We start from the raw sequence: 64,761 nt of genomic DNA, 5'->3' as shown, positions 1-64,761 counted from the left end.
GGGCGGGGCGGGGGACGGGGGGCGGGGCGGGGGCGGGGCGGGGACGGGGGGGCGGGGCGGGGGACGGGGGGGCGGGGGGGCGGGGGGGGCGGGGGGGGCGGGGGGGCGGGGGGGGCGGGGGGGGGGGGGGGAGGGGGGGGCGGGGGGAGGGGGGGGCGGGGGGGAGGGGGGGCGGGGGGGAGGGGGGGGCGGGGGGGGCGGGGGTGCGAGTGACCCGCGCCGCCCGGGCCCGGCCGCCCGCCCTGCGGCGCGGAGATAAGTCCGGGGAAAGGACAGAAACATGGGAAGCCGCGGGGGGCCGGGGGGCCGGGGGGCCGGGGGGCCGTGGGCCGCGCCACACCCTGGTGCCCCCCACACCCCCAGCCCTGGGCGAGGCCACCCGGCGCCCGCCGCGGGTGCAGCAGCCCGGCCCGGGGGTGCGTTGGGCCCAGAACCAGTCAGCGCGTCTCTCCCTCCGCGAGCGCGGACGCCAGGGAGGCCGGGCACCAGGGAGGCCGGGCACCAGGGGGAGGCCGGGCACCAGGGGGAGGCCGGGCACCAGGTAGAGGCCGGGCACCAGGGAGGCCGGGCACCAGGGGGAGGCCGGGCACCAGGGAGCGCCGGGCACCAGGGAGGCCGGGCGACAGGGAGCGCCGGGCACCAGGGAGAGGCCGGGCACCAGGGGGAGGCCGGGCACCAGGGGGAGGCCGGACACCAGGTGGAGGCCGGACACCAGGTGGAGGCCGGACACCAGGTAGAGGGCCGGACCCCGGGTAGAGGCCGGACCCCGGGTAGAGGCCGGACACCAGGTGGAGGCCGGACACCAGGTGGAGGCTGGACACCAGGGAGCGGCCGGACCCCGGGTAGAGGCCGGACACCAGGTAGAGGCCGGACACCAGGTAGAGGCCGGACACCAGGTAGAGGGCCGGACCCCGGGCAGAGGCCGGACACCAGGTAGAGGCTGGACACCAGGTGGAGGCCGGACACCAGGTAGAGGGCCGGACCCCGGGTAGAGGCCGGACACCAGGTAGAGGCCGGACACCAGGTGGAGGCCGGACACCAGGTAGAGGCCGGACACCAGGGAGCGGCCGGACCCCGGGTAGAGGCCGGACACCAGGTAGAGGCCGGACACCAGGTAGAGGCCGGACACCAGGTGGAGGCCGGACACCAGGTGGAGGCCGGACACCAGGCCGCGGGCGGGAGGCTAGGTAGAGGGCCAGAGACCAGGTAGAGTGCAGGAGCGGCGCGGAGGCCCCCGGGGTCCCCTCGGGAGGTCTCGCCCCGGGGCTCCCCGAGGTGGGCAGGCGCCCAGGTAAGGCCGCAGGGCCGCGCGCCGGTGCTGCCCTCTGCCGGCCGCGCGGCGGCACTGCACCTGCGCAGGGCGCTTCCCGGCCACCCGGAGCAGCGTCCAGGGCCGTCCAGCGTCGGGGCGCTCGCCCTCCCCCAGCCTCTTCCCGAGGACGCCGCGCCCGGCGGGGTGGGCGAGGCCCCGCGTGCGTTGGCCGGCGGGCACTGACGGACGCCACCTGCTGGCCCTGAGCCTGCACTCAGGCGCCGGCCGCAGCTTGGGCACCACAGACACCCCTGGCTCTGGACCGGCACCTTTACAGCAGTGCCCGGCACCTCCACAGCGGGCAGTGCGGAGGCAGCCCCGGCTGAGGGCGGAGGGAGGGTCGATGGGCGACCCCCGGGCTGCCGGCGTGCAGGAAAGGAGGCGGGGGACATGCCGGCGCTGCCCACACGTGCACACAGGCACAACACAAAGGCTCGGGGAAGGCGCCAGAACCTGGCTCCAGAGCCGGGGCGACCGGGGGGAGGCGGTCTTCTGTGCAAAAGCCTGACCAGCCCCGGGGCAGCACCAGCTCGTGCCCAAGAGCATCTCAGAAACTCTCCCAGGCACGACAGACAGCAAGCGCTCCCCGTGGACGGCCAGCTCAGCCAGCGCCCTGGGGCCAGGAGCTCGCAGCCACAGCGCAGTGTCGGGCAGCGGTGCGACCCTCTCCGCACACACACGGCAGCAGGCAGGCGTGTCCAGGAGAAGGGCTGCGGGGAGGGCCTCAGGTGCCGCCCTGGGAGCCCTGGTCTACCCGGGGAGAACGCCCAGGGGCTCATCTGCACGCACCCCTTCCCCCACTGTCCTGGGGGGCAGCCACGCGTGCACAGGGACATGGAGTGGCCCTGCCCCGCCCGTGCCAAGGCCCCATGTGCAGCGCACCTGTGGGGCCGCCCCTTGCTGAGCCAGCGTCCAGCAAGAGGACACGGGGGCAGAGACGCCGGTTGGGGTAGGCTGGACCCCTCAGCGCTGCACCCACGCGTGCCCTGGCCTCCGGGGCCGTCCCTGGTCCTGGGGTGCTTGATTAACCCCCTTTGGAAGTTGTTGCCCCTTCTCCAGAGCTCCTTATCTCTCGGCCTGTCTCAGACACCTCTTCAGCCCGCGAAGTCCTGGTCTACCCGGTCGCCATGCCCGCCGCACGTACCCGCACTTGCCCTGGGACTCAGCTGGGGGCGCCCTGCCCGGTGCCCTCCAGGCCCGCCCCAGTCTGGGCCTGGCTGTGAAATCGATGTGGGGCCGGGCTCTGCGGGGCTTGCAGATGCGGCTCCTCCTGCCAGCAAGAGGCTCGAAAGTGCCATTTTGGCAAAATAAATAAAATGATGGTTAAAAAAAGCCGTTTTCTCCTGCAGTGACCTCCCCGCAGAGCTGCGGCCGGCGCCGGCTCCTGGCCAGGCTGGGCATGGGGAGGAGGGTGCGGAGGTCAGCAGGGCCACTGCGCCTCGGGCACCGCCCGCCGCCTGCCCGCTCCCCCCCATGTTCAGAGGAAGGGTCTGGGGCTCAGGGTCCCGGGAGCGTGCGCCAGACGCAGGCGGCAGGGCCTCCCCGACAGCCCGGTGCCCTGCGGGCTGGCTCCTGCCGTGCCCTGGCCCCCGCTCTGGCCCGGGTTGCTGCGGTGCCTCCCACTCGTGTCACGTCCCGCGGCCATGCTGCGTCCTGCGTGCCCACCCCAGGCCGTCCCACCTGAGCCCACTGCCCCCCACTGTCGAGAAGCCAGTCTCGGGCTCGGCCCTCACCTCTCCCCACCCATGAGGCGGCCCCGACCTCGGACCAGAAGGCAGAAGCAGTCGGGAGACAGCCAGCCTCTGGCCTGGTGGCCGTCCTCTGGGCTGGACCGGCTCGGGAGACCGCAGAGCCGGCCCCCGCCGCCCCCAGGCTGTGGCGAGTGTGGCCGCCCGGCGCCGAGTGGACGGGCGGAGCCGCGGGGCCGGTGCCGCCACCTCGTCCTGCTCACCCTCTGACCGCCACTCCGTGCCCTGCCCCGGCCCGGCCTCTTAGAAAATGCGCCCCTCCCTCGCGCGCGCCCCCCCCTTTCCGGGGAGCCGCGGGCCTGCCCCTGCCCCCCCCCCCCCCCCGCTCCATCCGCCCCAGCGGGGCGTGTGTCCACCCTCCCTGCGCCCCCTGGCGCTCCCGGGCCCCAGCAGAGCTGGGATGCAGGTCAGCTCCGAGCACCCCTGCAGAGAGGCCCCGCGAGGCAGGCGGCGCCGGGCTGTACCCCGCTCCAGGGTCTGGCGCCCGCCCGCAGGCTGCTCTGGTGAGGCTGACTGAGCGGGGTCGGAAGGCGCGCGGGGGACGCGGGGGCTCGTGAATCCCGAGAGAAGGGCCCAACAGGGCGGGGGCGTGTCCGGGCGCAGAGAAGAGCGTTCACCCCGAGTGTGGCCTCGGGGACCACCGAAGCGTGTGGCGGTCGCCTGTTTGGCACAAAACCAGTAACTTGAAACGGGCTGTGTCTCCAGAGGGACGAGGACCAGCCGAGGACGCGGCCGCTGCTCCCGCGGGGAGGGGGGAGCCGCGCCTTGGGGTCTCGGGCCCCTGTCCCTTGGCCCCGGCCCCTGCCCGGAGTGGACAGCAGGACCACAGCCGCTGCCGGCCCCGCGGCGCTCGGAGCCCTCCCTAGGGGTCCTCTCGGAGTCCCCTAGTTCCCTGAACCGCCTCTGGGCGCCGCAGCACCTGCTCCCGCTGCTCACCTGCCGCGGGGGGCACGGCCTGAGCACCCTGGCCCGGCAGGTGCCCGAGTGTGGGCGGCCGATGCTGAGCGGCCTGCTCGGCCGGCATCTCATCGCCTGCAGCTCTGCCTCCCCCCACGGGCCAGAACCGCCCTGTCACTCGGGCAGAGCCCGGCCTCCCAGGTGCCTCTCGGATCCACCCCGAGCTCACAGCTGGAGGGCCGGGGAGGGTGGGCGCCTCGAGGAGGGACCGGGAACGCCCGGGGCCGAGGACGGGGTGTGACAGGGACCCCCGAGCTGCTCAGTGGACGCCTTGTTGCCGAGACTGAAGCCGCGGCCGGGGCCCGGGGCCTGGTCTCCGTCTCACACTGAGTCATGGAGCAGCCGAGATGCGCTGGGGACGCTCAGGACCCCGACGCTGCAGGCCACAGAGCCCGTTCTCTCGTCTCCCCCCCTTTGCTCGCTGCCCCCCCCATGCCGCGTGACTGCTCTCGGACTAAAAAGGCCGGGCCCGCTCCTCGGCGGCGTCCTCACTGTGCAGCCTGCTCCGGACGCCCCTCTGTCCATGCGGGGTTGCCCCGAGGCCTGGCCTGCAGGCGGCACGTCCCACCGTCCCCAGACGCACCCCGTGGGACCTGCCGTCCCTCAGGGCCTGGGCAGGACCTCGGTGCTCAGGACCTCGGCAGCACCTGTGCAGCCCGCCCGGGGTCAGGGCCGGGGTCACCCTGACAGTCCCTCCCTCGGGGGTCCCGGGCCGCCCGACACCCCTCCTGAGCCTCCTGCGGCCCGGACGCCCCAGGCCCAGAAGCATTCTCCGCGGCAGCCGCCGGACGCCCACGCCCTGCCCGTCGGGTGTGAGTGGACCCGGCAGGTCAGTCTGTGCAGCCAGGCGCCCTCTGGCCGCGGGCAGGGCTGGCCACACTCCTGCCGTCCACCTGCTCCCCCAGCCTGGCACGGGCCTCGGGGCCCCCCCGGGACAAGACACCAGGTGGCGGGCCTAGCGCCCTTCTCCTCGTGACCAGTCAGAGCGAGGTCTGCTGCCAGAAGACAACTTCCTGGGGGGGAGCACCGGGCGCGCCCCGGGGAGGACCGAGTGGCGGACCGAGTGGGGGCGCTGGGGCGGGGACGCCGGGCTCTGCGTGGAGAAACACTGTTGGGCTCGTGCTGGGGCGACTCGGCAGCTCCAACTCGCCCTCGCGAGGGGCCGAGGGGTGGCCGCTGGGGTCACTGCGGGGAGAAGTCCACGCGCATCCTACGTTTGAGAAAATGCCGGCAAGGCGCTCCCACTGCCACCGCGCAGGCGGACGTGCCCGCTGGCGGCGAGGGCAGCTCCTCCCTCGGGCACCAAACTTCACTTCTCTGTTGCTGAAGGCTTAGGCAAGACCAGCCATGTTGCACAAGTCCTGCCGCCGCTAGTTGGGCAACTAACCGGCCCCCTTGGCCGGCGGCTCGTCCGCGAGGCTGTGCTGAGAAGCCGCGGGGTGCGGCAGCGAGACCCGGCGCGTGCCAGGAGCTGCAGTGTGGGGCGTCCCCGCAGGGCCTGGGGCGCACGAGCGACTTCTGCCCCTGGCCCGTGTGTGCGCGCACGCATGTGTGTGAATGGGCGTGTGTGCACGGGTGTGGGCCTGTTGCGCGTGTGCATGGGGGTGTGTGCACGTGTGTGCGGTGGACGTGTGCAGGGCTGGGCTCTGATCGCGCGCCCCTTGAACTGACCTCTGTGCAGCCTGGCCGGCTCTCCCCGGGGGGCGCGAGTTTGCTCATCTACTGACCACTGGCCACTCTGAGGTTTCTCTTCTCTTCTGCGTATTTCCTGACTGAAAGGTGAGGCCTCCGCTCCAGGCACAGCGTCCCCTCTGCCCAGCCGTCTGCTGCCCACGGGCCGGGGCGTCCCTCTCTCCCGGAAGGCGTGACCGCCGCACCCCGCCCAGGGGCCAGGTTCGCCGCGGGCTCCTCCTGGCCCTGTGGGCCTGTCCCAGCCGAGTCTGCCCTCCCCCCAGCTCCTTCCAAACCCACCCACTCCTCGCCGCCTCTGCTGCGGGCCCAGCCTCAGCCTTTGCCCCCAAGGGTATCTGCGGCAGCGTCGGGGATCCCCGCGCCAGGCCAGGCCGTGACCAGCCACTGGTGCCCACGGAGCCAGTGCCCTTGTGCCGAGAGTGCCCCCTGGCCCGCCCATCAGAGTCCCCTCCCCGGAAAGGCTGCATCTGCGGCCGGGACTGGGACCTTCGACCGGGAGAGGGAGGGGCCGCCCCTCACGCAAGCCGTCTGTTGGGCTGCTGGGCAGCCGCATGTGGGCACCCACGGGGGCCGTGTCTCGGGGCCCAGAGGCGCCAGGCCCGCCCCAGGGCTGCGCGGGGCATGTGCTCACTGGGAAAACAGGGCGTGGGGCCGTGAGTGTTGAGACCACAAAGTGGCGGCGCCCCGCACGGGCGCCAGGTGCCGTCGGCACGCTTCCTCCGCCGCACCCCGAGAGGCTCCGGCCCGCGGCTCCCGGCCCAGGCTGGCTGGACGGCACGCGGGGGGGGGGGGTCCATGCTTCCGGGTGTGAAGACGGTCGGGCTGCGAGGGCAGACGGCCTGGCCCAGGGTGGCGCTGAGAGGCCCGGAACTCGCTGGTCACACCTCGTCACCGCCCTCCACGACACCCATGTAGCTGTCCCCACGGGCCGCATCAGGCCTGACTGTCCGGGGAGCCCCGGGAGAGCCCTGGGGGTGCCCCGGGGATGACAGGACCAGGGCTCTGTCACAAGTGGGTTGTCTGGGGCAGCCTGGAAACATCAGCGCCTCCAAAGGGGCCGAGTCTGGGCAGAAGGACGGGGCGTGGGGGCCAGACGCCGGGAGGAGAGACGCGGGCCCGGCACCCTGCCCTCGCCCCGCATGGCCCAGCGGGGGCTGCTCTGCGCGCCGACGCGCTCTGGGGTCCCTGCTCAGGTCCCGTCCAGGCGGCTGTGGGAAAGGCTGGCCTGGCGGGGCGGCCCGAGAGGACAGGAGCCGCCGCTGCCCGAGGCCAGCTCTGCCCAGCGGCCCGAGGGAGGAGCAGGGCTCCTGGGGGCCCCGAGGAGGAGGGCCAGGCTGGGCCTGGAAGGAGGGCCCCCCTCGGTGTGTCCTCTGCCCCTGAGGCCCGGAGGCGTGGACAGGCCCCACCCTTGCCCGGCTGGGGGTCCCGACCCCCGGGAGGCCCGTCGTCTGTCCGGCGTCTGTCCGGGTCCCGCTCTCGCTGTGCTCCAGCTCCGGGCCGGTGGCTCTGCGCTGCCCCGGGGACAACCTCTCCAGCCTGACCAGAGGGTGAGGCTGCAGTCCCGAGGCCCCTGCTTGCCCAGGGCCGGGAGGCTGTCCTGCCTCCTCGTGGGCCGTCCCCGTGGCTTCGTGGGAGGCCCCCGGGTCACGGGCGCGGCACGTGGTCGGCTCCACTGTGTCTCACTCCCGGTCCTCAGGTTCGCTCCGCAAATAAACTCCGGCCATGAAGATCCCAAGGCCTCAGGTGGGGGTCAGACGGGGCGCGGGTGGTTCTCCCGGCTGGGGTGCCCTGGCCTGGGCGTCCCCAGGGCTGCGTGGGCCCAGGCACAAAGCCCCCCACCCCCCCGGGGTCTCTCAGCTTGAGGAGACGCATATCTGGTTAGCTGCCCTGGCTGGGCCTCGTCAGGGAAGATCAGGCCTCTGTAAAGTGCTCCCTGGCCCCAGGGCCTGGCGGGGGCCCTCGCCCAGCCCCTCCGACACCCCAGGGACAGGTGGCCGTGAGGGGGTTCTCGGGGAAGGGGGTCTTGAAAGAGCATCTCCCCAGCGTGGGCAGGAATCCTGCTCCGGGCCTGCACCCCAGCTGCCTTCCGGCCCCCAGGCCGCTGAATCAGCACAGCAGGAGAAAGCAGCGGATCAATTAATTGCTCCTCGAGGCAGCCTCGGGCAGTGTCTACCCATCAGCTGCCTGCTCGGCTGCCTCAGGCACAACCGCAGGCGGCAAAATGCCTCCCACACCCAGGCCCGCCCAGCCAGCCCATCTGCCCCCAGGTGGTCAGGCCTGTGTCCCTTTAGGAAAGGAAGGCATGCCCGAGGCCCCACTGCTGAGCCAGTGCTTCCCCCTCCCAGAGCACCCCGCTGTCCCCCAGGGCCAGCGGCCTCCCCCCACTGTCTTTTTCAGAACGTCTGCGGGCGCCAGGCTGAGCGCTGGGCAGGTGTGCGGGCAGGTGCGGGCAGGTGCGTGGGCGGGGAGCCGCCCTCCAGGCAGAGCGTCCTGTTCTGTGTAAGATGGGGGCTGGTTAGCCACCCCCACAGCACCTGCATGCACCCCAGGAAAGGGACGCACCTGCGCACACCCCAGGAAGGGGCAGTGAGCTGCCACGCAGAACCTCCCCTGGGCTCCGCTGTCTCCCTGGGCCTGGCTTTGCTCCCAAGTCTTTCGTGGCCACAGTCAAGGACCAGGAGCCCCACACTCCAGAGGCGGGGCGGGAGCCCCTGGAGGGCGGCTGCCTTTGAAATCACCTCCCTCCTTGCCCCTCAAGACTGCTGCCCGCCCTGGTGCAGCCCCCGCAGTGCCCGCTGCCCTCTGGCTGGGCTGCTCCCCACGGGCCAGCGGGTCCTCATGAACCAGGACGTGCCAGCAGGCAGGCGCAGGGCATGGAGAACAAGGCGGCAGAGGAAGTGGCAGAGCAGTAGGGTCGACTGGGGTGTCTGTGGGCAGGAGGAAGCGGAGCAGACCCTGGGCGGGGCGGGGGTGCCAGCCCCACCCTTCCAGTGCGGAGCAGGTGTCTCCCGCCAGCACCTCCGGGAGCTCAGTGTCAGAGGCCTTGGAGGGGAGTGTTTCAGGGGCACCTGCCTTACAGGGAGCCTCTGCTTCTCCATCAGGAAGTTCACTCCCAGGCCCACTCCCTGCGGTCCGCATCCTCAGTCTCCGCGACACAGGCAAGAACTCGCTCCGCGTGAGCGACCCTGAGGCAGGTCCACCCTGGGCCCTGTGGGTGCCTCTGCCCCAACAGCCAGGCGCCCAGCGACCTGGAGCAGCACAGCCTCCCCTCCGTGGCCCCCGAAGCCCCACAGGAGTCGAGAGAGCTGAGCTCCTGCCTCCAAGGGTGGGAGCCGCCTGCTCACTCGGGGTGGAGACCAAGCCGAGGCCCCGCCGGCCTCAGGTCTGTCCAGCAGGCGTGCCTGCCGTGGTGGGGGCGGTGGACCCCCTGCGAGGCCTGCCCAGCCACGGCGTGTGCCAGTGGCGCTCAGAGGCCGGGGATCCGCTTGGACTTGGCCAGCTGTCCAGGCTGTGGAAAGCGTCCAAACTAATTTCCCTGAAAGGCACAGTCGCCCGGGCTGAGAAGGGCTGTAGAGCCCGGCCAGGGGCTCCGCGAGGGCTGACCCCACTTGAGGGAGTTCAGACACAGCCCAGGGAGGTGGCTGGGACCAGGAGGCCGGCCTTGCTGTGGGGGCCGCAGGGCCGGCTCTGCCCTAGAGAGGCGCAGCCACGGGTGGGCGGGACGAAGCCACACAGCCAGTGTCCACGGCCCTCCCCGGGGGCCACCGTCCCAGCCCCACCTGAGGCTCGCCTGCTGAGCGGGTGCGTGACGCGTCCCAGGCCAGGGGCACGTCCACCAGCCCCCACTGGGTCAGTACCCCTTCTAGGAGGTCACCCCGCCAGCCTCGGGCCTGATGGGGTCTGCGGAGCCCAGCCTTAGGCATCTAGGAGGGCATGGCCCCGCCAGGGAACTGCTGCCCCAGCCACATGTTAAGACTGGATGCGGCCACGCAGGAGGGCGTTGGGCTGCTGACCAGAGCCAGCCCTGGGACAGAGGGCGCCAAGGCGGGGTGGCCAGCGGCGCCTACAGCGAAGAGGGGCCGCAGGCCGCTGCACACCTGAGCCACCACCCTCCGGGCCCCTCTGGTGCTGACAGTGGCCTCTGCCCCCCACGGCCCTGCTGCTTAGTGAAGAGCGTGGCCCAGCAGCGGGCCCCGGCAGACCCCAGCCCCACCCAAGGGCAGGCCCCGCCCCTCCACGCACATGTCCCCCATCCTGCCTTTCGCCCCAGGTGGGCACAGAGTCCCTGGCCCCGGAGCCCTCTCCACACCTCAGGGCCTGCACGTGGCCGCAGCGGGAACCATGCGGGGGTGCTCTGTGCTGGCCACTCGGTCCCCCAGTTCTCCCCACCCTTCCCGTGGACAAGTGGTTGGTTTAGGGTGAATTCGCCCCGGGTGCCCCACCGAGCTGGCACACGCAGCAGGCGAGCAGGTGCGGTGCCCTCAGGGCCAGGCCCGGTGCGGCCTCCCCACCGACTGTCCAGCGCCCCCCAAGCAGCCACTCTCACCCAGCCGGGGACACAGGCCCTCTCGACCTGCGGTGGGGTGAATTAAATATTGACGCAAGCTCCAGAAATATCTACAAGGAAACTCAGCGGCCACATTGTATCGATTGCGCTGGGCTGTTTAATAATTAACCAGTCCGGTGAGCGGCCCTTGCGGCTCCAGCAGCTGAGGGCGCTGCTCCGCTCCCCAACCCGCCGCTGAGAGGAGGGGCAGCCCCTGGGGCCCTGCCTGACCGCTGCCCGGCCACTACTGCTGGGCCCTGGGGGCGAGGCCTCGTCCAGAGGTGACCCTCCAGGAAGCTTCTAGAGTCTGGGATGCCGGCAGTTCCCTGGCTGAGCCCAGGCTGGAGGTCAGGCAGCGGGAGCGGGCCTGGGGTCACTCCTACCCTGGCCCCTGCTCCAAGCTGGTCAGCACAGCCCCCAAGGACTATAAACCAGAGACCCCACGTGCTGCCAATGCGCTCTGTGCCCAGGCAGCCGCCCCCACATCCCCTTGGCGCCCAACCCCACCCCCTGCTGAGTCCCCGGGGGCGGCTCTGGGGGCTGTGGCTCCGAGGTCTTGCCCTACTTCCTCCAGGCCGGCCGGCTCCTGTGCCAACCAGCCCAGCCAGTGAAGCTCCTGTGGGGGATTAGCTGAGGCAGAGCCTCCCAGCTTTGTGTTGCTTTGTTTGGGCCTCATTCCATCCCCGGGCACGGACCCAGGCCCCTGGGGGCTCCTTCCCTCCCCCGAGACACAGCCCCGAGCGCCCTGTGCAGGCGCCAAGCACGGCTCAGTCTCAGGACAGCTCAGCGGGCCCAGGGGCCTGGAGCCCGTTCTCGCATGACCAGCCTCCACGGCGGGGACAGGGGTGTGACCGTCCCCCACGGCAGGCACAGGGGCGCGGCACTGTCCACCCTCTGGCTGTGAGCCGTGGAGGTGGCCTCCGGGCCCGACCGCCCTCCCCAGCGGGGCTCTGGATGGAAGTGGCTGCACGCCCCGTGCGGCCCCACTGCCTGAACCCCCGGGTCTGTGCCGCGGAGCGTCGACTCGAGGCGCTGGGCAGGAGACCAGGGGCCCTCGCTCATTGGTCCTTTCCCCCCATTCCAGCACCAGGGGGGTGGGAGCCCCGGAGAGACCTGGGGAGCCAGGGCAGGACACTAGGAGAAGCCACATCGTGCAGGCTCGGGGGCCCGTACTGCCTGACCCCAAACCAGAGACGCCGCATCAGCCGCCGGCCCCAGGCCCAGAGGCTCTCAGTGACACCCACAACGCTCCAGAGGGGGGCTGGAGGGGGTGGAGGGTGGGCTCCGCCCCTGGGCCCCGCCTGGGGGCTCCCATTCTTGTCCTGCACCTCTTAGCTCTGCTGCTCCCCACCACCGCCCTCTGCCCGCCACCCACCTGGGCCCTGGGCCCCAGCGCACCGCCCGCGCGACCCCACAGACCGGGAGAGGCGTCCCCAGGGCGGTCAGCTCCACAGCCTCAGGCCAGCTGCAGACCTGGGACATACCCGCACCCCACCAGCCTCTGCTCCCCCCATCCCCCCGCCGGCCTCGGTTTCCCTCCTGAAGGCACCTTCAGACAAAAGGTTGTGAGCCAAGGGTCAGCCCAGAGACTGCAGGAGAACCGGAGTCTGTCCCTGGGAGACTTGGGACGCTGGCGCAGCTGTGCGGAGGCGCACCCCACTTCCAGAGCCCTTCACCTGCTTACCAGAGGGCCCCTTCAGCTTTGTTTATTCCCAAGGCCTCTGTCTTGGCCTCGGTCCAGGCCCAGAGGCTCCAGGCTAAGGAGCCAAGGATGGCCCCACTGCGGACCCGGCAGGGCTGTGACCGCTGCTATCACAGGAGGGGGTGGGGCCCTCTCTGGACCCCTTGTCTGCACCCCTTGACTGCTGGGCCCCGTGTAAGAGGCTGCCTCGGCTGGAAGGTCCAGAGCCCTGGGTGGCCAGGTCGCCTGCGGCCACGCCCCACACCCAGCCTGGTGGGGGCGCCCCCCCTTGCCTGCCGCATGGAAGTAGCAGCGAGTGCGTTTTGGGGTCACCTCCCCTTTGATCTGGCAGGACGAGTTGCTTTTGTTGCTTCCTGTCTTCTCGGTCTGTAACGATTTCCGCATCTCAGGGAAAGGTGCGCTATTTTTACTAGAGGAAGGAGAAGAGGAGCCACGAGGCCTAAAATAACCTCTTCTCCGGAGCCGGGCGACCGCGCGCCCTCGGGGGACGCACCTGGCGGCCGCCTGCCTCAAGGTCTGGACTGGCACCGGCTGGCGCTGCGGGCACTGAGGCCTCGCCCCCAGCTCGGGCGCGCGACGTGAGACCTGGGCGCCCGCACTTTCCCATCTTGAATTTCCGTGAATTTCTGTCTTGAATTTAAAAAGTCAGACAGCTCTGCAGACAGGGGGCCGTGGGGGGTGGGGAGGCACCCCGACTCCACCTGCTGCAGTGGGAACCCCGCTAGCAGCGGCCGCAGGGTCGCTGGCCGGGACGGCCCTGGCCTTTGCCCGGGAGCAGGCTTCCCTCCCAGACCCCAGCCGGGCCCTGCCTGCTGCGAGGGGGGTCCAGGCTGTGCCTGGGGGTGGGGTGGGGCCCCGAGGGCCCTGGGTCAGCGGCAGTGGGCAGCTATTCTCAAGAGGCACTGACCGAGCAGCAGCCAAGCCGGCCTTCGTGACAGGCCCGGCTGTTGGTCAGGCCTGGCAGGAGCTCTGGGCTGTGGGCTGCGGGTCTCAGAGGCATCCACCTGGCGTCAGCGCGGCTGCAGGCTCACTGCGGCCTCAGGCGAGCCCCGCCCTCTGCCTGCACCTGCTCACCGCCCCCACCCTTGGGCTGAGCCCCAGGCCTGCTGCACCCGGCCCCCCACAGGGAGGCCAGTGGCGGACACGGTGCTGTTGGGGACACTCAGCGGGAGGGGGTTTCTGGGGACCCGCCCAGAGTGACTCAGAGTGACGGGGCGACCAGTGCCCCGTTTTCCCCAAATTGACGGCTTCCCTAGGTGCATGGACTTTGGCGCTAACCCAGGGCAATGAGCGTGTCACCCGAAGATCAGGGCTCCATCGGGGCCCCGCTCCCTCCTCCACACCCCGGGCCAGCTCCCACGGGTCCCCTAACTCTCCCGCCCAGCCTCGGCGGCGGCCCACCGGCCTGTGGGCTCCAGCCGCCCCGTGGGGCAGAGGGAGGGCGGCCCGACACCCCTGCCGGGCCAGGCCCCCAGCCGTGGGGCGACAGACCCCCGGGCAGCCCGGGGAGCCGTCCTCGACTTTGATTTGAGAGAATAAGTCAGAAGGGATAAGCTTTCAGGCTTCCTTCTCCCCACAATTAATGTTTTTTCTTCAGCAGGTTGAAGTAATTACTTGGAACTGGTTGCAGGAAATAAAGTGGAAATTTGATGCCCGCAGCCTGGCTGGAAAGAAAGGGGGGAGGGAGACAGGTGGCCTGATATCGCGTGTCCGGCTGCCGCGGCGGGGGCGGCGGGCTGGGACGGGCGTGCAGACGGCTCCCCCGGCCCTCGGCCGGGAAATGATTAAACTGACACGAGAGGGATGGGAGAGGAGGCCCTGCCCCCGCCTCCACCCCCCACCCCCCTCGCCCGGCACGCGGGCTGTCGCGTGAGGGCAGGTCTGCACAGAGGCCTCCGCCCAGGTGAGGCCTCGGGCCCAGGGCTCAGATCTGCACACCGAGCTCACGGCAAGCTCGGGGGAGAGCCCGCCCGGAGCCCACCTGCGCCCCCGCCCAGAGCCCCCCAGGGGCCAGGCGTCTCAGAGGGCTCAGGAGACCCACGGCCGCCCCACCGGCAGCTCCAGTTCATGAGGGGCACCCTGTGGGTGTGCGAGCCGGCAGCAGGGGCAGCCCAGGCGCACGTCTGCAGCATCTGTCCAGGAGGCCTCCCTGCCCCGACTCTGGCTGCCCTTGCACTCCCGCACTCACACCCCGGCCGGGGCCCGCATGCCTCGCCAGGGTGGGATGTGGGGGCCCTGAGCCCTGGAGATGCAGACCACGTGGGCGAGGGCCCCGCTGCCGGCCTGCTTGCTTCTCGGGGCCAGGCCACACTGGGGTGCACGGCCCCCCCACACGGCTCAGGGCGGCTGGTGACCTGGGCACATCACCCTTCTTAGTCTCGCTCCCTGCTGTACGATGGGCCCGGGGCCAACGGGCGCCGGAGAGAGGCCGGCAGGCAGAGGCGCCGCGGGCCACGAGAGTCTCCCCTCAAGGGCAGGGGCTGCAGCCCCAGGGTCAATCAGCAGTCGGGGGTCTGAGTGAGGGAGAAGAGGAAGAGGCACAAGTTCTCTTCAGAATTTAAAAGCAGCAATGAAGCCAGGGAACGCGGCCCTTGCAGCCCGACCACGCTCTGCCCGGGGGGCCAGACCACAGAGCCGCCCAGCGATGCTCATGCCGCCCCCGGCCCACCCCGGTCACCTTCTGTGACACGCCTGTCCCCCCTCCCCCGGCTACACGCAAGCTTGTGCCCCGCCACAGGGCCTGGCAGCCCCCATGGACCCCAAGGCGGCCCCGGCAGGTGCCTCTGCCCCAGCAGCGCTGGGCATCCTCCAGGCCCAGGCCTGGCCGCCCCACCTGGCCTGGCCCTCAGCCCAAGGCTCCGCAGGAGAGGTGTGCCCTGGGCCTCGGAGCGCCCGGCCAGCGCTCTGCCCTGTCCTGGGAGGTCCTGTAGGTGATCCTGGGACAGACTGTGCTGAGGGGCTGTGCGGAGGGGCGTGTGCAGGCCGCAGTCACCTGAGGGTCCCCCGGCTGCTCGCCCACTGTCCTGCCCCTTATTGCCCCCATGGCCCCCAGCCCATGGCAGGGCTGGGAGGCCTGCTCAGCCCCCATGGTCCAGACACCTGGCACGCAATGGCGGCAGCTACCCGGCCACGGAGACCAAGAGCCGCCCAGCCTGTTCTATGCCCTGTCACTGGCTGTGATGCCATCAGGGAACATGTTTGCTCTTGCGTCTAAGGAGCCCGACACTTAACCCAATTTGTGGCCACTAACTGACTCGGAGTGTGGACAAGACCGGAATTTTACCTCTGCCAGCTCGCACCCCCGCTGGCACCCCTGCAGCCAGCGGCCAGCCTCTGCTTTCCTGGGGCGCCGGGCAGCCCTGCAGCCAGGGGCTTCCTGTGGGACCTGCGCTGAGAGCCTCAAAGTCCACCGCCTTGGCGCTGGGGCCAGGCCGGAGAGGGCAGAGTTCGGCTTGCTGACAAGCCAGGAGGGAGCACCCCACTCTGTGGGGAGGCCCCCCTCAGGGACCGCAGCCTGAGGCAGCAAGAGGCAGGGACCAGCCCCACGGCAGAGAGCTCGTGGTGCAGGGGCTGGCGGCAGCATGGCCCTAGCACACCCACCGAGCCTGCACTTGGTGCGTGACCAAGCCCCATCTGGACCCTCTGCTCACCCCCCGCAGGCTCCTGTCCCTGGAGGCCACGCGTATGGCTGTGGTGCTGAGGGCGGGGCAGCCAAGGGGCAGGAGCCAGGGCAGGTGGGCACTGCCCTTGGTGGCCTCTCCAGGGGCACTGCCCATGGCGGCCCTGGGTCTGGCTTGGCCTGCAGACTCAGCGGTGGGCATCTTTGCGTGGGCAGTGGGCGCAGGAGGATGCTGACTCGGAGAGTGCTGCGTCCCCATGGCCAGGCCTCCTCCCCAGGCCCTCGGGGGCGCCCATCCCCTAGGTGGACCTGGCAGAGAGTGTGACCATGTCCAGAGGTGACCTGGACCTCCAGTCAGCAGTCAGGAGAGCACGGTGCCCACAGGCCCATCCTGCCCGCAAGAGCCCACACAGAGGCCACTCTGGGGAGCTCGCAGGCACCCCGGGCTTCCCCCACTGTGTCCTCAGGCTGGTATACTCCTGCTGCCCATCGCTGAGGCAGAGCCCAATTAATCAGGCCCGGTGCCTCCCCCTCCTCCTCTGGCGGGGGCAGAGCGCTGGCCGGGCGCTCCAAGGCCCAGGGCACACCCCTCCTGCAGAGCCCCGGGCTGAGGGCCGGGCCAGGTGGGGCGGCCCAGCCTGGGCCTGGAGGCTGCCTGTCCAGCGCTGCTGGGGCGGAGGCGCCTGCCGAGGCCACCTCAGGGCTGCGGAGTGAGGAAACCTCCCGCCAGCAGGACTCACGGGCTGGGACTTGCTTGAAACCAGGGGTCAGGGAGGTGGGCCTTCCCGAAAAGGTCAGCTAGACTTTTCTCGACAGGCCCAGAGCCCGCCAGTCCCTTAAGTGTCACCTGGGTCAAGAAGGCCCTGGGGCCGTGAGGGTTATGGGTCACTTTGGGCGGGGACAGGGCTGCCCAGAGGGCCCGAGCTGTGTCTGAGTCATTTTCCTGCCCGGAGGCCCTCGGGCCTCTCAACACTCACACTCAACACGCCCTCGACTGCAGTGTGGGGGGATGTCCAGGGCCGATTTTTCAGGGCCCTGACACGTCCCCTCTGCTGAGCGTGTCATCATCACTCCTGGGGCGGAGATGGGCCCTGTCCTCTCGCCGGCCGGCTCCATCATCCTGGGCATGGGGCGCCGTGCGGGGCAGAGGCCTCCTCGAGGGGGCCGGGGTGTGAAGCAGGGGCCACGGCCACCATGCGGCCCACCAAAGGTGGGCACCGCTGGCCTCAGGGGCCCTGTGGAGCCCGGCCTGAGTCACGTGTTAGGGGAAGTCCTGCAGCAGGCTCCAGTCTGCAGCTGAGGTCCACTGAGGAGACCACGGCCTGCCGGGCCCCAGCCCTCAGCAAGCGGCCGGTGCGGATGTGAGGGGAGGTGGAGGGCTGCGAGCCGGCCAGTGCTGACCGAGGGGGTTGGTTTCTGTCGCTCAGAACGCAGGTGTCCGGGCCCCACCCGCCAGAGGCGGCTGTCCAGCCCATCGGCCAGGGTCTCTCCAGAGCAGGCAGAAGTTAGTCCAGGGCGCCCGGCGGTCGCACAGTGCCAGCTGGGCTCCGCGAGGGGTGGGCCTGACCCCCGTCCCCCTCGGGCAGCGCAGAGGAGGCTGTTGTTTCCTCGGGAGCACCCCCTGGGATCCACCAGCGGGTCTGTGGCCTCCAGGAGGGCCTGAGGGCCTCTGGGGGGCGCGTGGGGGGGTGGCGCCCCATGGGGCCAGACAGAGAGGGCCTCTTGTTGCGCTCCGGGGGCCGCAGGAGAGGCCGCTCGGAGCCCCTGCCTCGCGGGGCGCGGGGCGCGGGGAGGCCGGCCAAGGGGCCGGGGCGGGCGGGCGCCCGCGCTCTCGCTGCCCAGGGCTGGGAGCCGAGCCTGACCCCCGCGGCCACCGAGGCCGCCTGGGCCAGGCCGCCCGCAGGAGACGCCCCCCGCGCCGGGCACCCGCCCTGGCCGGGTCTGCGCCAGCCTCTGGCGCTGTCGGCGGAGACGGCCGTCCCGGGCAGGCGTCCGGAGGGGCCCCCCGCGCCCGTCCCGACCCCGCGCCCCGCAGGGCACCGCCCGCCCGCCCGAGGCGAGGCGGGAGCAACAGGGCGTCGGCGCTCCGGGCCCCCTGCCTGCGGGGCCTCGCCTCCCAGCTGGGCTTGGCGGGGCGCGGGGCGCGGGGCGCGGGGCGCGGGGCGCGGGGCGCGCGGGGCGCGGGGCGCGCGGGGCGCGGGGCGCGGGGCGCATGCTCACTCCGCTCGTGACGCGCGGGCGGCGGCCGGGCCGGGCCGGGCCGGGCCGGGCGGGGCGGGGCGGCGGGGCGGGGCGGCGGGCGGGGCGAGGGCGAGGGCGGGAGCGCCGCGCGCGGGCAGAGCAGAGCCGAGCGGAGCCGGCGCCGAGCAGGCCGCGCTCCCCGCCCGCCGCCCCGCGCGGACTCCGGCGCCAGCGCCCGCGGCCAGCGCCCGCCCGCCGCCCACCCACCCCGGCCGCCGGCCGGGCATGAGCGCCGAGGGGCCGCGGCCGCCCCCCGCACCGCCCCGCGCGCCCGGGCCGTGACCGGGGCGGGGCGCGCGGCCGCAGCGGGCCGGGCCCATGGGCGCGCCGAGCCGGGCGCGGGGGCGCTGAGCGGCGGGCGCGGCCGGCGGAGCCATGGACTGCGGCCTCGCGCGGACGCTGCTGCACAGATGCGTGAGTGCCCGCGCGGGCGGCGGCGGGAGGGCGGGAGGGCGCGGGCGCCGGGGCCGCTGCGCGGAGCCGAGGACCGTCCCCCGGGGCCGGGCGCGCTGGGCGCCGGGGCAGCCTGCGGGGCGAGCCCCACCCCGGCTGCCGAGGGGCCCCGGGCTCGCCGGGGACCCGCCGGAGAGCAGCGAGGGCCGGCGCGCGCTCCTGGAGGGGCTGCGGGCCGCTCTCCCGCCCGTCGGGGCCGCTCGTGCCGGGAAGGCGGGGTCGCCGGGGTCCCAGCACCGCGGAGCCCGAGTGAAGTTCCGAGTCTCCCCCACGCAGCCCGCGAGCGATCAGGGGAGGCCGGGGCGCGCGCGAGTCGCCGGCCCGCGGGGGCTCCTGGCCCCGAGCGCGCGGGCTGGGCTGGGGCGCACAGGTGTGCGGACGGACAGGTGTGCGGGCGCACAGGTGTGCGGGGCAGGCAGCGCGGGGCAGGCTCCCGGCGGCTCCCCGCGGCCCGGGCAGGAGGCTCTTGGCAGGGGCGGCCCGGCGGGCGGAAGTGGCTCTTCCCGCCCAGGAGGCCCCCACAGGTTCCTCCCCGACACTGACCTGTGCCCCGTCGTGGCCCCGAGGTCAGTTTGTCACCTGCACCTGAGAATTCTGGCGGGAGTGGGGGGGCGAGGCGGCGGGTCCTGGCCCTGGTCCAGTTGTGCCCCCAGCGGAGCACACACAGGTGCCACCTTTGTCCTCTGTAATAAAAGACCTGGCTGGAGCCGGGAGAGCGGGAGAGCGGCTTCCTGGAAGGGCAGGGCGGGCCTCCCCCAGGGCCAGGGCCAGGCCTGTGTCTGCCGCCTTCCCGCCATGGGGGCAGGGGCGCAGGTCGCTCGCCTTAGAGCTCAGTTCCCCTTGGGAGGAGAGCGGGCGCTGCCTGGGCTGACCCGACACCCCGGCTGCCCCCGCCTGCCCGCCCGCACGGCTTCCCCAGGCGCGCGCCGCTGGAGACCAGTCACCCCGTCCTCACGTTCTCCCCGGCTGCGGTCCTGGACCCTAGAATCCAGCTTTTCCTCCAGCCGGGTCCCCAGTGTTCACCACCAGCTTCCCCGGCCCGCGTGGGCCCCCAGGCGTCATGTCTCCCCGTCCCCCAGCCCCGCGTCTGCCGACCTCAGCACGTCTGCCCTCAACCTGCTCGTTGGTCTGCGGTTAAATTAGCCTGACTTTCTCCAGGCGCAGCCCTGCTCTGCGCTGGCGACTTGGCCATCCTCTGACGGGGAGGCGGCCGCGGCGCCGCAGGGGAAGACGGGCCGCCCCGGCTGGGTCTTCCCGCTTCCCCGCGGCCTCCGGAGGCGCGTTTCACACCCGACAGTTGATCTGCCCGGAGCGCTCCTGCCCGCGGGGCCGGGGCTGCCAGGTCTTCTCAGCCCCTGCCGAGGCTGCGGGCGGGGGGAGGCTCTGGGCGCCCCCGGGAGGCAGGAGGGCCGAGGTCCACGGGGCCACCCCCTCCCCGAGTGCTGCGGGGCGCAGAGCCGTTTTCCTACGTGACACGGGGTGTATGGCCACAGAGTGCTGGTGGGGGCTTGGCACACTTTTAAAAATATTTCCAAGGAATGGATGGAGTGCTCATATCGCCTCCCGTCCAGAGACGGGAGGGGAGCACATGCCAGTTCATTTGCCAAGAGAGCAAGTAGGGGGGGCTCCCCGCAGGTTCCTGGGCTCTGTCCGGTGGGCCTGTCTGCCCATCCGCTGCATCGGGGCGGCACCGCCACCCCTGGCTGCGCCCACCTGCCCACCTGGGGCACAGGCGCCCACTTGGGAGTGTCGCTTGCCGGGGTGCAGTCTCCGCGTCAGCAGAACTGGGGCCTGGCGAGGAAGTTTGCCCCGGCGGTGGTCCCGAGAGCGCGGGGCCCTGTGAGGCCGTGCAGGCTGTGGTGGGCACCACGTGGCGGGACGGGCTGGGTGTCTGCGGCCGTGAGCCCAGCACTGGGCCCAGAGGGGACCAGGGAGGAGACGCGCAAAACAGCAAAGCAGGAGGCCCTGGGGCAGGCGCGCCCTCCAGGCCGGGGCAAGCTCTCGGGGAGCGCGTAGGCCTGGACAACCTCTGATTGGCCCTGTCTCCCCGTTTCCATTTGGAACATTGCACTTGCCTTCACGCAGCGCAGGTGCAGAGCTCGCTCCAGCCGTGCCCCCCACGTTCATGACGCCCCGAAGTGGGGCGAGCCGTGCCCCCACCCCTCTGCTCATGGCCCCGGGCGGGGGACAGCTGTGCCCTTTCCAGAGTCCTGCCCACGTCCACTGCACGGCGCCTGCTTTCTAGGACACGTCTTGAGACGTAAACTTCTTTCCTTTCTGAAGGTAGATGTTTGCTTTGAAACAAGCCGTTACGCTCGGATTTCCGTTGGAAATGGAGGCCTTCAGAGGCCGGGCTCAGTGTGCAAGGCCCCTCGGACTCTGTTCTCAGTGCCAAGTGTCCGGCCACGGAGGTCAGTGTCCGGCCACGGAGGTCAGTGTCCAGCGTGAGGTTACCTGTCTGCTGAAAGACATCAAGCGCTGTGTTATTTTGGATTCTTTCCTGGCCGCCCTGTGATGGGCCTTCTGGAGCCGCTGCTGGGCCAGCGCTGAGCCGCTCCAGCTGCCGCTGGTCAGAGGCTGAGACGGAGGAGCGTGTGGGGTGCAGCCTGTGGGCCCTGGGGCTCCTCTGGTGGACTCTCTGCCGCCGCTGGGCGCCCCCGCTGCTGCTGGACCCTGGCGCTGACCGGAGCAGGCGGTCTCCTGCGGGGAGAACCGGTAATTCCGCTGGGCGACGGGCCTGCCCTCGGGCAGCTGAGGGGACGAGGACAAGATGGCTGGGCCCAAGCCCAGACTCACGCTGCTCTCGACCAAGATGGCGCAGTTTCCTTGCGGTTGCAGTTGGTGGGGAGTGGCTTTGACTGGAATGTGGGTGACCTTGAGCCGGGGCCGCTGACCTTCGCTTGGGGGCTGGTGTCCGAGACCTCATGCGGTGGCCAGGCCGGTGGGGATGACTCTCCTTGCCCTGCCCGAGGCGCCTGTTTTGCTCGAAGGCAAGGGCCAGGACCCTGGCAGGGCGGAGCTGCGTGTGCTGGTGGCCAGGGGCCTTGGGCCGCGCCCCTCCATGCCTGGGCTGTGGGTGCCCAGGGCTGCAGTTCCTGGGGCGCCCCAGTCTTTGGGCCGGGCCCACCCGCTGCACCCGCACCTGGGCTGCTGGCGACTTCTCGCCAGGCCGTGCTCTGGGCCCCTGTTGTCCAGAGCAGTGTCCCCCACGGGGGTCAGTCTCTCCCTGGCCCTGCGAGGGCCAGCTCAGCCCCCACCATCCTGGCACATCCTGGCTCACCTGGAGTGAGCCCCGTGGGTACCCATGAGCTGGTGGAGGGCCCGCCAGGCTGGCTCAACCCGCAGTACTGATGCCGGGACACTGCCTGGGGCAGCTCCGACAGCCCCCAGTGGGGAGGGACGTCCCACAGCCAGTGCCTGGACATCCAGGCAGCGCCCTCCACCTCCCTCCTGGCTGCTGCCACCAGCTGGGGGCCCTGCTAGGTGTCCGCCAGGCCTCCAGGCCAGGCCTCTGTCCCCCAAGCCTCCCCCCGCAGCCTGCGAGCAGCTCCTGGCACGGGTGGCCCCGCGCATCCACCCTGAATGGGCCTCTTCTCTGGGCGAGGTCACTGCAAGCCGCCGCGGGGGCCCCGAGGGACACGCCGAGGTCTCCAGGGGCCTTTGAGCCAGACACGTGTCACGTGATGCCTGGCTCTTGGACCCGTCCTCGGTGGGGGGGTGGGGGGAAGCCCCCCAGGGCGCCCGTGCTGACCGCCTGCCCCTGCCCTCTCGGTCCCTGGCTTCTCGTTTTCCCAGGGCTGGACCCGCTGTCTGCAAGGCCACTTCCTGTCGCGTCCCTGGGGACGCCTGTCCCGGCAGTGCTGGGCTGTGGCCTGCGTCAGGCCAGGAGCAGCCCCGCCACGGGCATCCAGGGAGGCCCAAGGCCCCCACCCCAGCTCCCCCTCCCCTGGCAGAGGCCAGTCCTTGACCCTCCTCATGGCAGGCCTTGAAGTCTTTCCCGCGGCTTGAGTGGAGTGGGAAGAGGTCAGTCCCTGTACGAGGGCAGTGCCCACCTGCTTGCCTTTGCTCTGGTCTCCTCCGCGGGGGCCCCTCCCTGCGCCCCCTCCTGCCCTTGCCCTGCCCCTGTGCTGTCATCCTGGACGGGCCTCGTCTCAGGAGGTCAGGGGTCTCGCGTGGACGTGGGAGCAGGCCCTCCCTTGGGCACCGCCGGGCTCCATGGCGTCCAGGTTCCCACTGCAGGGCCAGGCTGGGGGCGACGGCGCGGGCTCTGCCGTCCTCCAGCCGCTCCTGTCTGGTGAGGGCCCTGGCCTGCGGGCCGGGGGAGCCTGACGCGGTCAGCCCTTGGCGGGCCGGTGGGGAGGGCCGGCCGCTGGGGCTGGTGTGCACGGGGGTGTAGCTGCAGACACGTGCCTGCGCCCCGCCCCGGAGACAGGAAGAGAATTTCGAGAGGTTTGTTATTTGTGAAAAGTGTTTGCTCAAAGCCCAGTGACTGCCGGCAGGGCAGGGAGGCGGGTCCCTGGTCCCCTGGCCCGCACGAGTGGAGACCGGCGCTGGGCAGAGGCCCTCGGCGCGGCTGCCCAGGGCCCTCCGGAGGCCGTCTGGCGGGCCTGCAGCCGTGCCCTCCGCCCTCTCTCTGGCCTGCCCGCGGCGGGTGCGCCACCCCTTTGAGGGGCCTTTCCCGGGAGCCGCGGCTTCCACTCTCAGGGTGGGCGCCGTGGCTGCGTGCTGACCGCGGGGCTCAGTGGCCCCTGGGCTTCCAGCCCCGTCACCGGTCACCGGTCGAGCGTCACACCTCACCTGGGAGCCGCCCGGCGCCCTGCCCGGCAGGCAATCCTTGGAGGTGATAGAAAAATTCACAACAGAGGGTGGCCCCGGCGTTTCTGGGGCACACGCACCCCGGGCCTCCCTGCCTCGCAGGAGCCGCCTGCTCCAGGGCCTCGCAAGGGCCAGGCAGGGGCTAGAGGCGCAGACCCCCCAGGGCTGGGCAGCCCGATCCTCGTGGTCAGCGTGGAGGGAGGGACAGGGTCTGGCTGGCCGGGGCCGGGGGAATCATTTAGGAGCCGAGCCTGCGCCCCGCACCTGCCTGGGGCCCGGGCGGCCCGGGAGGGCCTGGACTCACTTCCTTGCCCCCTGGCGCTGGCGGGTCTGCGGGCATGACTGGGGGCAGGGCAGGCTGTGCTGAAGTGCGGGTCAGGGGTCACTGGTGGCTGGGGTGGGAAGGGACAGGTGGCCCTGGCTCAGCATGGAAGACCCAGGCCCTGAGGCCGCCGGTCCCAGGAAGGGGGGGCTGGGTGCTGTGTGACCCCAGCTTCTTTTCTGAGCCCAAGACCCCAACAGAGGGGCAGGCCCCACCCCCCGCCCCCTCCCAGCCAGACCCGCTTTTCCACTTCTGCGGAGCTTGGGAGCTTGTAAGAGCCTCTGGTTTAGACTGGAGACTTAAGGAGAGGCCTCCCTGGGGGTGCAGGGGTCAAGCTGTCCCCAGCACTGCGGCCTGAGTCCATCCCGGCCAGGGAGCTACCCACAGGGCGCGGCAGCCCTCCCGCCTCCCGCTGCGCCTCTCAGCAGTGTGTGTTAGGTCCGTCTGCCTGTTCTGTTCCCCACTCTGTTTCTGGGGAGTCCTCTCACCCCCCACCTCTGGCCTGCACCCCAGCTCTTGGATGCATAAATAAATATTTCTTTAAAAAAAAAAAAGGCCTGAAGTGGGGGCCAGGGAACCCCACCTGGAGTTGCTGGTGGTTAAAAGTCAAAACAAAGGGGAGAAGGAGCCGCTGCTTGAGGTGGGGTTTCACGTCTTCCCAGTGAGGAGGGGGACCGGGAGGGAAGAGGGGAGCAGGAGGGGATTTAGGGGCCTGCCCCCCACCCCTATGTCTGGGGTTTTGCTTTCACTCTGGAGGTGGCAGAAAGTGGGGGTCTTCAGAATCCCCCTGGGTCGTGGAGCCTGGTGGAGAGTGTGGGTGCAGGGGTGCTGGCTCTGGGGCGGAGGAGAGGGCCTCCCCAGGACTAGTTCCGAGCAGACAGGAAAGGGGATCCTGTCCCAGCCCCCCTGGGGGACCAGCCTGGCCAGGTGGGGTGCCCCCGCCCCCGAGTGTCCAGCTTCCTGCTGCAGTGCTTCCCACACCCCAAAACCTGCCCCGGTGGCTGGCGGCCCTCTGGGGTTCCTTGAGGGCGGTTCCCACGGCCTTTTGCCCAGCTGGGTCGCCCACTTTCCCAGGGAGGGGTGCAGCCCTGTCCCCACTGCAGGGGTGGGGGGTCCCCTCTGGGCTCTTCTGGGACAGTTGTGTGGAGAGCACCGGCGCTAACCGGGATCTTGCGCCCCAACTTCTGAAGATAAGGGGCGGAACCTCCTGTGGGGGGCCTGGCTGGGAGGGGGCGGGGCCTCTGCTCGCAGGCGTGAGCTGGTCAGGGGGAGGCCTGTCCACCACCGTGCCCTGGAGGGCCGAGGCCACAGGCTTCCAGGGCACAGCAGGGGCAGCGACTGCTGCTCCCATCAGGAAAAGGCCACAGGCCACCCTGTCCTCTGCTTCCAGGGCTGCCCCCCACGGCCTCTATCTCCGCTCCAGCCCTGGGGCGTTGAGAAAAGCCTTTCAGGCTGGGGCGCCCGGCACACCAGGGGGAGGGGGGTGCCACCGTCTGTCTCTAGATGTGCCCTCTTCCCAGAGCCTCCACCCCAGCCCAGCCTCTGGCTGTCCTCCTGTCCCCCAGGGAGACTCAGCGCCGGGGTCTGCCAGCCTGGCCCGTGGGCAGCTGCCCTGGCCTGCAGGCCTGGAGCGTGGCCCACCCGTCCCCATGGGAGGCGGGTGCCACCTTTCAGATCTGCGCCTTCACACCCTGCTGCCACCATTGGGGGGATGGGGGCGCTTCTAGGGAGCCACTGAGACCCCCCATAGAGAACCACACTGTGCAGATCCCCCAGTGTGTGACCAGGCCTTGGGCAGGGGCCTGGGCCGGAGCCGCTGCAGCTGCTGTGGACAGGGCGACATGAGGCCAGAGCAGGGACTCTGCCCCCACAGAGCCCTGTGGGCCGTACTGTCTCCTCTCAACCGGGACGGGGCCCTGCAGGATGCACCGGGCCCCCCACGCGACGCCCCTGTGTCTGGGCTAGTGCAGCGCGAGGCCCTCAGGGCCGGCTGTCTAGGGGCAGCTGGGCCACACTTGTCCCCTTCATGGCCAGGGCCCGGGGGCCCACACCTGCCTCCCGCTGCTTGTCTGCTGATGCTGCTTCCTGCGATGCCCATTGACCCCGCCCCTGAAGGCCAGGTGCCCGTCGCTGGCCCCTCAGGAGGTAGGCACCTGGCACTGGACCTGCCGGGCAGCCGCTCCCACCCTGCCTGCTCTTCCAGCCCCTGAGCCAGGCCCCCCCTCAACCGCCCCTGCCAATTCAGGCCACAGCTGACTCCCAGCACCCGCTGCCTGCAGGCATCGCCCCCCCCCCAGCCCAGCTGGAGGCGCGGCTGTCCCGGGGGCAGGAGGGGCAGGGAGTGGGGAAGGCCCTGGGCTGTTGCCTGGGATGGATCATGGGGGCAGGCTGCGATCCCAGGCAGAATTCCCGGCAGCTTCTGGGTTCAGACCTGGGCTCCCCGCCCCCTCCAGGCCCTGGGCCTGCCTGCTTTCGCCAACCACAGTAATCGGCCGCTCCTGCGGCCCCGGGACAGTTTAGGGAGCTGAGTCTGCTGTCCGGGGGCGGCGGCCTCCCGACTCAGCGGGCGAGTGGGCCAGTGCCCCCGGCCAGGTTCCGCCGCCCCTGCCCCCCAGACACCCTCGTGTGTGGAGATGCTGGGATCGGGGTGTGTGTGTGCCCTGGACTGCACCCCACTGCCCTGTGGGGGCTGGGGCACGGGACCCCAGATGTACACGTGCCCTGCCCAGGCTTGGCTGGAGACAAAATACAAAATGAGAAATAAAATCAGCTTTTTTACCAAATCAGAAGGAAACGTGTGAGCAGGAATGGAGGCTGAGCCTTGGTGCTTGTGCACGAAGGTGCAGCTGCCAGCCTGCCTGCAGGGAGCCCTGCTGTCCCAGCCTCCTGGCCCCGCCGCCTCCCTGCCTCCCGGCCTCCCCACTTCCCCACCTCCCTGTCTTCCTGCCTCCCCTCCCGGCCTCCCAGGCTTCCGGCCTCACAGCTTGGCTGCCAGGGTGGGGGTGGGGGCGCCTGGGGCACTTGGTCAGGTGCTCTGAGCTACGGAGAGGGTGCGTCAGTCTGCGAGAGGGTGCGTCAATCTGCGGCTCCTCCTCGTTGACGCCTGGCCTGGAGTGCGTCCTGAGGAAGTGTGGGGCCCCCGGGGTGGGTGCCCTGGCGGTGGGGGGGCCGCATGCCGCCCCGGAGGGCACCTTCAGCCCGGGCACACCTGACCCTGTCGCCAGCCTGGCCACTGCGCTCTGGAAGGGGCCTGAAGACCCCGGGGGCACCTGCCGGGGCATCCTTATACTCAGGCAGCAGTTCAGGGCAGGGCATTCTACGTGAAAAGGGAGCCTGGCCTTTGGCAGGCAGCTCTGTGTGGAACAGCCCGGCCTCTGGGTGGCAGAAGCCCACGAGGGCCAGGTGCCAGCCACCGGGCTCCGATAAAGGGGTGCTCGGCGGGCCCCAAGCCTGCAGTCAGTCAGCCACGTGGACAGAGTGTGGGCACATGGGCCTACTCGCGGGACGGGGAGCCCCAGCCTTCCCGGGCCCCAGGCTGCGTCCTGGAGCTGGCCCCCGGGGGAGGGGCCTGGAGAGGAGGCGACCCCAGGGCACCTGTCCCCAGGCACGGCCACCCCTGGACACCCATCAGATGTCCTTGCTGGACAGGTGCCATCTGGTGTCCAGGCTGCTCTGGGTGCAGAGGCCCAGGCTCGGCCTGTGGATGAGCACGGGGTTGGGGGACGGGGTCACTGTGGAGGGCCTGCAGCAGCCCCGCCCGCCCAGCACCTGCCTCCCCTGGGCACGGCCCCACCCTGCGGCCGGGCTGGGGCTTTGGCGTGGGCCCCCAGAGTGGGTGTCCTGCTGCTGCCCGTCTCGGCCTGTTGGTGGCCCCCGCATCTATCCACATGCTTTGCTTGTTTCCAGTCAGGCTTGTGTTTGGCTGTTCGTGTTTTTATTTTTTTTTTTAAAGATTTATTTACACAAGCACTGGGTACAGTCAGAAGCGCGGGAGGGTGAGAGGATTCACCAGAGCCAGAGCGGGGAGCAGAGCAGGCAGAAGGACCGAAGTACACTGCTGAGGGGAGCAGCGGGCGGCAGGAGAGGTCTGCGGCCATGCGGGACCCTCCTCCGGTGGCCGGGGAGCAGCCGGGGATCGAACCGGCGCCGCAGAGGCTGCGGGCAGCTTCACAACCCAGCGCTCAACCGCTGCGCCACCGGGGAGGCCCTGTTCATGTTTTTAAAGCTTCCTAAGTGGCGCTGACCGGCCCAATGAAAACTGTTGGAGGGCGGAGCGGCGCGGCAGGAAGGGGGGAGGGGGCGGTGGGGCTGGGGGTGCAGGCCAGCGGCACCTGCTCCGGGGATCGAGGGTGTCTGCGCTGTGCGAGGGTGTCTGGGTGCACGGGGCCACCCGCTCGCCATGGCCTTTTGCCCGGAGAATCGCGGGTCCTGCAGGGAGAGGCCCAGGGCAGGCAGGCGGGGACTGGCAGGCGGGGCAGACGCTGAGTGGCCTCGGGCTGCGCCCGCTCTGCCCAGCGGTCGTGCCAAGACCTGCAGGCGGAGGAGCCGGGCAGTGCTGCCAAGACACGCTTTTCTTAGAGAGTGTGTCCCCCGCGCCGCTGTCGCTACAACTTTTTGCAAATGGACAGAAGCCACCAGGCCCAGCGCAGGAGGGGTGCAGCCTGTGACACTTGCGGGCAGAGCCAAGGGCCCCCCGCGCCCCCTGACCGCTGGGTCTTGGTCACCTTTAAGCTTTGTGACCACGCGGCAGCTGCCTGTTCCGAGAAGCGACCTCGGACATGTGGGCGACTCCTAGTCGGGGCCAGGCTGCCTCTCGCGGCCTCCCAGCCAGCCCCGGGCGCCCAGCGTGGAAACAGCGCAGAAAGGGGCTTAAAACCCTCTTGTCAGCAGAGGCCGCAGCCCCGGGTACTCAGCGTGTGGTCAGCACCCGCAGTTGGGGGAGCGGAGGCCCCTCTCTGCATCTCCCTGCACGCGGGATGTGGACGCCGCCCGCCACCCCTGCCCACTCTCCAGCCCTGACTGCGGGGGACACCAGCCAGCTTCTGCTCTGGCACTTTCGTGTGGCCGCCCTGGCCAGCCCGCTGGTGCCCACCCCCCGTGTGAGGGACGTTCTCTGGCCCCCAAGTCCCCGCTAGTGCCCCCCCATGTGAGGGACGTTCTCTGGCCCCCAAGTCCCCGCTGGTGCCCCCCCCGCCCCCTGTGAGGGACGTTCTCTGGCCCTCATGCCCGGGAGGTCATCCCTCACCCCGTGGGCCTCAGCCATTGCCTGTCCCCGGCTCTGCCGGCAGGGGCGGCCCTGGGGGCTGTGCCCGGCGCCCCAAGCACCGAGACCCGACCGACACCCTGAACGGGGCCTGCTCAGGACTCGGTTTCTCCTGGTTTACTCAAGGCCTCCCCAGGGTTCTGACCCCCACTGGCCTGCTCTGTGGAGGCCGCTGGCTTCACGTTGTCACTGACCTGCATGACGCACCGGCCACTCCCTGACCCCGCTCAGAGCCGGGGCCCGGGAGCAGGGTCTCGGCACCCGGCGGGCTTGAGGCCGTGGCCCACTGGCACGGGGGGGGGCCCCTTCCTGCCCCCGGGTGCGGCCCTCATGCCCGCGTGTCTTGCAGTGCACGGGTGAGGAGAACTGGGTGGACAGCCGGACAGTCTACGTTGGACACAAGGAGCCCCCGCCCGGCACCGAGGCCTACATCCCTCAGCGGTTCCCCGACAACAGGATCGTGTCCTCCAAGGTAGGCCCCGCTGGCCGGCCGGAGCCTGGACTATGGGCTGCACCTGCCCCGCCCCAGATCCAGGCCTCCTGCCTGGGCCTCGGCCGCTGACCCCCAGGGGCCCTCTCCTGGAGTGGCTGAGAGAGAGACACCAGACACGGGGTGTCAGGGGTGGGGCGGGGGGCGGGGCTGTCGTCTGGGGGAGCCCAATGCGCACGTGGGGAAGGACTGTGGGCCCCGGCGACGGGGCAGCGCCTGGCTGACTGGAGCAGAGGGGACGCGCTGCTGTCCAGGTGTGAGCCCGGGCGTGAGGGTGGGTGCCGCGCTCCGGCCTCTGTGTGCCGCGGCCGCCGGGCTGAGGGGCGCTCGGCAAGGACACTGGACAGAGGAAAGCGCAGCCCTCCGCCCCGGGACCTTTCGCTGAGGCGTCTCTCCGCGAGCTGTGGGTGACGCAGAAGAACAGTCGCTTCCACCCAGAGCCTCCCGGAGGCAACGTTACCCCAGGCCAACCCGCCGGACGGGCGTCGTGGCCGCCGGGGCTCGCGGCAGTGGCCGGGCGCCCGCCCCGGACACGGGTCCTCGCAGGCCTTCGTGGCGGCGGCGAGCGCCGGCCTGGAGCCGCCCGGGGGAGGAGCCCTCGCTGCCTTCTCCCTCGGGGAATGAAATGAGTTACTTGTTGTGACGTTTAACTGACGCGCATCCCTTCTCGCAACAGTGAGCATTTGTGCAGAATGTTTGATTCCTCCCCTCGGTAAAATGCCCCGGACCCCTGATGTCTCGGTTTCTAGTTTGCCTGTGAGTTTTGTCTTTTCCCCCGACCCCTTGTTCAGCTTCCCTGTGCTCCTCCCGCCGGCGAGGCCGTCCGCGCTTCTCTCTCTGGCTCCTTCCACGGAGCGTCCTCGCGCCGGCTCGTCCCTGCTGCTGCGGGCGGCGCGTCTCTGTGGAGGGCCGAGGAGGGTTCCGGGGGCGCAGAGCGCGGTCTTCTGAGCCAGCCCCCGGCCGGGGCATTTCGGGGTGTCGCCAGGTCCCGGCGGTTGTCAGCAGCGCTGCGGTGAGCGCAGGCGCGCGGGCTTCCTCCCCAACGAGCGGTGTGTGTCTGGGGGAGACTCCGGGAGTGGAGCCGCGGGGTCGGGGTAGCTCCATGTCCAGTGGCCTGAGGGGCGTCCCCGCGGCCCTCCGAGGAGGCCGGGCCGGTCTGCGCCCCCGGCGGCGTCGGGCTCCCTCCGCCACGTCCTCGCCGGCAGTCGCCCTGGTGTTTCCGGGCCGCGCCGTGCTCCCGGCCGTGGGGGTGGGGTGGGGTCTCGCGTGGTTTTGATTTGCACGTCCCTGGTTATCCGCGACGAGCGCGTTTCGTCCACCCGTGGGCCGTTTGCGTTTCCTCTTTGCACGAGCGTCTCTGCGGCTCTCCCGCCCGTGTCTTGACTGGGTCGTTGGCTGTGTTTTTGTTGCGTCGGGTGAGATCCTTGTGGATGCCTGATCGCGCCCTTCTCGGTTATAAGGAGAGCAAATGTCCTCTCCCCGTCAGCAGGCCGGCTCTGCGCCTTGGTTGTCGTCTCTCTTGCTGGAAGGAAGCTGTTCATCTTCTTCTTCATTTTCTTTGCCCCTGGAGCTGAGTCCTCAAAGGCGTCTCTGCAGCGTGTGTCCTGGGTGTTGTGTCTGTTCTCTGCTCTGTGCATCATGGCTCCAGGTCTCGCAGTCAAGTCTTTTATCCATTTTGAGTTGATCAATCACCTTTGCAACGTCCCCCTGCACAGCCTGGACCCTAGAAGGCCCGGCCCCCTGCCAACCCCGGCCACATTGTGCCGCAGCTGCACTTGTCCTGACACCCACAGCACGAGGGGGCAGCGTGGGCTGCTCTCCCGACCCCTGAGTCAGCCGCTGGACACCTCAGAGCCAGCCACTGGTTCGCGCTCTCCACTTACAATACCCCGCGACCCGTGGCTGGTGTTGAGGTGCCCCCGTGGAGCTCCACCAGCACCCGCCATTCTCCTGTTTGCCGGGCCTCCTTGCTGCCTGGACACGGCCCCTCACGCCCCCACATTCACCCCGGAGCTGGCTGTGTGCCTGCATCTCTGACTGAGAGGCCGTGCTGGGGCCGGAATCCGGGACGCAGCTCCCGGGGCCTTTCCCGGGCTGTCGGGTAGAACCAGCGGGAGGGAGTCCCCCTGCTCGGAGGCACCTGCCGGCTGGCCTGGAGGAGACAGCCTCCTGCCGGGGCCCCTCCGAGGACCCGTCTTCCAGTCCAGCCATCACTGGGTTTTGACTTGGATGAATCGATGTGGAATCTAGAACTTTCCACAGTCATTGCACAAACAGCTCCAGATGTATGAGAAACACAGGTCGACTTCTAAAGCCTGTATTTGCAAACAGGTCTGGAGAACATGCCTATGAGCAAACCTGTTTTCTTGGGAAGGAAACTTTTATTTCTATCCTGGAAGCTCTTGAGCTGCCTCGCGCTCAGCACCTCTGCTCCAAAACAGAGGACTGGCTGCGTCTCGATGGGCAGGGCCAGCACTATCTGCACCGGCATCCCCGGGGACCGACTCTTATCTCTTGGGGACACACTGGCAGGGGATGTTTGAACAGGAAGCCAGAAATGCCTCCCAGCAGTGCCGTCTCCTGTCCCCCCACAACAGACCTGGTCCGGGGGGCGAGCCTCGAGCCCACGACTGCCCCTGAGGCACCCAGCCTCCATGAGGACAGGGGTGGCCGGCGCTGGCCTTGCTGCATCCCTCACAAAGCTGGTTGACCTGTACCCTCCTGGGTGGGGCAGCTGCCCCTCTGTCAGCAGCAGGCACTGTCTAAACCTTGCCATGTCAGCTCTCACCACCCTGTGGGGCCACTGCCAGCTTGTTCTTGAAGGAACTAAGGCCCAGAATGAAGCAGATGAGACCACTCTGAACCTCGTGCCTGACCCTGGCCCTGTACCCTGTGGGGTGCCAAAACAGCCTCTCCACAGTACCAGCACGGCCTCCACAGTGCCAGCACAACCTCTATACAGTGCCAGCACGGCCTTCACAGTGCCAGCACAACCTCTATACCGTGCCAGCACGGCCTCCACAGCGCCAGCACAACCTCTATACAGTGCCAGCATGGCTTCTGCATGGTTCCAGCTCAGCCTCTCCACGGTGCCAGCGTAGCCTCCCCACAGTGCCAGCACAACCTCTGTATGGTTCCAGCACAGCCTCCTCATGGTGCCAGCATGGCCTCTCCACAGTGCCAGCACAGCCTGCACACAGTGCCAGCACTGCCTCTCCACAGTGCCAGCGCAGCCTCTCCGAAGCCTGCCATGGTGTTCCCTAGGTCTGTAGCATCAGTGCTTGGCGGACACTGGCTGGGGGCCATGGAGGGGGGGGCCACTGGGTCCAGCGCAGGAGCATCGTGGTAGACGTCCCGGCCGCTGCCTGTTGACAGCATGAGGAGCAGGATGCCAGAGTGCCTCTGAGTGCCCGTCAGCACGTCCCTGGCAGTGGGCTCAGCTGCCGGCACACGCCACATGGCCAGCAGTCATGGAAGCCGAGACAAGACCAGAGCAGACAGGGCAGGGCGGACACTGGGCCCTGTGGTGAGGACCAGGGCTCGGAGTGAGGTTAATGGATCCTTTTCACAAGGGTTGCTGATTTCACGTGAGTTGGTTATCAAGAAATAACGACCTGCTGGTGATGCAGACAAGCAGAGGCTGGTTGGCCCGAGCGGGACTGGAGCTCTGTGCCGCCCTGGGGCTCGGCTGCGGCTCTGGGACGTGAGGCCCCACGTGCACCAGGGACATGCCAGTGCGGAGACACAGGGACACGGGCAGGGACGCAGCGGTGGCCATGGTGGGCCTGCAGTGGACGGGGCGTTCCCGGGACCGTTCCTTGGCAGCGTGACCGGGCGCCCTCTGCCCGGGGCCTCGCTGTTCTTGCCATGTGCCCGAAAGCTGGTGGGCGCGTGGTCAGCAGCTGGGGCTTCATCCGCCTGGGATCCCACCCTTCGCCCGCGTGGACAGGCCCTGCGGCCATCTGCGTGACTCGAGAGCCTGAAACCGTGTGGGTTTGGCTGCAACACCCAAGGCATTGGCCGCGGCGGCGAGGTCGACCTGGCGAGCGTCCCTGGAACACGAGTGCAAGGTCGTCGCTGAGGCTCCTCTTCGTGGCCGCGGGCCGGCGGGCTCAGCTCGGCAGGAGCCAAGCCAAGGAGGAGTCGAGACACGCCCGTGACCGCGGACTGGAGGCCCCTGCGGGCCCGCGTGGTGGCCGGCGTGGGCTCCGGCACATCCTCAGGAACCCCCGCCGGGCAGCGTGGCCTGCGCACCCTCTTTCCATGGCGAGGCCTGGCAGCTCCGCTCCCGCGTCTGTGAACGGCTCAAGCAGGCCGCGTGGACCTGAGGCGTCTCCAGGCCGTGTTTGCTGCCCCGTCTCCTGGACGCTGTTGCCTGCATGGGCGCTAGGGAGGCTCCTCCTTCGGGCACACTGAAAAGTCGAGCCAGAGGGGGGCTCGGAACCAGTGACATGCCCGCCCCTTCGGACACGGGGGAAGGCTTGTGTGCGTGTGCATGTGCGTGCACATCTGAGTGTGACTACACACGCGGGCCTGTGTGCGTGTGCGGGCCCGCGTGTGCTGGCAGCCCGTCCCTGGCGTCAAAGCCGCTCCCATTGCATGGTCCAAGTCGTGACGCTGTCCTAGCCCCGGGACCCGTCACCAGGACGAGCCCGAGCGGGAATCCGTCCAGTGGAGCCTGGACGGGCCCCCAGGTGGGCGCAGGTTGCCGGGAGGGACCCCGCCCGCACAGCGGAAGCAGAGGCACCAGCTCGGGGCCACGATCCATGCGAGCGTCCTGCGGGCCGCGGGCGGGGCGGGCAGCGCCGTGGCCGGGCACGTGACGCGGGCCTTCGTTCCTCCTTTGTCCAGTACACGTTTTGGAACTTCATACCCAAGAACCTGTTCGAGCAGTTCCGGAGAATAGCCAACTTCTACTTCCTCATCATATTCCTGGTCCAGGTGAGGCGCCTCCCTCCCCCCGGTCAGTGCGCGCTCGAGGCCCCTTGTGGGCGCTGGCCAGAGCGCGGGCCTCGCCCTGCCATTTCTCTTCCCTGAGGGTGAACGTTTCTGGTGCCAGAATGGGGCTGACCACCCGCCCTGCCCACCCTCGGCCCCCGCCCTGCCCCTGCCCAGGCCCTCCCCCCCGCCCCGGGGGGACACCACGGCAAGGATGGAGAGAGTGGAACAAAGGGGCTGGAGAGCAGTGGGGGCAGTGGAGGGCCATCGAGTGTCCGCGTCAGATTGTCCGAATGAAGTGACTCAGGAGGCAGCAGGGCAGGAGTCCTGGGCCGGGCGCCCAGGCTGCCCTCGGGTGGGCGGCCTCCGGACACGCGCTCTGATTACAGCTGATCATCGACACACCCACCAGCCCGGTGACCAGCGGCCTCCCCCTGTTCTTCGTCATCACCGTCACCGCCATCAAGCAGGTGGGGCTGGAGGCGGAGCTGGGGGCTCCAGCGGCCGCCTTCTGCTGTTCCGCGCGGGAGCACTGGCCCCTTCTGGGCGGTGCCGCCGCGAGCCTGGAGCAGGCGCCCAGAGCTGGAGGGGCAGGCGGGGGTGAGCTAAACGCTCTGGCCCCACCGTCCCCTGCACGCGTGCTGGCGGGCGAGGTCCTCTGGGAGCGTGGGCACCCGCCACGGGACCTGGCTCGGTCCTGGTGAGAGAGGCCAGTGACCAGCAGCACCGAGAAGGCTGCCCCATCCACTCCCGGTTTATCTAGTCCTGGAAATCCCTGTCACCTCGCCCCATTGCCCCTGCCCCAGGCAGCTCCCCGGAAGCACCAGGCCGGTTCCCGGTGTCCAGGTCTTCTCCTCCTGTGGCCGCAGCCTGCCTTGCTGTCCTCCTGACGGCCAGTTGCACTCCCTGGTGCACTACCCATGACTTCTTGCCAGCCACCCGTTCTGGGGACCTCCCCGGGACCTGCCAGCCTGTCCCTGGGGGACCCCAGGGTGTGTGGGGTCCCGGTCACCCACGTCCTTGCTGGCCCTCCGGGCTTAGCCCCATTTCCCTGGCCTGAGGACGCTGAGGCCTTTGCAGCGGCCGTCGGCCTCTTGGCACAACCTTCCGGAGAGCAGCCTTCATGTCCTTGGACTCCGCATCTCCCAGGACGAGCTGTCAGAGACGGCCCGTTTCTGCTTTTGACGTGAACCATTTGCGTGACCGTGTCTGTGGTCAGCGCGTCCTGCGCCAGGACGCTGGGGCCAGTCTCCCCTGGCGTCCTCTCCAGACGGGACATGAGCGCTCAGGCCCGCGTCTTCCGCCTCGTGGCTGAGCTGGCCCGGGTGCCGGGGAGCCGGGGAGACTGGGGCGGCCGTGAGCGCTGATGCACATGGAGCTGCGGGTGCTTCTCCTGACTCGGGTTCGCTCGCTCGGCTCCTGGGGGCACAGAGCTTGGCTCGCGCTAAGACGCTGGAGCAAGCAGGCGAGGCTGGGCTCCGCGGGCAGCAGCGCCGGGGCCTGGAGGGCGTGGCCGCCAGCCCTGCCTGGGAATCCTCTGTGGTCTGAGCACAGGGGCACCTGAGCCCCCCGCCCCCCCCCCGTCCCCCTGGGGGACTCACCTGGGGCCTTCCGGGCAGCAGTGGGCGTGGCCGGGAGCAGCATCGCCACCAGGGCAGGCTGGGGGAGGCCCACACCGGCTCCCTGGGCCCCGGAGGCCATGGGAGTCAAGAGTGCGGGACGCAGGAACGTGGCTGGGAAGGGCGGGGCTGTGGGCGGGCAGGGCGTGGGCGCTGCAGGGCCAGAAGCTCCCTCACTGAGGCCGCCCTCTGCCCCCAGGGCTACGAGGACTGGCTGCGCCACAAGGCGGATGATGCCATGAACCAGTGCCCAGCGCACTGCGTCCAGCATGGCAAGCTAGTGCGCAAGCACAGCCGCAAGCTGCGGGTGAGTCCGGCGGGGGTGGGGGGCTGTGGGTCCCCTGGCTGTCCCTCCTGACACTCCCACCCACGCGGCCCGCCCCAGGCTCCCGAGCCCGGCCTTGTCTGGCTGTGCTGGACACGTCCCTCTAGTGTCCACCCCTGTGATTTTGTCAGTCAGGAGAGTCCCGTGTGGACGCAGCCTGCAGCCCCTGCGTCGGTCCTGCCCGGTGGGGGGTGCTGGCCACCCACCCTTCCCATGCCCTGGATGCTTTCCCAGATTCCTGCTCTTAGGGGTGGTGCCTCTGGCCTGAACACCCAGAACCCACCTGCTGGCCACATGATGACCCCCGAGGGCCCATCTACAGCGGCGGCCCCAGGGTCACAGGCCCCAGCATGAGCCTCGGAGCAAGCTGGTCCTGCCTGTGAGCTCCCTACTGGGACTTCATGAGCCCCACAGGCCTCTTTGGAGACAGGGTCGCCTGTGTTGAGGCGCTCGAGCTGGGGCAGGCCCTTCTCCCCACCGGGGGCCGGCCAGCTGGCTAGGGCACCCCGCAGAGCAGAGCAGCCCTTCTGGTCAGGCTGCTTCCTATGTGTGCCAGCCGGGCGCGGGCAGGGGCTCCTGGATGAAAGACTGCCGGGTGCTGTGGGGTGCTATGGGGCGCTGTGAGGCGCAGCCCAGCAGCCTTCGCACCCTGTAGCGGCAGGAAGGCACAGCTGGTTCTGTGATCCTGCGGACGGGTGGAGCAGAGTCCTGGAGCCCTCGATGGCTTTCTCGGGCTTTTATTGAGCTTGTACATGTAGAGCAGCAACCAGGCGCACGGCAGGCGGGGGTGCCGGGGGCAGGAGGCTGGCAGGCCCCCAAGCCCCCGGCAGGTCTTCACTCTGGGCTTCCCTGGCCTTTCTCCCCTTCTCTCTCTCTCTCTCTCCTGCCTCTTCTCCTGCCTCTGCTTCTCTTGGGGGATATCTCCATACTGAGCCATGGCCGGCAGAAGTAAACAGCGCAACTTAGCGTAACGGCGGCAGGTGCCCCATGAGGCAGGGCCATCCTAATGTCGGGAGGGCAGGAAAACCTGAAAACCATGTCCCTCCATGCCCCCTCCCGCTCTGACCGTGCCTGTCGGCACCTCCTCTCTGACTCCGTCCTGAGGCCTCGCCCGTGTCCCCAGGCAGGACACGGGGCCTGCCCAGAGCGGACAGCCCCTGGCCTGCGGCAGTGGGCCATGCAGCAGGCCCGGCCCAGGACGCCCTCAGAGATACCACCGCCCACCTGCAGGTCGGGGACATCGTCATGGTCAAGGAGGACGAGACCTTCCCCTGTGACCTCATCTTCCTGTCCAGCAACCGCGGGGACGGCACCTGCCACGTGACCACCGCCAGCCTGGACGGAGAGTCCAGCCACAAGGTCAGCACTGCCCCGGTGGGTGGGTGGGACTGGCACGGCCACCTCCAGCCATGCGCTGTGGGGGGCACCCGAGCACCGGGGTGGAGGGGGGCCTCGCAAGGGCTCCTGGAGTGCGTGTAACTTCCCACGCCCTGTGCCGCCGGCTGAGGCCACGAAGCTGTGGGCATCGTCGGGAAAGCGCTGTCACTACGAAGCCGACTCCACTTGTGGGGGCCGGGGCGGGGGCGGGGCCGCTGGGTGGGGCGGGGCTCCTGTGGGCCACTGGGCGCCCAGTCCCACTCGCGCTCTCCCCCAGACCCACTACGCGGTGCAGGACACCAAGGCCTTCCACACCGAGGAGGACATGGACGGGCTGCACGCCACCATCGAGTGTGAGCAGCCGCAGCCCGACCTGTACAAGTGCGTGCTGCGGGGGTTGGGGGGACTGTCAGGGGACCGCAGGGGCCGGGGGCACCTGCAGGGAGCTCGGCCCCCCTCCCACAGGTGCAGGCAAGGCCCTGCACTGGCCCCCTGAGGTCACGGCCCCCCAGGGCGAGTGGAGAGAGCCCCACGTGCCCGGCGCAGACAATCCGGCGGCCATGATGCCTCTTCCATGCAGGTTTGTGGGCCGCATCAACATCTACAGCTCGCAGAGTGACCCCGTGGTGAGGTGAGGACCGGGAGGGCACCCCGATGACCCATGGCCCGAGGGGCTGGAGCTGCCTGCAGGATGCTGCTGTGCCCGGGCTCCCCCCGGGGGCCTGCCCGCCCTGCCCCCATGGGAAGGCCCTGGGCAGGGTCCGTCTGCGCCCTCCCTGGCGCTCCAGCCCCTCCTGCCCTCCCCAGGCCGCTGGGGTCCGAGAACTTGCTTCTCCGGGGAGCCACGCTGAAGAACACCGAGAAGATCTTTGGTGAGTGGGGCTGTGATGGCGCCTCCCGGGGCTGTGGGCGCTGCCCGCCGCTGGCGTCGCACCTTCCTGCCGGTCAGGATGTGGGGGCTGGCGCAGGGGCGGGTCCCGGGGATGCTGGGGGGCGGCATGCAGTGGCCTGGGGGAGCAGGTGTGTCGGGGGAACCCACGAGGCTCTGCAGGAGGCCTGGACTTGCTGCCTCCTGCTGTTCGCGTCTCTGGTCTGTTATTTTTCACGTTTCGAGGAGACGCCGGTGTGTCCTGTTGCTGCAAACCCCACGTAGTAAAACTCACACTGGAAACAGCCAGTGCAGGCTGGTCCCACGCAGGAGAAGGGTCTGTGTGCTGTCCACAGCACCAGCTGTGCGACCCCCGGAAACAGGCCCTGTGGGCCCCCGCGGTCCGGCCAGCTGCCCCAACGCCCCTCTGCCCCCAGGCGTGGCCATCTACACGGGCATGGAGACCAAGATGGCGCTCAACTACCAGTCCAAGTCCCAGAAGCGCTCGGCCGTGGAGAAGTAAGCTCCCTGGCGCCGTCCTGCACTTCCCTGCGGGCTGGGCGCTGCTGGTGGGCCAGCGCGGACCATGGGCATGTGGCCACACAGGCCACTGCCCAGCCCCGTGCCGGGTCAGGACCTTCCCTATGGGGTGGTCGAAACCATGGCTTTCCTGGGACGTCTCCTGAGGAGGCTGTGCCAGGCGGGGAAGCGCCCTCTGGGGCGTCGGGCTGGGTGTGGGAGCCGCGGACGGAGCGGCCACCTATGCCGCCGCGGACGTGTGCTGGACCCCATGGGGCCGTGCCACCCAGGCAGCTCCCAGGGTGCGGGCCTCCTCAGCGCGTCCTCATGGAGGTGACCCAGTCTCTGTCCATCTCTGTGGCGTCCGATTTGCTGGTGGAAATTGTTGAGGGGACAAGCTTTGTCCCCAGGTGTGCCCTGACCAGTGGCTCCAGAAACAGACCTGGAGACGGCGGTGGCCGATGCTGGGGGCCGCGAGGCCGCGCCGCCCCACGCATCTGCAGGCAGCCTGCGAGCCCTCCCGCCCGCAGGTCCATGAACGCGTTCCTGGTGGTCTACCTGTGCATCCTCGTCAGCAAGGCGCTCATCAACACCGCGCTCAAGTACGCGTGGCAGAGCGAGCCGGCCCGCGGCGAGCCCTGGTACAACGAGAGGACCCCGGCGGAGCAGCAGCGGAACCAGGTGCGGGGCAGGGGCGTGGGGGGGCCGGAGCCAGGGGCGGGGGAGGGGCGGGGGGCTGGCCGACCCGGGTGGGCGCCCGCACGCTGCAGGCGGGGACAGGGTCTCTGGGGTCTTTCCCCCTCGGGGCTCAGCCAGTGTTCACCCCAAGCCACCTCTGCTGGAGCGTCTGGGCCGGGGCAGAGCAAATGCAGGGGCGTCCTGGCCAGCCCGTGGCCACACTGACCCGTGGTGGGCAGGCCCGCAGCCCCATCTTGGGTGGGGGTCGGGACGCGAGTGCGTGAACAGCCCGCGTGGGCGTCTGTGCGGCCCAGTTCCTCCAGGCGTTCACCGACTTCCTGGCCTTCATGGTTCTCTTCAACTACATCATCCCCGTGTCCATGTACGTGACCGTGGAGATGCAGAAGTTCCTGGGCTCCTACTTCATCGCCTGGGACGAGGACATGTTTGACGAGGACATGGGGGAGGGGCCTCTGGTGAACACCTCGGACCTGAACGAGGAGCTGGGCCAGGTCAGTGCCCCCGGCTCCCGGCGCCTACGAGGCAGGACGGGGTGTCGGTCAGCGCGGACACCGGGCTGTCTAGGAAATACGAGGCCCTGTGAGGAGTGTTTGCGCAGCGTTTAGACCGGTGCCAGCCCGCGGCGCCCCAAGCAGCGGTGGCCCCCGCTCCCTGTGCGTGTGACCTCAGGTGCCCGGGGCGGGCACCCCAGCCAGCAGCTGCTGCAGCTGGGTCACCTCTGCGCCCGTGGCCACCATGGCCACCGGCTGTCCGCACAGCCTGGGCACTTCCGGAGGAAGGTTTCGGTCCCAGGAAGACTGGCCGTGCCCTGGGGTCCTGCGCTGCCTGGAGGCTGACCCTCCCGCCGTGGCCGCCTCGACTTAGAGAACGCCCGGCGTCGTCACTCCTGAGAGTGCCGGGCCTGCCCGGGCAAGCTCGAGCTGGGGCCTCCTCGAGCTCCTCTCCTTGGGCTGGGGGGGACCTGCCGCGGCGTCTGGGCCGCCGGGCGTCTCAGGACAAGCGGAAGCTCCCCCGGGCCCAGGAGCGCGGGAGGGTCCTGACGACGCTCGGTAGAACCCGGCGCAGCGGCTGAGGAAAAACTCGCGTCGAGGACTGTGGGTGCTGCTGGCGCCATCGGGCGTGGGCTGCGGCAGGCAGAGGCCCCCAGCTTCCCCCGTTTCACCCGCGGTCGCGGTGCTGCCCGCACCGGCACCTCCCGGCGGTCCCGTGGCTGCGGGGCTCATGGTTCACCCGGGGCTGGGCAGAGCGGGCGCGGGGGCTTCCTCGGGCGCCGACCACACGCAGCCCCTCCCCAGGTGGAGTACGTGTTCACGGACAAGACGGGCACGCTCACCGAGAACAACATGGAGTTCAAGGAGTGCTGCATCGAGGGCCAGGTGTACGTGCCGCACGTCATCTGCAACGGCCAGGTGCTGCCCGACTCCTCGGGCATTGACATGATCGACTCCTCTCCCGGCGCCAGCGCAAAGGTGGGCCCCGCGGTCCCCCACCGTCCCTGCATGCAGCTGCCCATGTTCCCAGGAGGATGAGGGTCCTTGTCGGGGTCCAGGGAGGCCACGTGTCCCCCAGGGAGTGACTAGAGACCCCGTGTGCCACCAGGGACTCCCCGTCAATGTGTGCCCCTCACAGCCGGCGCCGGTGGTCGCGCCAGGCAGGCAGCGGGCTGAGAGCACGGGGGCCCTGCACACCAGGTGCTCGACGCCAGACCTGGCTGCGCACCCCTGGGCTTGGCTCAGAGATGGGTCCTTGGCCCTGACTGCAGCCTCTGGGGCCCGTCTGTCCCCACAGGAGCGGGAGGAGCTATTCTTCCGGGCCCTGTGCCTGTGCCACACCGTCCAGGTGAAGGAGGACGATGACGTGGACGGGCCCCGGAAGTCGCCCGACTCGGCCAAGTCCTGCCCCTACATCTCGTCCTCGCCCGATGAGGTGGCGCTGGTTGAGGGCGTCCAGAGGTGTGTCTCCCTGGCTGGGCCCCCTCGCCAGCTCGTGTGGGGCCAGCGGCCATGTTCGGCTAGCACAGCGGCCACCACGCCAGGACGGGGGTCCTGCCCGCCCCGGGCTGCCCGCCCAGAGGTGCTGCGGCTTGGAGGGCAGTGGGCGCTGGGCCCTGGGCCCAATCCTCATGCCCGTCGTGCCGTCGGCCCCGTGGGGTCCTTGTCTTGGAAGCTCACTTGACTCCTGCTTCAGGCAACACTTGGGAACGTGCTTGTGCCAGAGGCGCCCCCCGCAGGGAAGTCCCTCCGGCTTTCCCCGTGGCCCTGCCCCGCCCATGGCTGTGGTGCCCGGCACCGCTGTCTCCGGGACAAGCCCTGCACCTCCAGACTGCCCTCCAGTCAGGGCAGCCCTGCGTTCGGTGGGCAGTGCACGCATGCACGGAGGTGGGCAGGCTGGCCTCTCTGCTTGGAAAGCAGGATCTCAGCAGGCAGGCCCTACCAGGATGGGGTCTGGGAGCAGGTGGCTGACTCACTGCGGCTCCGGGGCCGGCTCAGCCTCCTGGCCCCTATGGGCCCTGGCCATGGGCGTGTCCAGCAGCCGGGCTCCAGGGGCTCCATCTGCCGCTGCCGGCTCCCGGCGCGGGGAGCTGCACCTTCGTCCTGGTGCTGCCAGGACGCCCCTGGCCCTGCACCCCACGCACACTTGGCACCATGTCCAGCCCCGGCTGTACCACGGGGAGTCCCATAGCGGGACCGCAGGCCTGGCCTTAGCACCTCATGGCTGTGCAGACGGCAGCCCTGACGCCCTCACACTGCTGACGATAGCGAAACCCACAGGAGTCACGACAGCGGCTCGTGGGGCTGGTGTAGGCCACCCTGTCTTTGTGGAGTCATTTGCCCTCACCAGCTGTGGGCAGCAGGCAGGCGACAGGCAGGGCCGCAAGCGAGCCCAATGTCGAGACCCCTGCTGGCCACCCTGCGTGTGGAGGGCAGCTCGGCCCAGCTCGGCCTGTCCCTGAGGGAGGCGCCAACCCTGGCCTGCCTTCTCGCCCGCAGGCTGGGCTTTACGTACCTGCGGCTGAAGGACAACTACATGGAGATCCTCAACAGGGACAATGATGTCGAGAGGTGAGCGCGAAGCTGGAGACCCACCGGGGCAGGCCGCAGCCGCCGCCTCCCGCACCTGGGTTTGGCGAGCTGGATATTGAGACAGGCCTTGGGGTGACTGCCGGGCGCTCCTCAGCGGCTCTCCCTGGCTTCCTGCAGCCCAGGCCCAGAAGAAATAAGAGTTACCTAGAGAAAGCCACTTGCTGCTGGGCTTCAGGGTCACCTGGGAAGGCAGACTTGGCCCTGCTGCGCAGGTGGCGCATCTGCAGAGCACCCAGAGAACCTAGAGGGGAACCCGTAGGGCCCCCCGCTGGTGAGCCGGGCAGGAATGTCAGAACGTGCAGTGCTGGCCAGCAGTCTTGAGGCCCGTGGGGCCCCAGAGGTGTCGGGGAGCTGGACGGCGGTCAAGGCTGCAGGTGCCCCGCAGATGTCGGGGGTGCCTGGACATGATGCCAGCTGCTGAGACGTCAGACTGCTTGAAACTGTCGGGGTCGGAACACAGACCAGCGCGAGCCGCCCACAGAACACGGATGCCACCTGGCTGCGCCTAGCCCGGCTGGGGGACAGGGGCATGGGCTCTGTGGGTGGCAGGACCCGGGGCTGGGGGGTGCCCTGGCCTGGGAGGCTCGGTGGGGAATGGGTGCCCAGCAGGGACACCCCGACATACTGCAGAGAGGGGCGCCCGCTCTGGCTGGGCGCTGACCTCGGCCTCCTCTCCAGGTTCGAGCTGCTGGAGGTGCTGAGCTTCGACTCGGTGAGGCGGCGGATGAGCGTGGTGGTCAGGTCGGCGGCAGGTGGGTCCCCCCGCCCCAGCCCGTCACCTGCTGGGGTTCTGGCGCAGCTTTGAGATGTGGCGACTTAATCTCTCGTTCTCTTTTAATGATACCGTGTGTCCTGCTTTTAAAAAGCGAAGCTTTCAGCTGCACTGAGCACCCCTGGCCCCGTGCGCCCGGGTCTGCTGGGGGCCGGCGCCCCTGGCATCCACGTGTGGCCCCTGGAGACGGGCCCACTTGGCTGCGCGTCGAGTGAGACGCTCGCTCTGTTTGAGACGGGCGTGTGGGGAGGGCGCGGCTGCGGTGACCCTCTGTGCGCACGGCCCCGGGGGGTGCGGTGGGCGTCCCGGACCCCCAGTGACAGGGCGGCAGGTCTGCGCTCGGCCGGGGTCGAGCCCGCCCCCCCCCCACGAGGAGCCCTGTTACCCGGAAGGCAGGTCCTTTGCTCCTGAGGGCCGGCCAGGCCTGCCGGGTCCACTGGACAGCACAGAGGGGGACGGACGTGTGTCCTCCGCCAGCCGCGCCCGCGCCCCCGTGACTGCCGCGGAGGCCACCTGCCCGCCCTCCCGCTCGTCGGCCTCGCCTGCCCTGCATGTTGAGGACGAGCACCGCACGCGTCTCCGTCCCTGTCTTGTTCTCGGTGACACCTAAGGGCGTTTGCACCTCACGTCAGGTGACTAAGAAACCATCCTTCTCCCGCCACAGGGGAAATCTACCTCTTCTGCAAAGGAGCAGACTCCTCCATCTTCCCCCGAGTGACAGAAGGCAAAGTGGATCAGATCCGGGCCCGGGTGGAGCGCAACGCCGTGGTGAGCTGGCGCCGGCGGCGTCCTGGGCGGGGCTTGGCCGTGCTGGCCCGGGGCCTGCGGCCGCCGAGCCCCAGGAACCCTGCAGGGGCGGGCTCTGTCCGAGACGCCCGGGTCCTGCCATCTGGAGGTGCCGGGGCGCTTCGGGACTCCCGGGGCCCCTCCCCAGCGCCCTGGCACAGGTCTGCTCAGACTTCAGCTCCCTGACCCGTGGGCCCCCACCGTAACAGACTGGCTTCTCAGTCCTCTCTCTCGGTCGTCAGTGTCAAGAGGCCGCCTCCCCGTGCTGACCATGTGCCCCTTGGCCAGCTCTGTCTAGTCATCCCCACGGTGTTCTGTGGGGCCTGTAGGGGCCCCACGTCCTCTCAGGGAGGTGACTGGGCTCCTTGTGTGTTGGAGCCCTCTGTGCTGACCTCAGGGTCACCATGGGCACCATGTCTGGCCACACTGGGGGGCATCTCCAGCCCGAAGGCTCTGCCTCACAACCCTGCTGGCAGGCAGCAGCCAGCTCCTGCTCGCTCCCCTCTAGGCCAAGACTGTGTCTGGAGGACGGGCAGAAGTGTTCCAGAATGTCCCAGGATGTGGGCCTGAGCCACGATGCTCTCTGGTCCCACCCGCCAGCTCCGCTCTCCTCCCGAGGGCTCGAGGGACAGTGGCCGCTGGGCACCCTGCGGGTCTTGTCCTGCAGATGGGTCTGAGGTTACCTAAGGGATGCCAGGGAGCTTGGGGAGGCTGAGCTCAGATACTGCAGTTTTCAGACTCGCTCGTGAGCCGCTGTCTCTGGACGTGGCTGCTGGCGCCAGGCAAGGCTCATCCTGGCCAGGGTGCTGCCAGGCTGGCCGTCCAGAGGTGGGGTGGCTGGACCTGACCGTGCTGTCCCCGGCCGTCGGCGCATGTGCCATGGTGGGGGCGAGGGTACTGAGGAAGGGCTCTCGTGTCTGCCCCTGCGGGCCCAGCGGGTCTGCTGCGTGACCTGCTGTTGCCCTGTGAGAAACAGGCCCAGCCCGCACTCCCACCCAAAGCGCCTGCTCGGGCAGCTCCTTGATGCCCACTGCGACTGCCGTTGTCCTCAGCCGAGTCCTTGGTTTAACGCTTTATTTCTCGGAATGAAAGCAGATCTCTCGCTCCCGTTGGCGCCGCCCTGCGGGCTTCCATGCGAGCCCCTCGTGGCTCTTAACGCCATCGGGGCCTGGCGCGTCTGCGGCTCACGCGCTGGTTTTGGTCCCCTGCTCTGCGCGGGCGGGTGCGCTCACGGCCTCGCTGTCCCCCAGGAGGGGCTGCGCACGCTGTGCGTGGCCTACAAGCGGCTGGCCCCGGAGGAGTACGATGGCGTGTGCCGGCTGCTGCAAGCCGCCAAGGTGGCGCTTCAGGACCGCGAGAAGAAACTGGCTGATGCGTACGAGCAGATCGAGAAGGACCTCACCCTGCTGGGCGCCACGGCTGTGGAGGACCGGTGAGTGGCACCCGCTTGCTGGACACGGCGGCCGGGGACGCCTGGCCTTCATCCTCCACACGGCCCGCGCAGCATGGGCTTCGCGCATGTCACATGGCCAGTCGCCCCTAGGGGCGGGGGAGGCCCCGCAGCCCCACGAGACCGCAGTCGGGTTGGGTGCTACTCAGAGACTCCGGGTCCAGCCTGCTGGGCGGTAGGTGCAGGCAGCCCACAGAACCTCAGGGTGTCCCGGCCCTGCCCCGACCACCTGCCGGCTGCACCCGGCCCGTCTCCGCCGCAGTCACTGCTCTGTGACAGGGATGGCGGGGAACGGCCTGCGGCTCTGTGGGCCCCGGGGCCGGCAGACGGCCTGGCGCTCGGTGTTGACGGCACGTCGCCGGTCCCTCTGTGTGGCTCCCAGGTTGCAGGACAAGGCGGCCGACACCATCGAGGCCCTACAGAAGGCCGGGATCAAGGTGTGGGTGCTCACCGGGGACAAGATGGAGACCGCGGCGGCCACCTGCTACGCCTGCAGGCTGTTCCGCAGCAGCACCCAGCTGCTCGAGCTCACCACCAAGAGGATCGAGGAGCAGAGTCTGCACGACGTGCTGCTGGAGCTGAGGAAGACCGTGCTGCGCGGTAGCGGGACCCTGGCCAGGGACGGCCTCTCGGGGTAGGGGCAGGACTGGCGCCGTGGTGCGTGTGTGGTGTGTGCAGTGCACGTGTGTGGTATGTGCATACGTGTGTTCACTTGCAAAGTGCTGGGGAGGGGATGGAAAGAAACCTGAGCAGGGGACCTGAGCCGTGAACCTGACTGTCCCAGGCGCGCCGAGACGCCCGGGCAGCACCACGGCCCGAGGAGGGAGGGGCCGCCAGGGCATGGCTGTTATGGCAAAGGAAAATCTCACCCTTCCCGAGAAGGCCCCCCTCCCCTTTCCTGACACATCTCCACAGCGCTGCACCATCTAAGGTTAGAATCAAGCTGCAGCAGGTCCATCGGGTCAGTTTCCAGTTACTCTCAAGTAACTAGAGACATTTTCTCACCTGACCTGCAGAATCCCCATGCAAATTAGAGGTGTTTCTGGTATTTGTAAAACCCAGCGAGGATGCTGTGGGCTGACCCTCCCGGCAAGGCTCAGCGGGCACAGCAGCTGCAGCCGGGAGCTCAGAGGGTCTTTGCAGAGTTTATAACGCAGGTTCGCCGCAGCAGGTATTGCTTTAAAGATGACGCCAGCCAGCAGAGAAGCACAGGGAAGGGAGAGACCACGTTGTCTGCGGCTGGATGGGCCCCTTCTTTAGTCCTTCCTGGGGGAGGGGGGTGTCGTAGGGGTGAGGGTCCCGATGTTGTTGGCTGGTGGGCCACTCCGAGGATGTGACGCAGGGCTGGTGCCGGGTTTGTCCCTCTGCCTGCAGCCTAAGCTGGAGCAGAAGTCCCTTCTCTAGCCGTGTCCACTTCAGGATCTGGTGGCCATCCCATCCCAGGCCAGCTGCCGCTCAGATCTGGTTTCACAGCTTAAGGGTCTGCTGGCCGCTGTCACCCATCCTGCTGTGGTCCAGAGCTGGACCAGAAGGTCCTAGCCCTCAACTGGACAGCGACGTCATCAGAGCCAGTTCAGATTGAAACTCGTCCGCACACATGGGTGGGCCGTGATGGGAAGCTCGTGCCCGTGTGGCCTCTGCACAGGCCGGCATCCCCCGCGGTCTGTCCCATGTTCACTGAGCCGCCCTCTCCCCGCCCCCAGGCTCTCGGCAGACGGGCAGGACTACGGGCTCATCATCGACGGGGCAGCGCTGTCGCTCATCATGAGGCCCTGCGAGGACAGGAGCTCCAGCGGGAGCTATCGCGAGCTGTTCCTGGAGATCTGCCGGAACTGCAGTGCTGTGCTGTGCTGCCGCATGGCGCCCCTGCAGAAGGCCCAGGTGGGCGGGCGGGGCGGTCACTGGCTCTCAGTATCTGGCGGGGGACTGGCCACTCATTCTCAGCCGGCGGGGGAAGTAGCAACCACTCGCTCATTGTTGCAGCCCCTGTCTCGAGAGCCCCAAGCCACTGCTTTTTAAAATTGAAGTTGAAACAGCAGGGAGGCCCGATGGGCAGAACGCTCGCCCAACACAAGACGGCCGCTAAAGGCCAGCAGGCCCAAAGCCAAGCGCTGCGGCGAGACGACACCCCCAGGGCGGCCCCAGGGGACAGGGTCTGCGGGGCCCCGCGCACCTGCACGAGGCCTCGGGCGGGAGCAGCCACCGCGGGTTTGCCTCCCGCGCGCAGACGGAGCTCACCGCGGCCCACGCGCCGCCCCCCGGAGTGCCCGCCGGAGCGGGGGCAGGGTGCTGGCCGCCTGTCAGCGCGCCGGGCCGCACCGGCCAGCGTGACGGTCACCGCTGGCCCCCAGAGGCCGGTCAGGGACCCCAGGGTCACAGCTCCTGGGAGCGCTGGGGCCGCCAGCAACAACAGCTCTTGGGGCGCCGGGCCGGGCTCTGGGCTCCCTCCTGGGCTGGAGGCAGGACGAGGCCCTGCCCCGCCCTCCCCTCCCCTCCCCGGGGGCGCGGCCTCCGCGCTTCCTCAGAGGCCGGACCTGTCTGCTCTGCAGGCGCCGGCCCTGCCTTATAGCCTCTCGGGGCCCCGCCCACAGGTCTGATTGGACCATTTTTCAATCCTGTGGCTGATTGGGCCGTGTGGCATCTAGCTCACACCTGATTGGTCTGCGCCGTGATCCAGGAGGTACATAGGAGAGGGCGGTTACGGGCTGCGGAGCCACAGCTGGCCGGGCGGCCGGGCCGGGGCCTGGCCGGGGGAGGACGCAGCGGCCGCCCCTGCCGGGCCGAGACCCGCCCGGACCCGCAGGCAGGGGCGCACCCGGGCCCCGACGGCTGCGGGCGGCTCCGGCCGGCGGGGGCCTCGCTGTCCCCGGCGTCTGCGTGGCCCCGGCGCGGGCTGGGCTCTCGGGGCGCCTCCCCGGGCAGAGGCCGGACAAGGCAGCCCCGGCCTCCATCCCGGCGGGGCCGCCCTCTGCGGCCGGGCCGCCGGCTTGACCCCGGCTTATATCCCCTCAGGGAGCCCCGCCCACGGGCCTGATTGGCCGCTCTCAATCCTGGGGCTGATTGGACCATTTACCCATCAGCCCATCGCACCTGATTGGGCCACGCCAGAGTCCCGGAAGTGCGCTTCACATGAAAGGGCTCTGAGGCGCGCCCGCCACTACTGACTTGTGGCGAGAGGCTGGGTCCTGGTAACAGGACTCTGATTGGATCATTTCGCACCAATCAGCTCATAGCTTGCACCTTATTGGCCCACTCCACGATCCAGGAAGTACACTTACTTGAAAGGGCGCTGAAGCGCAGCTGCCGCCGCGGCCTGAGGTGGCGCCGCCGGCTGGGCCGCGCCCGGGGCCCCTTCGCCGCCGGTTGCGGCTGTTTTCGGATGAGTGTTTTTTTTACCTTCACATCGTCGTTCGCTGCGGTTTGTCCTCGCGGCGTCCGCGCTCTCCTCAGGGGCGGCCCCGCGGCGTTTCCGCCCCGACGGGCCGCCCGCCGCGCGTGGCTCCCGGGCCCTTGCTCGGCCCGCGCTGTCCTCCCGCCGCGAGGCCGCCCGCGCTTCTCCCCTCAGGCCGCGCGGCTCGTCCGCGCTGCTGCGGGCGCCGCCGGGGGGGCCGGGGGGCCAGGGCCGCGGGGCGCGCCTCTCCACGGGGCCGGCCTCCGGCCCGGGCGCCCGGCCGTGCCCAGGTCCGTGAGTCGCGGCAGCGCGCGGTACCCGCAGCCGAGGCGTCTGTCCCGGGCGGCTCCACGCCCGAGGCTGAGGACCCCGCGCCGCTCCCCGGGGCTGGGCCGGTCGCGTCCCCCGGACACGAAAATCCACAGTTTGCCCCTGTGGCCGGCTCCGGCCCCGCTCAGGCCCCGCTCGGGCCCCGCTGCCCCCCTCAGGCCCCCCTCAGGCCCCCGCTCGGGCCCCCGCTCGGGCCCCGCTGCCCCCTCAGGCCCCGCTCAGACTCCCGCTCGGGCCCGCTCAGGCCCCCCTAAGGCCCCGCTCAGGCCCCCGCTCGGGCCCGCTGCCCCCCTCAGGCCCCGCTCAGGCCCCCCTAAGGCTCCCCTCAGGCCCCCGCTCGGCCCCCGCTCGGGCCCCGCTGCCCCCCTCAGGCCCCGCTCAGGCCCCCCTAAGGCTCCCCTCAGGCCCCCGCTCGGCCCCCGCTCGGGCCCCGCTCAGGCCCCCGCTCGGGCCCGCTCGGGCCCCGCTGCCCCCCTCAGGCCCCCGCTCAGACTCCCGCTCGGGCCCGCTCAGGACCCGCTCAGGCCCCCGCTCCGGCCCCCGCTGCCCCCCTCAGGCCCCCGCTCGGGCCCCGCTCAGACTCCCGCTCGGGCCCGCTCAGGACCCCCTCAGGCCCCCTCAGGCCCCCGCTCGGCCCCGCTCGGGCCCCGCTCAGGCCCCCTCGGCCCCCGCTCGGGCCCGCTCGGGCCCCGCTGCCCCCTCAGGCCCCCGCTCGGGCCCCCGCTCAGACTCCCGCTCGGGCCCGCTCAGGACCCCTCAGGCCCCGCTCGGGCCCCGCTCAGGGCCCCGCTCGGGCCCCGCTCGGGCCCCCCTCAGGCCCCCGCTCGGCCCCGCTCAGACTCCCGCTCGGGCCTGCTCAGGACCCCCTCAGGCCCCCGTCAGGCCCCAGCTCGGCCCCGCTCGGGCCCGCTCAGGCCCCCTCGGGCCCCGCTCGGGCCCCGCTCAGGCCCCCGCTCAGGCCCCGCTCGAGCCCCCCTCGGCCCCGCTCGGGCCCTGCTCAGGCCCCCCTCGGGCCCCCCTCGGGCCCCGCTCGAGGCCCCCGCTCGGGCCCCCCCTCGGGCCCCACTCGAGGCCGGTGACCTCCGCGGGCGGGCACGGCCCTGTCGACGCGGCCTCGGATGCGGAACCCGGCACCCGCGACCGCGCAGCAGGGAAGGGGAGAAGCAGAACCTCCCGAACTAACGCTGGACCCGCCGCTTATTCGCGCCACTTCCCGGGTCTGGCAGCAGGTCCCGGGCGCGCGCCGCCGCCGCTCTCGCCCCTGAGGCCGCCAATCCTGGTGGTAAAGTCGCGGGAACGCCCCGGGCCGTCTCCTGAGTCAGGCTGGGCTGGACCCGGCCAGCGCGCTCCCGTGCAGAGCCGAGCTGACCTCAGCCATTCACGGAGCCAGCCTGACGGAGGAGCCCGTGGTGCGCCTGCCCTGGGACCCTCAGCCCCTGGCCTGTGACGTGTCTGGGCCGGCGGGAGAGGGTCCTACCCCTGGTCTCCAGCACCTCTCCCGCCTGGCCCGGCCGGTGGAGCCCTGAGGGAGAACAGGCCCTGCAGCGTCAGGGCGCCCGAGGAGGGGCCTGGGCAACACCCTGGGGGAGTGCAGCTTCGCCAGCCGTCCCCTGTGCACCCCACCCCTGCTCTGGGCCTGCTGGTGTGGGAACCCCCACGTGGGGCCATCCCCACGCACCCTCTGGGCTGGATCCCATTTTGCTTGGCTGTCAGTAGAAGAATCTTGTCTGTGGGGATAAAATAGGCTGAGCCCAGGAAGACACTCCACGTTCCTGACCTAACAGGCTTCTTGGCCGGCCCGGCCCACAGATGGCTGAGCGGGAGCAGAGGGAGATGTGCCCGCTTTCTCTTTCAGATCGTTAAGCTAATCAAGCTCTCCAAGGAGCACCCCATCACCTTGGCCATCGGGGACGGGGCCAACGATGTGAGCATGATCCTGGAGGCCCACGTGGGCATCGGTGAGCTGCAGCGGTGGCTGCCCCGGAGGGGCGGGGCAGGGGCGGGCGTCAGCCAGCCCGCTGGTGACAGCGACGTGCCCTTGCAGGTGTCATTGGGAAGGAGGGCCGCCAGGCTGCCAGGAACAGCGACTACGCCATCCCCAAGTTCAAGCACCTGAAGAAGATGCTGCTGGTGCATGGACACCTGTACTATGTGCGCATCTCTGAGCTCGTGCAGTACTTCTTCTACAAGGTGGGCTGCGGGGAGGGGCCGCCCACAAGGGTGGGGTGGGCAAGGGGCTCTCCCTGGAGAGTTCTTACCCGCGGGCAGTTTGACCCTGCGTCTGTGCTCCTGCCCAGGCACCTCCCCCTCACACCTGCTCCTCCCGTCCCCCCAACTGTTGCCTTTACCAGCTGACCCCAGTGACTCGGGGTGCCCCTGAGATAGGACGGTCCAAGCCCGCGGGGGCTGCTCTTTGGGGTCGTTCTGTCCCAGGGTCCGGCTGGGCAGCATTGGGAGCAGCAGGTGCCCTCAGCCGGTACCTGCACTGACCTGACCAGCATGTGGCTTCTTTTCCAGAACGTTTGCTTCATCTTCCCGCAGTTTCTGTACCAGTTCTTCTGTGGCTTTTCACAGCAGGTGAGTCGTGTCCTCAGTCACAGCGGCCCTTCCTCGCGTGGGGGGCGGTCAGAGAGCCAGGCAGAGCAAGCTCCCCTGACCCGCCTGGCCACAGGCCATGGTGCTGCCCACTGAGTCAGCCTGAATGCATCCCAGGCCCAGGGGTCCCGCGGGATCTCACCAAGACCACCTCCTGACTGAGGGTGTTTGGTGAGCCCTACTGCATCCCCAGGGGTCAGGGCCAGAGGGAGGAGCTTGGTGACAAGGGGCAGAGGTCAGCTTTTGCTGGCCACTGGGTCCGGGGGCTCTGGAGGCAGCCGAGTGCTCGGGGGCAGGGTCCCCCAGACCAGCCTGGGAGCTGGCGAGGACCTGGCCTCCGTCCTGGGTTTGCAGACGCTGTACGACGCGGCCTACCTGACCCTCTACAACATCAGCTTCACGTCCCTCCCCATCCTGCTGTACAGCCTCATGGAGCAGCATGTGGGCGTTGAGACGCTCCGCAGGGACCCCGCCCTGTACAGGTGGGCCCGCGGCGGGGACGCGACGGGGTCGAGTGGGACAGCGGCGGTTGGGGCGAGCGGGGAAGGTTCTGCCACCTGTGACCCGAGGGCCGTGGCTAGAACTGGCCCGGGGATGCTGCGTGCATCCTCGTGAGGCCGGGACTGCGCCCGCCCTGCGAAGTAATCAGGAGATGCTTCTTCTGCCCTCGGGGCCCCTCACGGCTTTCTCAGTTACGTGTCGTCAAAAAGACACAGGCCTTTCCGCCTGCGCTTTTGAAAAATGATGACGCTCCACGTGCCGATGTCCAGCTGGTGACCCCGGCAGACACCGCTCAGCCGCACAGCGGCTCTGGGCACCACGGCCTGCACCGGCCCCTCATCCCCGCTCCGGCGGGCGCATGTACCTTGCCTCCCGGCTCCAGGCCTCTTCTCACCTCCATGGTTCCTGTGGCCACAGTACAAACCCCCCTGGTGGCCTCGGCCGCGCGGGACATACGCGTGACTGGGGTTTGGAGTATGAGGGCACCAGGGACGGTGACCAGACCCCGTCAGAGTCTGCCATGCGCCGTGAGTGCCGGGGTGGTGCGCACCCCAGGGCCTGTGACTGCTGTGCTGGCTGGCAGAGAGGAAGTCCAGGGTCCAGGGCAGTGGCCTAAGGGTGTCTGTCCCCCGTCCTGGCCTGTCCGTTCTGAAGCAGAGGTGTGACGTGGCATCACTGCCAGCAGTGACAGCACAGCCCGCCCTGCAAGGTAAACACCAGATGCCACAATCACTCAGGGATGTCACGGATGGTGAAATGCTGAGACTAGAGAGCTTTTTGCTTTTGCTGCCAGGGAGCTCAGGCTTGGTGTTCGCTGCCATACGTGGTGCATCCATGGGTCGTGTACCCGTCAGGCCTGGTCTCCAAACATCCCGAGGCCTTTTTGGACCCAGAGGTGGTTTTGGACAAGCCACAGAGCTGGAGGGTCTGGGCGCGTCCTCTTGACACACCTCTGGTGTGACCAGGGAAACCCAGGGGCCCTTGGTCTGGCCCCTGCCGACTCTGGGATGGGCCCAAACGACAAGGATGTGAGCGGGGGGACTCCCGCCGCGAGCCCCCAGGCCTCCTGCACACAGGTGTGGTCAGTGAGGGGCCACCAGGATGGGCCTCCCGCACTCCCCTCCATGCCACGTGCTGCCCGGGGCCTCTCCAGGACGAGGTGGGCGCCCTGTGATGGCCTCGCCCTCCCGCAGGGATGTCGCCAAGAACGCCCTGCTGCGCTGGCCAGTGTTCATCTACTGGACCTTGCTGGGTGTGTTCGACGCGCTGGTCTTCTTCTTCGGTGCTTACTTCATCTTTGAGAACACGGCGGTGGCCAGCAACGGGCAGGTGGGTCCGGGTGGGCAGGTGGGCCCAGGGGTGCCAGGGTAGACACCCGAGCTCGGTGCCGCGGCCTGTGGGCCAGCCTTGGGCACGCTGCAGGTGACCTCAAGGGCCAGGGACATCCTTCCTGGGCAGTGGACGGGAGATTTGGGGCACGTGTCTCCCCCTTGCCACACCCGGTGCCCGGCCCCCTCCCGCAGCCGGGGCTCACTCAGTGAGGGCGCGAACGTGGCATCTCACGCGTTAGCCTGTCTCACCTGTGTTCATGTGCTGCTCCTGCCACGAGTGTGCCGGCGGCTCCCTGCAGCCCCGCTCCCCCGTGGTCTGCCCCGGCTCCCTGCAGGCCCTGCTCCCCACTCCCCACTGGCCACAGCTCCCCAGTGGTCCAGTTTCCCAGCTCCCCGCAGCCCCTGCTCCCCACTGACCTGCTCCCTGGTCGTCTGGTTTCTGGCTCCCCTTAGCCCTGGCTCCCAGCTCGCCGGCGCCCGCCTCGGGTGGTCTGACTGTCTCTCGCTTTTCTCTCCTTGCTGCTTGCGCCCCCACGCAGGTAGTGGCGAGCAGCGCGCAGACGGTAAGCCCCGTGGGTTGTTCTGTGTCTCGAGTGCTGTCGCCATGAAATATTTCTCGGAAATATTCTGCAGCGTGCCTTCTCCCGTGTGCCGCCGCCCGGGGGCCTTCGGGCTCGCCTCGCGGGTTTGCCGAGCCGTCAGAGCCGGCCGGCGTGTGTGTGTGTGTGTGGCCCCGGCCCGCGCCCGAGCTGCGGCGTGTCCCGGGCAGCGGCCGGAGGGCAGGCGCTCGCGAGCACGCCGCCGTGACAGCCCGCTGCGTGTTGTCGCCGTCCTCATGGGAACAACGCCCGCCGCAGCGTGTGCATCCGCTGTCTGTTCCCCCCCGTGCTGCAGTCGCTCCGCGGCCTGCGAGAACGTTCTGCGGCCCCACTCCCGGGAGGCCGCTCTCGGCCCCTGACCCCGCGGGCCTGCTCCCCATCGGGCGGGGGCGGCGCTGGACATCGGGGTCATGACCCTTCTCCGGCCGGCCCGGACGTGCTCACAGGCCGCAGGCGCCCCCGGGCTCCCGCACTCAGGTGGGGTCCGGGAACGACTGATGTCGCGTCCCCCATTCTAGGGGACGATTCGCCGCCAGCTGGAGGTGTCTCCAGAGCGTCTTGTCCCTCCGCCACCTCGGCCGGGTCGCGCGCCCTGGGGTGGGCTCGCTGGGCTCCTGAGAGCCAGGCTGCGGGTGCGGCAGGGCCAGCGCCCCTCGGCCACGCTGACCCGGCCACTCCCCGCCTTCTGAGTCGCCCTCCTCGTTGTCAGGCAGTGAAGGGGCAGCCGTCCCTGGACGCCCGCCAGAGGCCTGTGTGAGCGGGGAGGAGCAGGTCCTGCCGCCCTGGCTGCCCGTGCCCCAGGGCCGTCAGCCCCGGGGACATGAGCTCTGCCCCAGGTGCCACCTCCCCAGGACTCTGCCGGGCCTCCCGCCTGCCGGCCGTTACGGACAAACACGCTGGTCAGGACTAAACACGGCGGCAGAGAGGCCAAGGCCGGAAGGTATCTGTGGGACCTGGCGCCCCGGCCTGTCCCCGAAGGCCCCGCCCTCGAGCCTCACCCGTGAGGAAGCCTGGAGACAGCGCGGCCGCTGGCCCCGCGTGGCGACTGTGCCCCTGGTCAGACCCGGGTGGGGCTGGCCGTGCTCCCCAGCGCTCCCCATACGGGTGAGCCTGCAGTGGGCCGGGAGCGAGGGTGCGGGGTCACACCCGGTGGGCAGCCGGTGGAGTGGAATGGCCGGTGGGGCGGGCAGCGAGCACAGGTAGGGCCGTCCCGCTCTGGCTGTCGCTCCGAGTGTGCTTGGGTTAGGGTGTCGGGTCTCCACAGGTCTCCACAGCTGTGCGGCGTCGACGCCCCATGGTCACGGGCTCCTGCCGGGCTCAGCCCGGGCATCTCGGCAGAGCAGGAGGGCGTGGGGTCAGTGGCAGAGCCCTGTCTGTCCTCTCCCCTGCGGGCGAGGCTCCTGGGGGTCAGCTCCGGTGTCGGGCCAGCAGGGCGTGGGGAGGCGCCATCCCCAGAGATGCCTGTCTGGCAGGCGGCTGGCATCTGGGCGGCCACGCCAGCCCATGGCCACGACTCAGAGCAGTGGCCCTTGTGTGGAGGCCTGGGCTGCAGGTGAAGTGAGTGAGGGGACACGGCCTTGGGGAGTCTGGGCCTGGCTCTCAGGGCTGCGGCTGAGGCCTCGCTGCCAGGGCCCCACCGCTCCCAAGGGGATGGGACTCCGCCCGGTGGGGTGCTCCTGGGTGCACTGTCTGTGGAGGCCGCTCCTGCACACTGGGGCTTCTCCCCTCCCTTGGGTGAAGGCCCCGCGTCCACTCGGCCCCAGGACCGTGGCTGAGGCTCCACAGGTCCTGTCTGGGGAGCCCTGGGCAGACCCGCCGCGCTGGAGCCCCCGCCCAGGCCCAGACCATTGGCTTCCCTCCAGGCAGGGCAGGCCAGGGCAGGGCCTGCCCGTAGGGACGGGCCCCGGGGCCGGCACGGAGGCCAGCCAGAATGAAGAGGACAAGGGGCTTGGGGTTCAGAGCCGTACATGCTGGGAGGCCTGAGGCCCGGCCCCTCCCGACTCAGAGGCCATGACGCCCGCCCTGCGTGTTCCTCTGGTCACAGACGCCCCGGGAGTCAGGGCCTCCCTCGGTCCAGCTGGGTGCTCCTGGGGACATGTGGCCACGCTGCGGCACACCTAGCCACCCGCTCGGCTCTACAAGATGCGGGGCGGCCTGGGGGCCGGCTCTGCTGCAGCTGCCGCTCTGGGAGCGCCTGCGCCGTGTCCCGCCAGGCGGGGTGGCCCCGGCTGCGTGGTGTCCTCCCCGCACGCTGGCTTGGAGGGCCGGGCTGACGGGCCTCTTGGGTTTCCTCCCACAGGTGTTTGGGAACTGGACCTTCGGGACGCTGGTGTTCACTGTGATGGTGTTCACGGTCACACTGAAGGTGAGGGCGCCCGCCTGGCGGCTGTGGGCAGGCCCCCCTGGCAGGGTGTGGCCGGGCCCTCGGGGCGGCAGCATTCCAGCGCCCCCACCGAACGGGCAAGCTCGTGGCACCCTCCCCAAGGAGGCCAGTGCCCGCGTGCCTGCTGACCCCATGCCCAGCCAGTGGCAGCTGCTGTCAGGGCGAGGCCTGGCCTGCACGAGCGGAGAAGCGAGGAGAGGCCCAGACGTGCTCACTCTCGGGGCAGCCGGCGCCTGGCCGGGCTCAGCAGACCCCCCAGGCATGTGGACGCGTTCCCAAGGCTGGCCAGTCCCCAGGGCCTGTCCAGCTCCCTCACGGAGGTGGCGCCTAGTGGCGCGGTATGTCCCAGCCCTGTCCCTGCCCGTCCTCCGCCTGGGAGCGTGGCCACCGTGGCGCCCAGGAAGGGGGTGTGTAGCTGGCGTGGAGGCCGTGTGTGGTTTTTGTTCACCTGGCTTTTGTCCAGCCAGCGTGCCTATGAACCCTGTCCCCCCAGCTGGCCCTGGACACACACTACTGGACCTGGATCAACCACCTGGTCATCTGGGGCTCGCTGCTTTTCTACGTGGTCTTCTCACTCCTCTGGGGCGGCATCATCTGGTAAGAGCCTGCCCCCTGCCACTGGGCGTGGCCCCTCGCTGTCCTGCAGCCTGGCCCCTGCGTCCGTGTGGGCGTGGGTGTGCGGGCGAGGCGTAGGTGTGGCTGACGGGGGCATGTGGGGCGCAGGTGGGGGCATACAGGCTGTGTTTGGAGGTGCAGGATGCCAGGCCCAGAGCTGTCGGGTGTGGACGAGCAGTCAGTGGTGTGGACTGAGCGGTCAGTCTGGAGAGGGCAGATGGCCACCTTGGCACGGCCTTGGTGAGCGTGCCCTTGCCCGACTGCTCTGCCTGGACATCCGTTCCCACGAGCCGCCTGCTGAGCTCTGTTCACTGGTGCTTGCCTCAGCTGCCTCGGGCCGGCTCCGCTCCCCGGCATGGGTCTGTGCCCCGAGCAGGAATTCTCCAGAGTTCTCATGTCCACTCGCTGTTGGGGCATTTCCCCAGGGCGGCAGGGGGCCCAGCCTGGAGGGGTCCCTGCTCCTGGCGTGCTGGCCCAGGCTCCCAGGATGCAGGGCAAGGGGAACGGGCCAGGAGGGCTCCAGGCCAGGCCCCCACACTGACCCCCACTGGCCGAGCACTGCGCTAGGTGTGGGCTGAGACCTGGAAGTGGTGCTCATGTGGGAGGAGCCGGGGGAGGAGCTGCGGCTGCGGTCTTCGGAGCCGCCCCCGGGCCTGATCCCAGGACCACCCGCCTTCCCTTGGCTGTCCTGAGCCTGGTGGGGGTGTCCCTGCCCCTTGGGCCGCACTGGGACCCTCCCCACCCCTGACCAGGTGGGCTGCGGCCCTGACGCGGTGGCCTCCCCGCAGGCCGTTCCTCAGCTACCAGAGGATGTACTACGTGTTCATCCAGATGCTGTCCAGCGGGCCCGCCTGGCTGGCCATCGTGCTGCTCATCACCGTCAGCCTCATGCCCGACGTCCTCAAGAAAGTGCTGTGCCGCCAGCTGTGGCCCAGCGCCACGGAGCGGGTGCAGGTGGGTGGGGCGCGGGGGTCGGGGAGCACAGGGGCCCAGGGGTGTCCCGCCTCCCGGGTTTGGAGGTTTGCTTGGTCAGGCCAGGGCCCGTGTTGCACCCCACGGTCAGCGCGGAGGGAGGCTAAGGGGCAGCTCAGGCCCAGTGGCGGGAGCCGGGCTGTGGGAACCTCGGGCCGGCCTGCTCGTCAGAGGCGACACCGCATGTTTGAGGCGCTTCGGCGGTCATAGCTGGAGAAGCTGGTTGGTAGGGGCCGCCTGCTCACCATTCCCTCCAATTAGGGTTCAGGAAAGAGAACAGGTGGGGTGACCGTCCGGCCCAGCGTGACCCCCACAGTGACCTCAGGGAGAGCACGACCCTCCCCTCACCCAGCGGAGGCAGCTGGGAGCAGCGGAGGGGGTCGGAGACGGTCTTGCCGCCTCCTGCAGCCAGCGAGGTTGAGCAGTGGACGCGCAGGCACCAGGGCCAGGAGTAGGGCGCGGTCAGGGCGGCGTGTGGGAAGCTGGAGCGGCCGTGTCCCTGCGCTGGGGCGGGCGCCGGGGCCGGCAGGTGGGGCCCGAGCCTCGCACCAGAGCCACCCCCGCCCCAGGGCCTCGGCTGGGTCCGCGCGGCTGTGTGGCGCCACGTGGAGAGGCCCGCGGCCGCCAGGTGCACCGGCCAGGCGGGGCCGCACAGGCCGTCCAGGGCCACGCGGGGAGGCCGGGACTCACTGCTCTGTTTCTCTCCTCTCGCCTCCTCGCCTGCTCTCTCCCTGCTGCGGGGCCTCGGCGCTGCAGACCCGGAGCCGCTGTCTTTCTGTCGAGCAGTCCACCATCTTTATGCTCTCTCAGACCTCCGGCAGTCTGACTTTCTAGCCGACAGGTGACCTCTCTCTCTCTCTGCATGCTGGGGCCGGAGCCGCTGTCGCCCGGAGACCTGGTGCTGACTGCGGCCCAGCCGGTGGTGAGGCGACCTCAGCCGCCTGCCGCCGCCAGCGGCCGGCGCGTCCCCGGGGCCCGTGGGGTGTCGGACACCCCGTCGGGGGAGGGGCGCGGCCGCCGATCCGCCCCCCTGGTCAGCCCCCTGCTGCCGCAGGCCCTGAAGGCAGAAGCTGGGCCCTGCCCAGTTCACAGCTGGGGAGAGGATCTTTGTCAACCGTTTAACCAATTCCTTTTAAGCTTTCGAGAAACCCCATGGTCTTTGAAAAGCCCCGGCTTTGCTGGAAAGGCCGCTTCTCCGCAAGACGTGCCGTGTGCGCCGGCTGGGCCCTGTGGCCGCGGGGCCGGGCCTCCCCCAGGCCGGGGTTCGTCCGCACGCCCCCCCCGGCCCGAGTCTGCGCTCCGCAGCGCGTGTCTGTGCTGTTTTTCCAGCCCGCTTCCGGGGGGAGGAGGCCCTTTTGGTGACAGCTCGCCCCGCAGGCGGTGACGCTGCTCTGAGCCGCGGACGCGTGTTCTCGTCCACCCCAGAGGGGCGGCGGGCGACGCTTTCCTCATCAGATGCCGTCGTAATCCGCTGGAATAAATTCCACAGCCCGTCTCAGTTTACACCCGTGAGCCCTCCGGGCTGAGAGTGTCAGGGCCCGTCCTGGGTGGGGCGGCCGTGGCGCCGTCCCCTGAGGGCCGTGACCTCGCGGCCTGGGCGCCTGTGTTGCCCCCGCGCGCACAGAGCCGGCCGCTCACCGTGCAACCCGCTGTCAGACCCCAGGCGCAGCAAAACTTTGGAGGCAAACAGCGTGACTCGTCCTGTGTGGGGCTCGCTGCCTGCAGCTGGGGGGCTCTTGACTGTTGAGAGGAGACTGAGCCGGGGGCCTCCCCCAGGGCCTTCCTGCAGCCCCGCTCGAGGCTCCTTAACCTCAGGCTCCTTCCTCCTTGGTGAGACGCTGACGCCCTGGCCCGCTCGCCTGCGGTCTAGACCTGAGCCATCAGCCTGCACATCCGGGCCCTCAGGCGCCGCCTTGGGCCGGGCTCTGCCGTGGGACTAGAGACAGGGCGAGAGGGCAACCGAGGAGGAGGCAGGCTGGCACAGACAGGGATGGAGCGGGCACGGAGGGGCGGGAACAGGATGTGGTGGGCAGAGGACGGGGACAGAGACAGAGGAAGGTACGGCAGGGACAGGGATGGACAGACACATGGCCCTGGGGTACCCGGTGCTGCTGGGCAGGACACCAGGAGCTAGGGTGTGGCGGGGCTTCAGGGGAGGCTTCCAGAAGCCCTTGCTGGGCTTGGACAGCTGCCTGGGTGTTTTGGGGGCAGTGGCCCTTCCTGCTGGGGTTCCTGGGTGACCTGCTGGGTTGGTGAGGGGCAGTGAGGACAGGCCAGGAGCACTGCCTAGGAACCCTGGGCACACATGGGAGGAGGAGGGAGACCCAGGAGGGGAGGAGGGAGACGCAGGAGGGGAGGAGGGAGACAGATGGGGAGGGGGGAGACCCAAGAGGGGAGGAGGGAGACAGGAGGGGAGGAGGGAGACAGGAGGGGAGGAGGGAGACGCAGGAGGGGAGGAGGGAGACAGGAGGGGAGGAGGGAGACAGGAGGGGAGGAGGGAGACAGGAGGGGAGGAGGGAGACAGGAGGGGAGGGAGACAGGAGGGGAGGAGGGAGACAGGAGGGGAGGAGGGAGACGCAGGAGGGGAGGAGGGAGACAGGAGGGGAGGAGGGAGACAGGAGGGGAGGAGGGAGACAGGAGGGGAGGAGGGAGACCCGGGAGGGGAGGAGGGAGACCCGGGAGAGGAGGGAGGGGGGAGGAGGGAGACAGGAGGGGAGGAGGGAGACAGGAGGGAGACAGGAGGGAGAGGGAGAGGGAGGAGGGAGACAGGAGGGATGAGGGAGACGCAGGAGGAGGGGCAGGGAGACGCGGGAGGAGGCACCGGCCGGAGGTGTGGCGGCCTCAGCAGGTGGGCAGCACCCAGCCCTGGCCTCGGCCGCGGCTCAGTGTTCCCCCTCGCCTTGCAGAGGAGCGAGGGACGCCGCGCGCCGGCTGACGGGGCGCCCAGCAGCGACCGGCCACTCCTGAAGGACCTCTTGCCGCGGCCGAGGCGAGAGTAGCTGAGGCTAGGTAACGGCCGCGGTGGGCAGAGCGGGCGTCTGTCCTCCAAAGTTTTGCTGTGCTGTGTGTTTGCAGTGGTCTGTGTTCATGGTGAGCAGGGGTGTGTGCTGCCCAGGTAAGTGGCCGCCAGCCTGGCTGGACGCCTTGGTGCCTGTCACACTGCGTGGACACGAGTCCCACTTGCCAGAACACAGCTCGGCCTCGGAGGTGGCCACGGGGTCACCCGCAAGGGCGGGGAAGGCCTGTTTTGAAAGTGCGGCAGCCGGTTCTCGCGCCAGGCCTGGCCGGCTGGGCAGGCATGCCCAGGGCTGCTGTGGGGATGTGGGGCCTGGTCAGGCGGCCGGGCTGGTCGGGCACACGAGCCAGCGCGGCCAGTCACACAGCGTCCAGCTGGAGGTCCAGCGGGCTGGGTGCCAGCCCCAGCAGCCCCTGGGCACAGCTCTGCGTCCACTACCTCTACCCGACTGCCTGACCAGTGCTGGCCTCCCATACGGGCAGCCCGGGTCTGGGGGACAAGGACCCCAGGCTTGAGGGGCCAGGCCTCGGGGCGGGAGTCCGTCCGTGGACAGGCCCCTCAGCCCGACACAGTGCCCTCTGGTCCCCAGGGCCGTCCCTGCCGAGTGCTGCCCAGTCCAGGCAGGACCCAGCAGTGTGGCCGCTGCGGGCCGTGTGGGGACGCGCCTGCCAGAGCTGACGCTGTCTTCCCTGTCCCCACAGAGCGCATGGGGCCCGGACTGCCTCTCAGAGCCCGTCCCTCTCGCATCTCTGCAGAGCCCCAGCTGCCCGCACCCTGGCCCCCCACACCCTCAGCCCTCTGGCCAGGCCCCCACTCTGAGCAGGAGATGCTGACCCGATGAGAGCCACCCCGGCCCCCGCCCGAGCCCCACCCCGGGGGCCACGACAGACACATCACCAGGTCAAGCCTTTGAGGCCCGCGCTGAGCTGAGCGTCCTGGGGCCAGCGCTGCTGCCCGCTGCCTCCCGCGGCCCTGTCCGGCGGCTGTGGGGGGCCGCTGCCTGGGGCACACGTCTCTGCAGCAAGAGGGACCCGCTTGGAGCCAAGCATCGGGGAGCCGCCGGCCTCCGCCTCGCGCCGGCACGGAGCACACCCTCTCGGGACACGCCTCCTGGGGCTCTGGCCACACTGGACGTTGCAGGAGCTTGTCGGGCCCCTCCACATGGGCTGGCCACCCCCCCCCAGGACGGCGTCTGGAGTGTGCGGGCGGGGCTTGCGGGACAGTTGTGTGTGACGGGAGACCCTCCGCGTCCTCGGGGGCGGCCAGTCTTCAGGACCCCTGGGCGCAGGGCCAGGGAGCCGCGGACACGCTGGGCCCCCGCAGGCGGCCGGGAAAGCTGCTGCGACGGGACCCGCCCTGCGCCCCGCGCCCCGGGAATGACCTGTTCTCGGCAACGGCCTTAACGGTCCCTGAGGAAGACGCTTCAGCTGGAGGCTCAGGCTTCAGGCGTCCCGGCAGATGCCTTGGCGGAGAGCAGCGCCCACGCGCGGGAGCCCCCGCCCGCCTGCCCGCGGCAGGGCCGCGCCGGGGCCTCCGGGAGCCGCGGGGCGGCGGGTCTGGGGTGGGGCGGCCGCTCCCCCCGCCGCGCCGGCCGCACCCAGCCCGCGGCCCCACGGCGGGCGGCCCGTTCAGTCCCCGCGTTCCCCGGACCCTGTTTTCTCAGGGATCCTGGAGTTGCCTTCGCGGCGGTGTTTTCACAGCTGTTTCTGTCTTTGATTCGTTTCCGGGTTAACCCACCACGTCTAGTTTTTAAAGTATGTTTTTCAAGTTTTTATTTTTTAAGTTAATGAGGTTCCGGCCACGGGCCGCCCGCGCCGCCGCCGAGGAGCGCGGTCTCCCGGGGGCCTCGCCCCTGCTGGCGCGGGCAGCGTGGCCGCCGCCCCGGCGGCCTCTCGCCGGCGTTGTGTCCTGCTCGGTTTTCATCCTTCGGCCTTAAACCGCAGCTTGGCGTCCCCGTGGGAGGCGCCGCCGCGGCCCGTGGGCGCTCAGGGCCCGCGCCCCGGGTGCCTTGCACAGGGGCTGGACGACTTCTGACCGACCGTGCCCCGCTTTGGAAGTGGGCAGAGGCCGCTGAGCCAGCAGTGGCCCCTCGGCAGTCCAGGCCAGTGGCGTTTACTTGCCTTAAACTCACGTCCGCGCCGGGCCGGTGTGGGCGGCCTCCTGGACTTGGGGCGTTGCCCGCCTGCTGCCCGGCATGCCCGGCAGCCAGGCACGGCCTGCCCCGTCCTCCTGCTCGCCTGTCCACGCATAGGCGTGGGCGCCCCGAGGCCCCTACCAGCCCCGCCCCTGAGACTTCTCGCCCAGGCCCTGGCCTGGCCCCCTGGGCACGGCCCCGTCACCCGCAGACTGGCCCCCTGGGCGGCGGGCCCCGCACACCCCCGCTGGGCAGCGTCCCTGGTAGCAGGTTTGTGCACTTGCCGCTCGGCCTGTTGGGATCTTGCAGCTTTAACTCCAGAAGCGGCTGGGCCCGCCGGGGCGCTGGCGCCTGGGCGCGCGGGGCGGCCTGCAGGGGCTGCATCCTTCCTTCAAGCCACCGTGTCCGCTGGCCCTGCCCCGCGTGGGGCGCGCCCCGCCTGGGCGTCCAAGCTTGTGGGGCTGCTCGGCCCCTCCCTGCAGGCCCGGCTGCGCGTCTGCAGCTCCCAGAGCGGGAGAAACACCCTTGGCCAGCGTGTCCCGGCGGGGGCGCGGCCGGGCGTCCTCACGGGATGCGGCGTCAGCGAGTGGGAGCGTCCGAGCGGGACCTACCTTCGCAGAGAAAGAAAATCTAAAGAGCAGTTTCTATAGCTTTATTTTTTACCTTATCAAAATGAACGGAGCTTTAACGTGCTTTGTCCGGTGAAGGCCGCGCGCGTGCTGGGGCGGGGGGGTCCGGGCGGTGCCTGCGGCCGCCCTGGGCCCCGGGTCGGGTGTAAACCGCCGGACTTGGGTGAGCGAGCCCCGGGCTCGGCTCCAGACGGCGCCCGCGCGACAGTGACCCCTAACCCGCTTTGAAATTAAACCGTGAATTAAACCAAATCTCAAGTTTCTGTTCACTTCATTTCGTGCGCGAGCGCCCACGCCGCCCACCCCACCCACGCCCGCTCACACCCGCCCGCCCAGCGCGGGGCCTCGGGCCTGGCCTGGGGGCGGCGGGGGCCCTGAGAAGGCCTGTCCTGCGGTTTCTTCACAAATTAACCGAGTCCGGGACCCGGCCGGGGCTCCTGTCCGCAGAGGGGCGGAGGTCGGCGGGGGGCGCCCCGCAGCGGGCAGGGGCGCCCAGGGAGACGGGGCTCCTGGGGGACCCCTAGTTCCCGCGCCCGCAGGCCCGGGCCATGTGGGGCGCCCACCGAGGGAGCCCCCCGGCCGCCCGCCGCTCTCCCGGCAGCCCGGGACCCCCGGGCCCCCGACGCCGTGGCTGGCACACGCGTGTCCTGGGGACGCCTCGTGGGCACA

The 64,761-nt window shown here is 69.9% G+C and overlaps 1 protein-coding gene across 3 annotated transcripts; it reads left to right on the top strand.

Annotated features, from left to right (window-relative positions):
• The first annotated feature begins 18,168 nt into the window (after positions 1-18,168).
• ATP11A (ATPase phospholipid transporting 11A) lies at positions 18,169-62,837 on the top strand. 3 transcript variants are annotated; one of them, XM_037528676.2, is made up of 30 exons: positions 18,169-18,231; positions 29,020-29,142; positions 34,012-34,101; positions 34,488-34,568; positions 35,917-36,024; positions 37,273-37,401; positions 37,697-37,800; positions 38,000-38,050; positions 38,227-38,291; positions 38,725-38,806; positions 39,337-39,487; positions 39,799-39,996; positions 40,801-40,974; positions 41,294-41,457; positions 42,496-42,567; positions 43,267-43,340; positions 44,025-44,128; positions 45,397-45,578; positions 45,979-46,230; positions 47,300-47,477; positions 51,173-51,275; positions 51,362-51,507; positions 51,835-51,894; positions 52,267-52,394; positions 53,607-53,742; positions 56,643-56,708; positions 57,220-57,323; positions 58,130-58,295; positions 61,220-61,322; positions 62,031-62,065. In XM_037528676.2, exons 1-29 carry the CDS (start codon positions 18,193-18,195, stop codon positions 61,310-61,312), a joined length of 3,423 nt encoding a protein of 1,140 aa, XP_037384573.1. In that variant the 5' UTR covers positions 18,169-18,192; the 3' UTR covers positions 61,313-61,322; positions 62,031-62,065. The 3 variants fall into 3 exon arrangements, with proteins under 3 accessions (XP_037384573.1, XP_037384572.1, XP_037384574.1); XM_037528675.2 differs by lacking the exon at positions 61,220-61,322 and having other exon boundaries at positions 62,031-62,837; XM_037528677.2 differs by lacking the exons at positions 61,220-61,322; positions 62,031-62,065 and adding an exon at positions 59,070-59,233.
• The last annotated feature ends 1,924 nt before the right edge of the window (positions 62,838-64,761 follow it).

The sequence above is a fragment of the Talpa occidentalis genome, unplaced genomic scaffold, assembly GCF_014898055.3.
Source record: "Talpa occidentalis isolate TD23 unplaced genomic scaffold, MPIMG_talOcc4v2.1 talOcc4.5, whole genome shotgun sequence".
In the NCBI taxonomy this organism is placed as follows: Eukaryota; Metazoa; Chordata; class Mammalia; order Eulipotyphla; family Talpidae; genus Talpa; species Talpa occidentalis.
This window is presented reverse-complemented; position numbering and strand designations above follow the sequence as displayed.

Bases quoted from the DNA above. Each gene is read 5' to 3' on its own strand.
- ATP11A (XM_037528675.2), top strand. From the start codon at position 18,193: ATGGACTGCGGCCTCGCGCGGACGCTGCTGCACAGATGC. The intron at 51,895-52,266 runs GTGAGTCGTGTC...CTGGGTTTGCAG, and splicing joins TCTGTGGCTTTTCACAGCAG to ACGCTGTACGACGCGGCCTA. The intron at 52,395-53,606 runs GTGGGCCCGCGG...GCCCTCCCGCAG, and splicing joins AGGGACCCCGCCCTGTACAG to GGATGTCGCCAAGAACGCCC.